The sequence below is a fragment of the Pinus tabuliformis genome, chromosome 6 (assembly GCF_031772625.1).
Source record: "Pinus tabuliformis cultivar Carrire ecotype Pingquan chromosome 6, CPIR1, whole genome shotgun sequence".
Taxonomy (NCBI): Eukaryota; Viridiplantae; Streptophyta; class Pinopsida; order Pinales; family Pinaceae; genus Pinus; species Pinus tabuliformis.
Window position 1 is genome coordinate 1,878,761,566 of NC_142292.1, and position 72,089 is coordinate 1,878,833,654.

Sequence of the window (72,089 nt, forward strand, 5' to 3'; positions counted from 1 at the left end):
ATGGCAAGGCTCTCAATTTGTTGAAAATTAAGAAGTACGCAGGAAATCAGTTCAGAAGGTGCGTACCCGCAGGTACACCATGCAGGGACCGCGTCCAGATACGCAGGCCAGCCGTTCAGGAGGTGCGTACCCCCAGTGCACACATTTCAAGGCAAAGAAATTCACATGTGGGGTTTTCTTATGTGTTACTCTTGGTATTTAGCCGACGGTATTGGGTTATTATGGTGTCGGCTCGTGGTATTGTTCCATGATTTTAGGAGGAGCTTGCCTATATAAAGCAAAGGAGATCACTTAGCTAAGCATCTTTTGCAATTGAATATCTTTAGATCTGAAATATTGGGTTATGGTCTTAAAAGCTTGATCTATATGAAAGGGAAGTTGAAGGCGAATCTGTGAAGGGTGATCTCTCGAGCGCATGATCAGATCTGAGCAACTGTGCCACTCTGGTGGACTGTCTATTCGGCCCTAATCAGAAGGACGCAGGTGTTTAACAGAAGAGCTGCATGGGTACGCAGTGCATAAACAGGAGACTTGCGTCGGTATGCAGAGCAGAAGAAGGAGAACTGTGTGGGTACGCAGAGCGACTAAGGTTCAGGTGCGTCCGCATAGTAAAAGTACGCGGCACGATAGTATTTTTGGGTGTGTCCCTGCAGTAACAGTACGCGGCGCGATAATGTCTCTGGGTGCGTCCCTGCAGTAATAGTACGCAGTGCAGTTGAAGGAACAGTGCGTGGGCACGTAGTGCGGCAGAAGGATCTCTGCGGGTATACGCAGGGAAGCAGAAGGTGAACTGCGTAGCGACACAGGCCACAGAAGGGAAAACTACGTATCTGTTCTGTTGATTGAATTTTTCTGTTGATAAGGTATTCTGGGTTAGTTCTGTTATTGTTGATCTGATAACTGTAGTGGACTGTAACTTTTATGTACTTGATTATCATTTGATGCTTTATGAAAAGAAGTAGGGAGTTGTAGCTCCCTTCCAGGAGAGACTCGAAAACGAGAGAGAGAGAGAGTTGTAGCTCTCTGCAGGTTTCAGCCTGCGTACTGGTAAAGGACTGCACCAGTACAAAACCATTGTAAAAGAAGTTTCTAATTTGAAAGAAGATAGAGACATATTGCAGCAGGTGGTTTTCACCCACATTGGGTTTCCACCTTACATCTTGTGTTCTTTGGTGTGACTATCTGTTTTTCTTTGTTCATGCTCATTATTTTATTGTACTGACATGCAAGAATAATTCAAAGAACAAATAAGGAAGATTTATTAAAAGAATTAGATAATACTGATTCACCCCCCCCCCCCCTCTCAGTATTATTTTCAACATGTATGCATTAACTAACTGAACTCACAATTAATTCAACAAATTGTTTGAATTAATATAACTGGACTTGACTCAATTATCTAAGCCAACTAATTACAACTCAATATTACAACTCATCCTTATCTCTTTAACTGATGGATAAATTCCTCAATTCATGGAGAAACTGTTGCATGTCCCCACATAGACTTCATGTTTGATTTTCCTTAACTAATTAACTCAAGATGAATTAATTAATTATTTTACAAACAACTACTAAGATCAAATTCGAATTTTACTTCACTATTTTAGTTCAAGGACTAACTAAAATAGGAAGGTATCTCGAAATGCTATTTTTAGCACTTCCACTTTTCATTCCTTGTTGCTATGTTCAACACTGGTTGAACTGCTATTTATAGAAGTGCTATTTTTAGCATTTCTTGTTGCTATTTTCAAGAACAAGATCCATTATGCATCAATATTTACATTACATAGTCTCAAACCCTACATAAATTCGATCTGATTTTCCTATCTCCTCATCCTCTTGATAGATCTGCTAAGTCTTTCTTTGTTCATTAATTTTCCGATCTTCATAATCAACTTTAGCTACATTCACCTTCTCTTCTTGTTCTACACATCATAAATACAAAATGCATTAGAGAAATAAAAACTTCCCCTAGGTACCTTCTGTTAGGGTCCTATAATTTAAAGGATCTCAAGGTGATTAAGCATTTCATAGTTTGCAGGTTTCAAATTGTTCATAGATTTCAATTTTCAATTGATTTCCTAAAAAATGGGGGGGGGGGGAAGAAATGAAAAGAGGGTATAAAAAAGAAGAAGAGAGAAAAAGAAAAAGAAAAAGAAAACCCCAAAGATTGTTCAAATCATATAGTTCAAGCATGATTGAACAAATTTCAATTTATTTTGATAGGTTAGAAAATAAAGAGTTTCCAAATAGTTAAATCTTGGCAAATGAGTAGCAAGGTAGAAATGGAATTTGGTCCATTTGTTTAATTTGGACCAAATAGGATAAATAAGTGATCAAGTAGGTTAGATCTTAAAAGAAAAGAGATGAAAAGGAAAAAAAAAAAAAAAAAACAATGAAAGGGTCTGCAAGTCTAAATGCACCCTATAAATGGAAAAGAACAAAAAATGCTAGGATAGAGAATAAGGGTAGGTAGAATCAGAGAATAAAGAGTATCAAAGGACCTTCTTAAAAATTGGAAGACATTTCCTAAGGTTCAAAGAAAATTCGATCTTTCTAAGGTTGGATAGAAAAATTTGTAAGGAAAAGGGGCTTATGACACATTAATAATCATCCCCCCCTTCCCCGCCTTTAAACCTTATTTATTTTCCCTTTCATATTCCTATAGTCCACTCCCATTCATAACCCGACCCCACCACGCACTCACCCATCACGTCATCGTTAACCAACCCACCATATTTCCCCTCATCTTCGCTCACTCCACCTGATTCAATGGCCCACATCTTCCCCCCCCACCCCCCCCCCCTCACCATCTGAATGTTCATCTTGGGGGGGTGGGGGGGGGGGGTGTCCAAAGTCAGTGGTTTCCACTCCACTACATGTTTTGATCTCGTGAGTTCACACCCCCCTCTCATACCGCCTACCGCTCCACAAGCCCCCCGAAAAGTTGTATCCGGTATCATCCAAACCACTCACCCAAGCGACTGTTGAACACTCGCCACCTCACCGCACCAAACTATCCCATCCATCCAATCATTCCCGTTCCTACCGTTGAGCCATAAATGAGGTCGGGTCATTATCCAACGAACCCACGCCAAATTAAACTAATCCAACGGTCTGATTTCAAATCATAAAACCACCAAAGTCACGTCGCGTTCAAACTTTAAATGTTATTGTTCACTTGCAAGCGCTTCCTCCCACTCCATTCATTTATTATAGAGAATGCAAAGCAGAGCAAGAGAACAACAACACAGTACAAGATTACTAATTTTCAAGTAGGACCATCAATTCCTATTCTTGAATCCCATTTATGTTCAAATCCCTTTCTTTCTTCCTGACTAAAAATCCCACTTCTTTCATCCTTTTCTGTTACAAAGTAGACAACAATGGCACCTAAGCAGAAAGAACCAGAAAAATTTAACCCAATTATGCACCCACCATTGGATTTAGATCATTTACCATTGGCTGATAAGGATTTCAAGATCCATGAAACCCTCTCAGAATTTGATCTATTTAATATATATTGCTGGTGTGAGGACAAATTCATGGAGGAAATGGATGACATACGGTTGTGGGACACCAACCTACCTTTCTATATCTTTCCTAAAACACAAAGTTGTCCAGAACTAATCAGGAAGTGCCATTCATGTTACAACCCACAACAAAGTGCAGTGATGGCCCCAACAAGACATATTTTATTCGCAATTGATGCTCAGTCAATCATGCAGATGATGCAAACCCCGGTTGTTGAAGGAGTTGTTCCTTTTTCACATGAATTTTTGATTCAAATGTACCAAAAACTTGATTTCTCCAAAAGAGCTAAAACATTAGAGCCTTTCATGGCTGAGAACACACCTCTGCCGGGAAAAAAACCTCCTTATTCCTCCTTTTTCTTCCCTGGCAGAACCGGACATATTGTCTCAGTTCTTTCCTACCTACTTGGCTATTATTCTAATCAATGGCTTGATGAAGCTATTATAGCTTTCTTATCCTCTCCACTCAATCCAAGCCCTCAATCATTTTCAACTTCAGCCAGTTTCTAGAAGATGTAATTTATGAACAGCTTCTCAACTTTTTCACAGAAGAAGTTTTTCATTATTCCTTAGTGTGGTTTACATGTTTGTGTATTTTCAAGCAGATAGGTTTAAGTTTTCATTGAGAAAAATGAATGAGGAGGGTGAGCTTGAATCAGTGATATTTTTGACAACATTGGTTATGAAAGATCAAAAGGATTTCAGTTACAAAACATTTGTGAAAATGTTTTTACACCCAATAATGAGCGTCCTGAGTGGAACTGCAGAACCAAGGATAAGTGAAGACATAAAAAGAATTACGCAACTATCTGATCAAGCCAAAACCAGTTATTGGTATTGGTACCAAAACTACATTGAAATAAGACTGTATGGCTGTGAATTGGCCCACTACAAGCTTCCAAAGTTCCTCCTCGAGGATCTTTGCATTAGAGTATATTAGCTAGCTGATCAGTGCGGATGAGATGCATTTTTTAGCAACCAAGAAGAAATCCCAATTCAGGATGAAGTCCGAAATTGGTCCCTTCATTTGCAATAGTATAACTGCAGGAGAGGAGGCAGATAAAATACTAAGAGAGATGAATTTCACCCATAGCTTCACTTGGTCTTATAACCCTTGGGGTATTATTTCTAAGAAGAGGGTGGAAAATAAATCCATGGCCTACATCCACACTCAAAGACCTGAAATCGAAAAATACATGAATCAAACAGAGTGGATTCCAGATACATTACAAGAGGTCGAGGAGCAGGTAATCTCCTCATCTAGTGCACAAACCCCAAGGCAAGAGGAGAAACAAACTACTGAAGAAAGGTCTGAAAAGGGAAAAGATCTAGAGCAAGGAATAACAAGGAAGAGATCCAAAGGAGAGCAGTCACCAAGAACTGATATTTCCATAAAAGAGTTCAGATTGAAGTACCTTAATAAAGCCAGAAAATAGCACATGGATATAGATAAAGGATCACCACCATAGACAGTGACCAAAAAAATTGATATTCCATATTCTTCACCAGCTGGAGTACAATCATTTCCTTCTACTCAAACTTCATAAAGACAACAAACTCTTAAAGTGTCCTCATCTACAAAGGTGACTAAAGAGAAAGAAGAAATTGTATCTGATACCTTTAGGGAAATCAAAATTAGGAATTAAATTCTCAAGAAGAGTACTTATGGTCAGGTTTGCAAGCAGAATGCAACTGTACAAGGAAGACTTCTCTATGCCTATGACTTAGAGAAGGGAAAAATGCATATGGAATTTCTGGAGGCACAAACATCAGAGCCTAAAACTCCAACAGACTACAAGCAGACTTCATTTGAGTTTGACGTCAAAAATGTGCATCCAATTGATCAGCTGGAGATGCAAAAGAAAATAGGTGAAATGATTTCATCTACTTTGACCAGCACTTCCATGAATTTGTTCAAAATGCAGGTAGCCCTTTCAAATGCTCAGTCTCAGTTGAAGATGGAGAGAATTTCATCATTATCAAAGGACACCAAGATTAAGTCTTTGGAAGACTTAATAATAAAAATTGGGTATGACCCCTCAGATACCAAGGCAGCTAAAGAAGTGATAAAGAAGAAAGAGCTAGACATCGCAGCTCTGAAGAAGCAGCTCAAGCTGCCTGCTACACATGACCCACTGACCAAGGAAATAGAGGAAACAAAGAGCATAAAAGCTGACATGATGAAAATTATAGTAGAGTAGTCCATCCAAATCAAATAGATGGAGACAGAGATGGAAAAGATGGTGCAAGAAAAATAAAAATCAGCATAGATGGCTATCACCACAATGGAGACCCTTCCTCTAACGGACCTCCCCATAACTACTCCAGCAGGTACAACAACAAGAGCAGGAAGCAGTAAAGAGCAGTTGGCAAGATCTATCGAGGGAATGAATCTGCAAAATTAAGAAATTAAAAGGTTGGAATACCAAGTTAGTGTGCTACAAGATCAGATTAAAAGGGCTGAAGACAGCCACTTGGTAGAGATGTAGAGAACCAAGGAATTGATTGAGAAGCTTTAGAAGTCAGAAAAAGAATCCTCCATTAGGAATACTCTAAGGAGGGTTAAGGAAAAAATTTGGCACAATATCATAGATCAGATGAAAGAAATTTGGCCTAGCATCCAAATTATTTTTGGGAAGAAAGAGTTTCTATAAAAAGCCAAAGAAGCCATTTCAACCACCAACACAGAGTTGAGAGATATGCCAACAACAACAAATAGAATTATCAAGTTCCTGAATGCAAGAAACAAATATGAGCTAGAAGACTTGGGAGTGGTAGATAGGACAGAGGCCATACTACAAGTCAAGAAGGTGCTAACAAAGAGGAGTTTAAATTTGCAGCTGAAGGAAAAGTGCCAAGTTTTAGAGTTGACAGTAAACGAGTTTTATAACAGAATGCAACCTCTGTATCAAAAAGTTCTTCCCTGTCTATTTGTTATAAATGACAAACTCATGGACATAGGGGATTATGTCAAGAAGCTTCAAGGCATAGCCATAGATGCTGCAAATCTGTCAAACATCAAAGGTAGAATAACAAGAAAAGCTTTACTAGAAGCAATCAACAATCAAATTTATATTCAACATGAGCTAAAGCATGTATTTTTGGTCAAGCCATCATTTGCCAAATACACTGATGCTGATGAGGTTTACCGAAGGTTAATCAAAATTAAGATCCCTGAAGGGGAAGCATGGAGTGACTTATGTGACTACCAGGAATAACGAGACAAGGATGACTAGAGTAGTCATACAGGTTTGAGTCAGCACCAGCCACGTCAGCAAAACCACTCCAGTCTAACTAACACTTCAGGCAACAGCATTCTAGAAAAGGAGGGACACTTGTCCCATTTTTATTAGCGTGGCTACTCCTTAGCTACATTTTTAAATTTTTCCTTCATTGTAATAAATAATAGATTGCCAAGTAAGGAAAATCATTGTAGCTTTTGTTTAAATACTCCATGCATTGAGAGTATTAGGGGATGGACCCTAGTCATCTAAACTATTTTTCTATTTGGATAATTGTAATTTTGAGTTGGAGCATCAATAAAAGGATAGTTTATAGGATACTTTATTTGTTTTGACCTGGTGATGTTTTTATCTTTGTGTTTAATGTATTTATTTTTACTTATCCATGCATTTTCACTTCTCATTGTAAAACATAAATTATAGTTTAAGATATGTTGTTGGAGCACCTTACTACTATCTGTATTTGAAATATCTATGTTTTCTTCTAAAGTATGATTAAAAAATACATAAATTCTTTTTAATCCTAACTGATATCATTATGTGTCATTCCATTTATCATTCTGCTTTAAAAGATCTAGTGAGGATAGTTAGCTTGCCCTGTAAATGTTTTGTAAAATTGATGTGACCACCTGGCCTGTGACTCCATTTCCTAATGGAAAATGTTTAAAATGATCTTTCTCCAACCAAATGAACAAACAAACAAACTATATTTCTATTCTTAATATCTAGCCTAAAATATTCCAGCACTAAAAACAAAGTTAAAACATAATTGTATAGAGAGAGCCCACTCTAAGTCTAGGAATGCTAGGTCCTGCACTCATAAGTGGTTTGATGTATCTTTTGTGACCTTTTGTCTTTCCAATCTTTAAAATCACAGAATGATAATACCTTCTCCAATGGAGCCTCTTCTTTTGCTTCACTTTGTTGAAAGTTTTCCATCACATACTCTTTTGTAATATCTTCTCTGGCTCCTCTAGCATGTACTCAATAACATACTTGTCCTCCATTTCTTCTAACAACCATGCAAACACAAGATCTTATTCTTCACACTTGGCTTCTTCAATAACAACATAGGAATGTTTTCTATCTAATATTGTTTTTAGTATTCTAATCCCATTTTTTTGCACTTCACATATCGATTCTTCAACTATATATTCATTCTCCTCATGAACCATGAAATACCCTTCTGTAGATTTTGTTTTTATCTCGCTAATCATTTCTTCACCTTTTATCATTCCTTGTCTTGTCACACCCCATTGTCTTTTGGTAAAATTCTCCTAATATTTCATGGCAAGTTGAAGAAAATCTTCAAGAAACACCTCTTCACACTCATTTTCACTCTATTAATCCATATTCCTTGGCTTCTCTCTCCATATCCAAGCCCTTACCAAGGCTTCTAAGCATCCAAATAACATTTACACCTCCTTCCTAACATGTCCTTATCTTTGCAAGATCTACTACTACCTCCTTGAAGTTGTGCACTCACACTATGTACCATGTTTACTTCTCAACAATCTCTTTTCTCTTTGCAACTCTCTTTTACAAATATTATAGAACATCTACCTAATTCCTGATTGAATTTGTAACTTCCTTCAACCAGCTACTCAACAAATCCCTTGTTGGATTTGACCTTACACGTAGGTTCTTAAACCAACTCTGAGACCATATGATGTAGCTAAAAGTTGCATGTCTCAATCTCTTAGACAATAAACCTTGGAAGTAACAAAAAATTTCAAGGAAGTATAACATAACATTATATTTATTATTGAAAGTAAACAAAACCACAAACCAAAATAGTGTTGTTCTACTTATCACATCACAACCTTCACAAATTTCATTTCTAGCACATAGGCTCAACTTCCTAAAATCTATTCTCACAAACTTCACGCTCTAGATCCTTTCAACTTCTATTATTCTTTGAATGTTTATATTGATCTCCATGATTGAATTGATGATCCCCAACTTCTCTCAGAAATTTCATCTATACCTGAACTTGAGATCTTCTCTTCTTATCATTTTTATCAAGAGATTAGTCTCTTTATTTCAGATTCCCTTGCAATCCCCTTCTCATTTACTTGGATCACCTTCCTCCCATGAGCTATCTCTAGATGCCAAATATTGAGCTAGTCAAAGTTTCATTGAAATTTATTTGAATGGTCCTTTTATAGGCTTTGAACCCGTGAAGTTTTCTGGTAATAGTTGGACATATCAATTGGGTCCACATCATCACTAATTCATCATAGTTGACGATTTCAATTAGGTGCAGACTCCACATCATCAATAATAATTCACTATTATGTGGAATCTAGATAATGACCTCCTAGATTTATGCATCAGTCTCCACATTACCCTTTGTCCTTTGTTAAATACGAGGAACTACATCTAAAATTCAATAAAATGGTAAGAATAAATTCAAATATTTTTGGGTTATGTGGGATTGGCAACTACCTAGGCATAACCTTGCATCATCACTCCACTTCTCACTATCATCTTTGAAATCATCAAAATACTATAAGAAAATTTTATTTTTTCTATACTCTTATTAAAATAATATGCATGTCTCATCCATTATATTTTTAAATACATTCTAAACTAACACATAGGTTCGAACTATGAAATGTAACCAAAGGATATTAAGGAAAACACACAAATAAACAAGAAATGAATCATAGTCAAAATCCCAAAATTTACATGTTATAAGGATTGCTTAAACAATGTAAAATAATGCCAACATAATCCAACCTATAACTCATTCAAGATATTTAATGTGTTTGGAAAGTTGTAAAAGAGAATTCAATGATGAAACTACTTAATGAAGTAGAAGATATTCCTTTTGATCACAGAAATTGTCCAATATGTTGGTTTTAACATGAAACCTTCCTATTAGATGTGCTATGAAGATATTAGTTCTAATAAATCTAAGTTTGTTTCATGGATTTAGCACCAAGTGTTGTCTTATACTATAATTTCAGAACTAGGACTTGAAAAAAAAAATTGACAAGGGTTCAAAATCTTTAAGTCAGGAAAAAAATCCAAATTTTGGAAAACCTGAGTTTGAAATTGTGAGGCAATTTTTTTTCCTTTTAAGTGGCATTCTCACTTTTGCTGAAAATTTTCAAAACATCAGCTGACCCATGAATTTTTGCGCTGATTAACCATCTTGGACAGAACTTTCCAACAAATGGCGCTTCCTACAACATTGTAATATATAATACCTCTCTCTATTTATGGCTAAAAACACAATATCATTGCAAACTTTCATAGTGCGCATAATATCTTGTTCTATAACCTTATGCTTATTTCTTGTCTCTTTCAACATCACCAATAATCTTGACAAGAAAACTATCCATCTTTTAAATGAAGAAAATTGTGGGCATCCCTCACATCAATTTCTCCTGCAACAACCTTTGAGAGAATAACATTCACCACACACTTGAATATTTTTCACAATATGAATGGGTATCCCTGATGGCATGTTGATAATCCTAAAGGGGATTGCCAATTTCTAGCTATGGTGATAGATATTTTTTTATTTTCTTCCCCATCGACATATTTCAAACCAAAACCTGTGTTCGCTAGATATCCCATCTCTTTGAAGTGTCCTAAGAATATCTCCAAACTTTCATATATTTTCTATGTTTGTGGGTGTGATTTGTCTCCTACAAGGAAAGTATAGACCTTGTCATTAGCTTCAATCCATTTGCATCCTCGTGCCTTCTTAACTCCAATATCTTTCATCATTTATGCACCTTTTCAATACCATCCCACTTGTGAGAGGCTACACATACATTAAATAGCAGTGCACAAGCTATGATAATTTGAGGCTCCAAATCCACCTAGTGTTCTACTGCAATCTCCACTAGCTCCACATGGGGATGTAATCTACATGTAGCAAGCAAAGAACCCCATGCGACAACATCAAGATTCATTGCAATTTTTTTAATGAATTGTAGTTCCTGGTCGAGCCAATGGGCATGACAAAAAGGTCCACCATGCAACATTAATTCTCTGTTGGTGGTGTCATGTGATAATATTGACTCATATCACTAAAATATTGCAAACCCCTATCTAGTATCATATCATGGAAGCATGATAACATAATTGCAAGAAAAGTGACATGGTCTAGATTTGACCGAATGTCATATTGCTTCAAAGAGCTAGAGAGTCTCCTTGCCAAATGCATGCATAAAATAACTTGCGAGGATCACATTAATTTAGATAGTATCTTTTTTAAATATCTTTGCAAACACATTATGGGCATCACCTAAACTCACACATTTAGAATACTTATATATGAACACATTACTGAAAACCACTTATGATCGGTATCCACTTCTCATTATAACTTCATGAATCTCTTTGCCCAGTTCTAGAGATCCAAAATTGGCACATGCTCAAAGAATGCTAGTGAAGGTGCATTGATTCGATGAGATGTCTATTTGCGTCATTTCATGATATAGATCCAAATATTTCTTGCTATGACCATGCCTGACATAATCCGAAATCATTGAATTCTAGGAAATTACATTTCTTTGAGGCATTTCCTCAAACAACTTCAAGGCCTTATCAACCTGTCCATTCTGTGCATATCCTGCAATCATTGTATTCCATAAAAATGCATCCTGGTTAGAATTTTTTTCAAACATATCAAAGGCATCATCAACATGCTCAAGCTTCAAATACCTAACAATCAACATTGCCTACAGGATCGTAGCTTGTTGAGGAATTTACCCAAAGAGATCCACAACCTTAAATCCTAAAAACGATTCTGTGCATATACATAAATCATGGCATTCCATATGATTAAATTTATCTGAGGCATTTTGTCAAACAATTTGCATGCATCCTCCAAACACCAACATTTAACATGCATGTCTAAGAGGGAACTATCCACAAAGGTATTACATTCATATCCACTTATAATTATTTTGTTGTGGATCTCTCTTCCATGCTCCAGAGCCCTCAAATTTCCGTAGTCCAAGAGAAAGATGGAAGAAGTAAATCGATTGGCTTGAATGCCCTACTATTCCATCTCATAAAACATTGCATAGGATTCCTTATCCGACCACTGGCATAAGCTACAATAATGACGTTCCATGGGACTGCATTTCATTGAGGCATTTCATCTTAAATTATGTGTGCATTGACTAAATTTCCACATATTAAAGATTGTCACAATCTTGTTTCCCATGTAAATTTTAGCCTTAAACTTGGTCTGCATGATGTGGGTGTGCACAAGTTTAGTGTATAGAATATATTTTTTATCAATGCATGTGTGCAAAAGAGAATTGTAAGTAGTTAAATATAGTAAAATGCCTTCCTAGTCCATGAACTGTAGAAGAGCCATTCCCTCTTTCAGTGGGCTTTGCCTACAGAGTGCATCCATATTTGCTTTAACTGTGGTTGCAAGATATGTTTCATTGTTGCCATTGTTGTTCCAGTGCTGATATTCATCAATTAGTACATTAGTTTTAGTCATCGCCATGATGGTGGCAACATTTGTTATGATGTGTTCAACAGAGGAACCTGTGTTGTTCCCCTGTTTACATAGTAATGGCTTTGCCATTACTGCTGGTTTACGGTTTTGTCATTTGACCATTTAGGAAGCATTCTAATCCAAATATTTGATCCCAACTACACTAGTATGAATGATTTCCTGGTTACATTTGACTTATTTTCATAGAGAAGGTTTTACTTACATAATGTCATTTTTGGGTTATGATTTGAGAAGTAACACAAGGATTTTTCATGTATAGGTAGTTGGAGGGCTTATGGTTTGAATCCTCTTCAAGGGAAAGATCTTTAAGTCAAATTCCAATTTGAGCACAATGTAAACGAATAACGTTTTCCTCACAACTCCCATTAATAATGTAATCCTTCCCATTCATCTAACATGACCATTGAATGAGTATAGTTATGAGCACTTCTTGTAGGAGCAATGAAAATTTCATTTGTAGCCTCCCATCCACAACTAAATGTTCTTTGATGCCATTATCAACAGTTGAGGAAAGGATATAATTATCATCACTAGTAAAGCACACCATCACATTCCCTCTTAAGTTGGTCATTGTATATAAAGTACGTCTAGGATTTTGTCATAAATCCCATATTTTGATTTCTTGATCAAATGACGGAGTCACAAACAACTATCGGGAATGATGAGAGAACATTACCTCATTTATATGTTCACGGTGGATATCTCCAAAAAATTGTAATTTTTTCCAATACACACCTCATCCAGGTGGATATTGGTGGCCACCTGCCTATTCTACCTAGACCCCCCAAGTCAGTTTCATATATTTCCTTGTTCATTTCAACATTTACTCTTTTTAGCTTTTTTTCAGGTCCTGAACTTTTGGAGTAGTTTTGAACCCCTAAACAACATTTTTTTTGCGGTCGATGCTAGGCTTGTCGGCATAGGTGCCAAACAAAGATAATATGACCAATTTACAACCCTGGGAAGTTGGCTTACATACTAACCCCAACGAGGCCAACAAACTCTTTGTGTTACATCTCTTAGGGTTAAGGTTTTGGTTGTTTAGCATTTTCTCATGTTTTTTGATAACAAATAGGTCCTTTAGCCTCATTGTAACACAATTTAGAGGCATGTAGACACCACATGTCTTATTAGAGATAAGCTACCCGAGCTATCTTATTTCCATTCTGTTTGTAAGCATAGTTCAATGATTTTTTATTAATGAAATGAAGTTTTTTTCTGCTGCATCTCTTTGTTTATGATTATATCTATGAGTTGTTGCTTTCCTGTTTAAGTTCAAATTAGTGGTATCAGAACGGTATGTTCTTTCTCTGTTTTTCTTTGCATGTCCCTGACGACCTTCCATGGAAGAAGAAAATAAAGATGAGGGGGCAGGAGATCCTTTCAAAATGGACAGAGGGACGCGATGATAGATAACTTTGCCCAGATCCTTCGATGGCTACCCACAGGAGATGCATTTTCATCTAGCAGCCACTTTGGAGGTGCCACTCCTTTTAAGGTACAGGTTAACTTCAATATTCCCATATTCAAAGGCCTCATAAATGCAAATGTTGTAGATAAATGGTTAAATCTATTGGAAGGATATTTTTTAGTTCATGAATTTTCCAATTAGGAAAAGATTACTTTTTCACTTCTCAAATCCACCCCACATGTCAAGGACTAGTGGGAAACCTACTGTGAACAAAAGGATGAGAGTGAACGCTCACTGTTTTTAGCCGCACCCACTTGGAATTATTTCCAAGACACCATCAAGGAATAATATTACCTTTTCGAGTGCTATGAAGACAAATACATAAAGTGGACCACGCTACAGAAGGGAAGGGACTAAGATGTGCCAGAGTTCACAAATATTTTCCATTACCTTCACACAAAGCTGGGTATTAAGGATAGTGAGTAGTATTTGGTGCTCAAGTACCATGGCTATCTAGAAAAGTACATCTAGGATACAATGGAGTTCTTGGACATTTCCTCACTCATCATGACGTATCGATACACTGTCAATATTGATAAGAAGTTTAAACAGAAGAAGCGAGGCTTTGGATTTGCAAATCCAAAGAAAGGAAAAGGGGCCCCCAAACCATAAGGCAGGGCTGCCCAGGAAAGCCTGCCGAAGCTACAAGAAAAGAACAACACCATGAAGTTGAAGAAGGACATGGGAAAGTGGTGTGAGTTCCATAAGAGCTCAACTCACAATACAAGTGAGTTTCGAGCTAAGCAATCACTAGTGGCAAAGCTGAAGGCTTCCGAATTAGAAGCAGGTTCCTCCACTGAATCCGAACCCGATAAGGGAACTAACAAAGGAAAGCAGATGATTGATGTAGAGCCCAGTGCCAACGTGTCCAATACCAAGATCAAGAATATTGAGCCTGAAGATCTAGAGGAGGGGGAACATGTCTTCCACTCATAGATGTGGGTGAAGGGTTCTCCGTTGCAGTTCATTTCCAACAGCGGGAACAAAAAGAACCTCATTTCAACAAAGGTCATGAAGATGTTGGGCCTAAATACTACAACACATCCACAACCCTACACCATTAGGTGGCTTCACCAAGGAAAATATCTTCGCATCAGCCAGTAGTGACGCCTTCTCTACAACATCAAGCCCTTCATGGATGAGGTATTGTGTGACGTTGCTCCTCTTGAAGTTTGTGATGTATTGTTAGGACAACCATATTTGTGGAAGTAACATGTTGTATATGAGTCTAGACCTCACTATATGATTATTACTTTGTCTAATAAGTTGTACAGGATACCGGAGGTAGCCCCATCTACCGCCATCTCTTTGATCACTACAAAGCATTTGATCCGGACTTAAACAAGAACACAACAAATTACAAAGATAACCATAAACATAGATATGCAGTGGAAATAATTTATCATTTCATTAATGTAAAATATTGAAATATGCTTACAAACAGTAATGGAAATAAACCAGCTAGGGAAATGGTAGCTTATCTCTGAGAAGAGATGTGGTGGCTACATGCCTCTAAACTGTCTTACAATGAGGCTCGAATGCCTATTTATTGTTGAGAAACAATGGAAAACCCTTCACCTTCCAAAACCTAACCCTAGAAGATGAAACGCCAAACTGTGGGCCCCGTTTGGGTAAATTGGTACATCAACTTCCCAGGGTCGTAACTTTGGCATACAATCTCTGTTTGACGTGTACAATAGATCGTTAGAAAGATCTATCCGAGCACTACCACTTTGGGAAGGGAGACATCGATCCATGGACCCATGTTGCCACAGATTTCCCAAAAAATGTCGTTTAGGGCCTCAAAACGGCTCCGGAAGTTCAGGACCCGAAAAACTGCTAAAAATAGTAAGTTGTGCTACAGTTAAGGAAACTGAAAATGCTGAGAGAAACAATGGTGGGGGTCCAGGTTGACTTGGTAGGTGGCCACCAAGATCCACCTAGATCATTCCTCCCCCCTTAGGAAGCAATGGTCCCCATTGCGTTGAGTTCCTCCATGAGATGAGGAAACTTTTGCTAGACTTGGTCCTTGGTGAGCCACTTGCCCTGGTGAAGGAGTTGGCTTGCTTTGAAAACTCGATACAGTTGGATATTTTGTTGGTGAGTGTTCTCGATTTGTGTGTCCATGATCCGATCAGTTTTAGCTTGTTCCATACAATCTGGATTTAATTCTATGGGTGTGAGCTGTTTTGCAATGTTGGATGTGTCTAGCAATGGTGGAAAGTATGGCCGAAGGCGATCCACATTGAACACTGGGTGCAGGACAAGGAATGGGGGAATGCTGAGCTCAAATGCATTGCCTCCCACAGCCTTAGTAATGGTGTAAGGACCATATCTAAGTGGTCCCAGTTTCTGATAGGCTGCAGTAAGGCGTTCCTTTTGCAAATGAAACCAGACTTTGTTTCCCACCTGAAACTTGTGTGGCACCCAATGTTGATCATGTCGCTGCTTGTACTTGGCATTTGATTTCTCCAGAATGTCATGGACCCGCTGGTGAATATGTTGGATGTTCTCAATGAAGCTGGTTGCCTTATCTATTTTGGACTGGACATGAGCCGAATCTATGTGAGTGGCTACAAGTGGCATGGCCACATCAATGGGGCATAGTTGCTGGAATCCAAAGCCCACCTGAAAAGGGCTGTGGCCAGTTGAGCTGTGAAGAGCTCGGTTGTAGCTGTGCTGAACATAGGTGAGGCTCTCGTCCCATGTGTGTGGATGCTTTGAGTTGTACATGTGCAAAATGTGCACAATCATCCTATTGACAACCTCTGTCTGGCCATCAGTTTGAGGATGGAAGGCTATGGACTTAGTGAGTTTGGTGTCCAGCATTGCCCAGAGACTGGACCAAAATGTACTGAGAAACCGACTATCCTGATCTGAGATGATATACTGTGGGATCCCAAAGTGCACCCACACTCGTTCAAAGAAGAGTTTAGAAGTGGCTTCTATTGTGATATTCTTCTTGCAGGCTGCCATAATGGCCATCTTTGAGAACCTATCGATGACCAAAAAATCACAGTCATTTCCATGCTTAGTGGAAGGAAGGCTTGACATGTAATCCATGGAGATGGATTCCCAAGGTCGACTAGGGGTAGGCAGCGGGGCATAGAGGCCTTGCTTCTTGATGGTCGGTTTGGCAATGGCACAGGCAGTACATGATCTGATGTACTTCCCAACATCATGTTGAAGATTCGGCCAGTAGAAATACTTCTGTAGTACTACCACCGTTTTCTCGACCTCGAAATGCCCAGCAGCCCAACTATAGTGTGCTTCCCAAATCATCTTGGCACGCTCGCTTGAATGAACACAAAGGTGACCCAGGTGGCATAACAGGGCACCTTGGAGGTGAAAATCTCGAACATGGCGACCATCCAAGAATGTCTGGTATGTGTGGCCGAATTCTGGGTCGCTTTTGTAGAGAAGTGCCCAATCAGAAGTCTCGTGCCCACAAGAGTTGAGCACGGTGGTTAACGCCATGATTGGTGGTCGACTGAGGCAATCTACAACATTATTGGTGCTGCCCTTCTTATACTTGATATTCAAATGGAAATGTTGTAGGTATGTAGACCACTTATGATGGCGATCATTCTGCAATTTCCCTTGGGTCTGTATGAACTGCAAGGGTCGGTGGTCTGTGTGGATGACCGTTTCCTTCCCCAAAATGTAATGCTTCCATTGTTGGCAAGCATGCACAATGGAATACATCTCTTTATCATAAGTGGGATACTTTCATACTGTGTCTGAAAGTGTTTCACTGTGATATGCTACTGGATTCCCGTGTTGAGTAAGGACTACCCCAATAGCATAGTTAGAGTCATCCGTCTCGACCTCAAATGGTTGTTGTAAATCTGGTAACGCGAGCACTGGTGATGTGTAGAGGCGATCTTTCAACTCTATGAATGCCTTATGTTGAGATTCAGACCAAAAGAATTTTTCTTTCGCTCCTCCCTTGGTGACTTGACTCAAGGCCAAGTGATATGAGAAAACCCCAACACAAACCTGTGGTAGAAGTTGGCAAGACCTAGAAAGATGCGGAGCTCTGTCAAAGTGGTTGGAGATGGCCAATCCCGAATGACTTGGATCTTGGCTGGATCCACATGCACCCCCTGTTCATCAATAATGTATCCCAGATACTGAACCTGGGTCATGCCAAAAGTGCATTTCTCCAAATTGGTTCATAGCTTGTGTTGCCGCAGTGTTTGGAGAACTTGTCGGATGTGGTGGAGGTGCTCTTCCCAACTCTAGCTAAAGATCAGAATGTCATCCAAGTATACCACCACAAATGAGTTGGTGAATGGCCGCAAGATGTCATCCATTAGCCTCATGAAGGTTGTAGAAGCATTCGTCAATCCGAAAGGCATAACTAACAATTCGAAAAGGCCCTCCTTGGCTTTGAAGGTAGTCTTCCACACATCAGAGGGTTCGATTGGTACCTGGTGATATCCTGACTTCATATCGATGTTGCTGAAATATTTCGCCCCCTTTAGTTGGTCTAGGAGGTCATCAATCCATGGGATCAGGTACCTATTACGAACAGTGATCTTGTTCAGTGCCCGATAATCAATACAGAGTCTCCAAGTCCCATCCTTCTTTTGCACCAACATGATTGGGTTCCCACAAGGCAATGAACTCGAACGGATGTGACCTTTCTATAGGAGCTCCTGAATCTGCCTCTTGATTTCATCGTTCTCTAGAACGGAGCACCAATAAATTGGTCCATTGGGAAGTGGCGCACCTGGGGTCAGATCGATGGAGTGCTTGACCTGAGAGTGCAGAGGAACCCCTACGGGGGAGGTGAATATGTCCTTGTACTCCTCCACGACCTTGTCCATCTGTAGTTGTTGTGCAGAGGGGCCCTGTTTGGAGGCCGTGGCCACCATCTTCTTCTTTCCTTGAGGGCGTATCATCAGGAAAACAAATTTCCCGGTTTTGGAAATGAGCTTACTGCATTGTTTTGCAGTAATCAAAGAGATGGCGATAGGCGGTGCTACCTCTGGTATCTTGTACAACTTATTTCCCAATGTAATAATAACAGCACGGGGTCTTGATTCATACACAGCATGTCACTTCCACAAGTATGCTTGTCCTAATAATACATCACAAACTTCAAGGGGAGCAATGTCACACAATACCTCATCTGTGAAGGGCTTGATGTTGTTTGGAAGGTGACACTGCTGGCTCATGCGAAGATCCCGTCCTTGGTGAAGCCACCCAATGGTGTATGGTTGTGGATGTTCTGTGGTCAGTAAGCCCAACCACTTCACGACCTCTGCCAAAATGAGGTTCTTTTGGCTCCCGCTATCGACAATGAACTGTAGCGGGGAGCCCTTTACCCACATCTGGGAGTGGAAGAGACGCTCCTCCTCCTCTGGATCTTCGGGTTCATTTTTCTGGATCTTGGCGATCCCAACATTGGCGTTGGGATCCGCATCAATGATTTGCTTCCCTTTGTCATTCCCCTTGTCGGGTTCTGACTCAAAGTCAGAACATGCATCTGATTCTGAAACCCTTAGCTCAGCCACCAGTGACTGCTTGGCCCGACACTCACTTGTGTTGTGAGTGGAGCTCTTATGGAACTCACACCATTTTCCTGTGTCCTTTTTCAGCTTCGCGGCACTGTTCTTTGCTTGCAGCTTTGGCGGGTTGTCTTGGGCTACCCTCCCTTGGCTTTGTCCTTTGTTCTGTGGTTTAGGGGCACCTTTCCCTTGCTTTAGATTTGCAGATCCAAAGTCTCGCTTCTTTTGTTTAAACTTCTGCTCGACCTTGACGGCATATCGGTATGTTGTGCCGAGCGAGGGGATGTTCAGGAATTGTATTTCTTCTTGGATATACTTGTGCAGGCAGCTGCGATATTTGAGTATCAAATTTTGCTCTGTATCCTTGATACCCAACTTTTTGCGAAGGGTATGGAAAAGATTGGTGAACTCTAGTACATTCTGGTCCCTTCCCTGCTGCAGCGTGGTCCACTTTATATATCCATCCTCGTAGCTTCCGACAGGGTAGTACTGCTCCTTGATGACATCCCGGAATGAATTCCAGGTGGGTGCAACTGAAAATAGTGAGCTGGTACTTTCATCCTTCTGCTCACAGTAGGTTTCCCACTAGTCCTTGACTCAGGGGCTACTTTGAGAAGAGCGAAAACAATCTTTTCCTGACTTGAAAATTCATGAACAGAAAAACAACCCTCTAGCAGATTTAACCATTTATCTATGGCATATGCATCTATTTGACCCTCGAATATGGGGATTTCAAAATTAACTTCTACCTTAAAGGGCGTGGTGTTTCTAGAGTAGCTGTTGGAAGTCGATGCATTGCTTTTGGGTAGGCACTGAAGGACCTGGGCAAAGTTGTCCATCATCGCGTTCTGTTGTCGCTCGAGGGCTTCTTTGAGCAAGATTTTGATAGAATCTCTTGCCCCCTCATCTTTCTTCTCATCCGCCATGGGAGGCCGTTGGGATTTGCGAGGCTGGTCTTGCAAAGGTTCGACCAGTTCAAGCCCTAACTCCTTATATCCCAACCTCGTTGGGGACATGCAAAGAAAAACAGAGAAAAAGCAGACCACTCTGATACCACTGATCTAGACTTAAACAGGAACGCAACAAATTACAGAGATAACCATAAACACAGATATGCAGTGGAAATAATACTTCATTTCATTAATGTAAAATACTGAAATATGCTTACAAACAGTAATGGAAATAAACCAGCTAGGGCGATGGTAGCTTATCTCTAAGAAGAGATGTGGTGGCTACATGCCTCTGAACTATCTTACAATGAGGCTCAAACACCTATTTATTGTTGAGAAACAATGGAAAACCCTTCACCTTCCAAAACCTAACCCTAGAAGATGAAACGCCAAACTATGGGCCCCGTTTGGGTAAATTGGTACATCAACTTCCCAGGGTTGTAACTTTGGCATACGATCTTTGTTTGACACATACAATAGCTCGTTAGAAAGATCTATCCGAGCACTACCACTTTGGGAAGTTCAGGACCCGAAAAACTGCTAAAAATAGTATGTTGTGCTACAATTAAGGAAACTGAAAATGCTAAGAGAAACAAAGGTGGGGGTCTAGGTGGACTTGGTAGGTGGCCACCAAGATCGACCTAGATCAGCATTACAGTAAGATGATTTCCCATACCAAGAAAATTTTTTTCCTTATGAGCTTCCCCTAGGGAAAGATGAAGGTTGTGGCCACGACTTCTGGGCAGGGCTCCTCTGCATACCAACAATAGATGGACAAGGTCATGGAGGAGTACAGGGATATTTTTGCCTCACCCATAGGAGTACCTATGCACTCTCAGGTTAAGCATTTCATTGATTTGAACCTGGGTGCACCACTGCACAATAGACTGATCTATCGACGCTCTCGTCTGGAGAACAGTGATATCAAGAGGCAGATTTAGGAACTATTTTATAAAGGGCACATCAGTCCAAGTTCATCAGCTTGTGGGAGCATAGTTCTGTTGGTACAGAAGAAAGATTGGACCTGGAGGCTTTGTATTGACTATCGAGCACTAAAAAAAATCACTTACTGGAATAGGTACCCAATCCCACAAATTGATGACCTTCTGGACAAGCTCAAAGGGGTCAAATATTTCAGCAATATTGACTTGAAGTCAAGTTATCACCAGGTGCCTATCGAACCCTCTAATGTGTGGAAGACTACCTTCAAATCCAAGAAGGGCCTTTTCGAATGGTTGGTCATTTCGTTCGGATTGACGAATGCCCCTACAACCTTCATGAGATTGATGAAGAACATCTTACGACCCTTCACCAATGCATTCATCATGGTGTATTTAGATGACATCTTGATCTTCAGCCAGATTTGGTAAGAGCACCTCCACCATATTTGACAAGTCCTTTAAACCATGTGAAAACACAAGTTGTGATCTAACTTGGAGAAATGCACCTTTGGCCTGACCTAGGTTCAATATCTGGGATACATCTTTGATGAGCAAGGTTTACATGTGGACCCATCCAAGATACAAATCATTCGGGATTGGCCAATCCCAACCACTCTAACATTGCTTTGTAGCTTTTTGGTTCTTGCTAATTTCTACCGTAGGTTCATGTTGGATTTCTCTCATATCACTTGGCCTTTAAGTCAATTCACCAAGGGTGAAGTGAAAGAATTTTTTTTTGGTCAGAAACCCAACAGAAAGTGTTCTTCGAGTTTAAGAATCACCTTTATTTTGCGTGAGTGCTCATATTACCATACATGTAACAACCATTTGGGATTTAGATAGATGCCTTCAACTATGCTATTGGTATGGTTCCTACTCAGCATGGGCATCCAGTTGCTTACCATAGTGAGACACTTTCAGACAGTTTGAAAGTACCCTACTTATGACAAATAAATGTATTCCATTGTGCAAGCCTGTCATCAATGGAAGCATTACATTCTGAGGAAGAAAATGGTCATCCACGCAGACCACTGACCTGTATAGTTCATATAGACACAAGGGAAGTTGCAGAACGATCGCCATCATAAATGGTCCACCTATCTGCAACAGTTTCATTTGAACATTAAGTATAAGAAGGAAGACACTAATAACGTCATTGATTGCCTCATCCGACCACTAGTCATGGCACTGATCACTGTGCTCGACTCTTATGGGAACGAGACATCGGGGTGGCTGCATCTTTACAAGAGCGATCCAAAATTCGGTAACATATACCAGACACTCTTGGAAAGGAAGCAAGTTCCAATTTTTCACCTTCAGGATGCACTGTTATGCCACCTGGGACACATTTTTGTTCCTTCAAGTGAGCGTGCCAAGATGATTTGGGAGGTGCACTACAGTTGGGTCGCTAGAAATTTTGGAGTAGAGAAAACAATGACAGTATTGTAGAAGTATTTTTATTGGCTGAAACTTTGTCGAGATGTTGGGAAGTACATTAGATCCTGCACCACCTCCGCCATTTCCAAACCAACCATCAAGAAGCAAGGCCTGTATACTCCTCTACCTACTCCTAGCCGTCCTTGGGAATCTGTCTCCATGGATTACATGTCAAGGCTTCCTTCTACTAAGCACGACAGCGATTGTGTTTTCATGGTCATCGACTGATTCTCTAAGATGGCCATCATGGTGGCCTACAAGAAGAGTATCAAAGCAGAGGCCACTGCTAAGCTCTTCTTTGAGAAACTCTAGGTACACTTTCAGATCCCACAATCCATTATCTCAGATCAGCACCGTAGATTCCTGAGCGCATTTTGGTTAAGTCTCTGGTTGATGCTGGATACAAAACTTACTAAGTCCATGACATTCCATCCTCAAACTGGTGGCCAAACAAAGGTTGTCAATGGGATGATCATACACATTCGGCGCATGTACAACTTGAAGAATCCATGCATGTGGGATGAAAGTCCCCCCTATGTCCAACACAGCTACAACAGAGCTCTCCACATCATGACAGGCCATAACACCTTTCAAGAAGGGTTAGTATTTCAACCATTATGCCCCATTGATGTGGCAATACCATTTGCAGCCGCTCAGGTAGATTCGGTTCACATTGAGTCTGAACCTGAAAGGGCTAACAACTTCATTGAGTGCATTCAACACATCCTCCAATAGGTCCATGATATATTGGACAAAACTAATGCTAAGTATATGAAGCGCCATGATCATCATCGAGTGTCGCACAAGTTCTAGGTGGGCGACAAAGTTTCGCTACATTTGTAGAAGGAGCACCTTATTGGACCCCACCACAAGATTCACCTGATCTGATATGGGCCACACGCCATCACCAAGGCCATCGATTATAATTCCTTTGAGCTCAGCATGCCACCATTCCTTGGTCTGCACCCAGTGTTCAATGTAGATTTCCTTCGGCCATACTTTCCACCATTGTTGGACACATCTAACATTTCAGAACAACTCACACCAAAAGAGCTCAATCCAGACGGCATGGAATAGGCCACAACTGATTAGATCATGGATGCACAGATCAAGAACACTCGCAAATAGAGCATACAGTTATATTGAGTTGTCAAAGCAGGCTAACTCCTTCACTAGGGCAAGTGGTTCACCAGGGACCAAGTTTAACAAAAATTTCCTCACCTCATGGAGACTCTGAACACAATGGGGACCATTGCTTCTTGGGGGGGGTGAATGATCCAGGTGGATATTGGTGGCCACCTGCCTATTCCACCTAGACCCCCCAATCAGTTTCATCTGTTTTCTTGTTCATTTTAGCATTTACTATTTTTAGCAGTTTTTCGAGTCTTGAACTTCCGTAGTATTTTTGACCCCGTAAATGATGTTTTTTTTGGGGTCTGTGGCATGCCCACGTCCATAGGAAAGGGCCTACAACAAAACTTGTAGTACTCGATGAGACCTTTCCAACAAGGTATCGTATGTGCCAAACGAAGATAATATGACAAAGTTACGACCCCAGGAAGTTGGCTGCCCAACTCACCCCAACGGGGCTCACAAACTCTTCTTGTTACATCTCATGGAGTTATGGTTATAGTTGTTTATGGTTTTCTCATATTTTCCAATAATAAATAGGCCATTGAGCCTCATTTTAACATAGTTCAGAGGCATGTAGATGCCACATCTCTTCTCAGATATAAGCTACCATCGCCTGAGATATCTTTTTAACATTCTGTTTGTAAACATAGTTCAATATTTTTCTATTAATGAAATGAAGTTTTTTTTCTGTTGCATCTCTGTGCTTATGATTATATCTGTAAGTTTTTGTGGTCCTCTTTAAGTTTGGCTCAACACTTCATACATGTTTTTAATATCCACTGGCGAGGAACTATTTATTCGATGCATTAATATGGACATATGTTAATTGCTCAAAATCTTCCTATGTGTAAGTGGTAGGGTTTCTACTACTTTTGTCTTGAAAGGCTCGTTGTTGAACCAAAAAAGTCCATGAATACTATGATTTGCTCTAACAGAGTGACCATGCCCAACAATTTCACCACTTTCATGGTTGATCACAACTACTTCCCCATCCAAAGTCCCAAAGACCATCAAACTAGAATCAAATGGATGATACTCAAATTGTGTCGACTAAAACTTCTTGTTAATCTCTATAGAATTTTCAATAGAGTTCCTTTTTAGTTTATAAATAGGCCAAGTGGTTAGGCATGCATAAGGGGCCATTTTGACTGCAAAAATAGAACTGGAAAATGAAATAGCATTACCATTTATCACGCCTAGTTTCTTTAGCTTGAAAAACACAATTGTTCTAGAGCCTATTCCAGTTTCACGCCCTTTTAAAATGTTGAAAAAATTCTCTTTCTCTCTCTAATTATATGGAACATATTTGAAATATTGTTCAAATATTGTTCATGCTCTCTCCCTCTCCAAATATTGTTCATCTAAGTGTAATTCCAACAAGAATTACAAAATTTTCACTGTTCAACCCATACCCAAAATTCCCTTCTCCATCTCTTATTTCACTTGCCTTGGGTGGTGTGGATTTCTCTATTGCATCATAAAAAGCACCAAGAGACATATTTTGTCTAAGTGCAATTCCAGTGGGAATTACAAAATTTTCACTATTCAACCCATCCCAAAATTCCCTTCTCCATTGCTTATTTCACTTGCCCTAAGTGGTGTGGATTTCTTTGTTGATCATACAAATCATCAAGAGATATATTATTGTCAAATGAATTACCAAAAAAATCACTAACATTCTCTTGCATTCCCCTATCTCTATTTGACATCAGTCCATCTTCCCTAGAAGAAAAAACCTTCATCTGTCTCAAAGAATCTCTCCTCTACTCCTATTTGCACAAATTATTGCACTAAGGTAATAGCATCATTGAAGTCCATGTCTGTGATTCCATTTCCCCTTGTCATATTTCCCAGAAAATTTGTTTGTTGAATATATGCAAGATTGTCCTCTAAATGGATTGACTCTCTCAAATGGAATTGTAATTCACCAACACTTTCATTTCAAGAATATTCACCAGAACTATGAACTAAACGATGGTGCATAATCGATTCATCATCTATTATTATCTGAGGAAAAGCCTCTACATCTATTTCTGAGGACTTTGAATCCAGGAAGCTAACATTTTCATGATAAATACAAGACCATTCCATGCACCAATCCTTACAGGATTTATTTAAAGAAAGAATTTTATGATCAAAAGAGTTAGTATTTTTAGTTGAAGATAGTGAACACTACCCTATGCCATTACAACACAAGCAATTATAAAAATGAACCTTTTATAATGAGGGAAGTATTGATAATACAACCACTATTGTCCAAGAATTTGTAATTCTAGTTCCACACATAGAAAACCTTCTCAAGTTTGGCAAAGAACTAAAGAAGCTTTTAGGTAGGCTAATTATATAAACATTGAAGTTAATATTCAGTGTGTGAAGCACCAAAAATTGTCTTGTCATGTTTAGTTTCCTGGTATGACAGGATCTCAAGTTTAAAATCTGGCATGACAAGCCTCTTTCCAAAAGATCCCTAAGAGAATATTTTCCAATAGAAACATATTTTAAATCAACTGATCGTATTTTAGGGCCAATATAATGGATAAAATTCATACCATTGACAATAATACATCATGAGGTATGAATTATATCAACTGCATCTACTTCTAATAGATTTACGAGCGAAAATACTTCAGTTAGAGGAGCGAAATCAATTTTTGTGAGCTTGTCGATATTGATCTCCAAGATGTGTTCTTCATTCGAATATTTTAGAAGTTTATCCTTGGAAAAAGCTAACGATATGGGATTGTTTGGAGTAGAACCATAGTTCCTGCGAGAATCGCTATACCAGGTTTCCAAAATACCAATCTCCATTAATTGTCCTCGACAGTTGATAAATCTTGGATTTGAGAGTTCCAAATTCAATTAATCACGCACCATCTAATCTCACAAATAATTAATGAATTAAGATGGAAAATATATTTAAAAACCCTCGATGAATTACATCATTAGATAAATGGAATACCTAACCAATTATATCGCCTAGGGAAATGGAAATAGATATTTTTTAAAATTAGATCAAAATTTAATTTAATTTGTCTAATGAAGTCTTCTGGTATATTTGTGTCTCTGTTGCCTCTTTCACCTAGTTTTTTTTTAATTCTCTTCATCTCATCGTGTGCAGCAACGTCAATTATCTTCCATCCTCTCACAGTTACTTAACATGTTGAGTAATGGATGAAGAAGCAAAGTCGAAACATTTTAATTGAAAAACGGCGGTGAACACAAAATCTAATTTGCGTTCTCTAATTTGCAAAGGCAGGCGTAGAGGCTCACTAGCCTCATTTCAAGACACGTAACTTGATCTTATATGCATATAGCCAAGAGGGCATAAGATTTATTCAAGGATTTCATGTCTGTGCAGGCTTGCAAGAGAGAAGTGAATTAGATAGGATAATCTGAGCTTGTAGTGGACCATGAGAACATTTCATCTGAACATTTTTTTAAACACATGGCGTAACCGTCAACTGTAACATTTCCTAAACGATGTCTCTCTCCAACATTATGGAAAAAACAAATCTTGTGCCTCCTTTAAATTTCCTTTTTCGTGTATATCCATTAATGTGTACGAGAAGACATCTCGTTCAACACTATGTCAAATAGTTGTTTTTCATTCCATATTATTTCACATTTGGTAGTTGTATCCCTTATTGCATTACTAACAAAGTCCTCACATAGAAACCCATTTAATATACGGACCCATATCTCTACTACTGGTTCTAGAAGGTTGGCATATGCCTCGGAAACATCAGTGGAGATAGATTTTTTCCGAAAGTCATTGTATTCCACTGTATTTGATGAGATCACTTCTTTTAGAGGTATTAACCGAAGGAGATCCACATCTTCATCAAGAGATTTAGAAAAATATATTTTCAACAATTTACAACCAATTGAAATGTTTATCAATAATTTATAGATGCATTTTGCAATTGTTGTTCCTACTCTCTACTTTTAGCCAGTTTGATCCAGATTGGATCATTATATTATTTTTCATCCATCTCAATGTATTTTGAGTGGAGAAAATGGAGGAATCATCTCACAGGATCGTTTCTATCGGCGAGACCCAATTTAGAAAAATTGGGTCTGAAACCCTCCAGGAGAATGAATTTTTGGTGGTAAAACTTTTCTTCTTTAGGATTTCACCATTTGAAGCTATTCTACACCTAGAGATATTTCCAATGATGTAAGAATCACGTCAATCAGAATATCTATGCAAAAGTTATGCCACTCAGAAGTTGACCTTCCTGTTTTCACACCTATAGTTCAAAAAGATGCCGCATCAACCCTTATTATTGATCGAAAAGGGCATATCCATGTGATTATGATGTAAAAGACTCTAGAATATTATATATTGTAACTCTAGTTAATATTTGATGTAGTCAAAATTAACCACTAATAGGTTATCGAGATGTATTATAACTGGGCCACTAAGAGGTAGAGGCATTCCATTCTTTCAAGAGAATTTTGTTCCATAGATGAGCAAAGATAGCCAAGAGAGATAGGAGGTAGAGCACAGAGAGAGGATTTGTGCAATTTAGCATCCCAAAAGCCATCGAAATTACTTCTTTGTACCTGCAACCATATTTCTAGACAGAGAAAGAGAGTGAAGTAGCCTCACCTTCCAGCAGGATTTTCACTCGAAAGGGTTTCTGAGAGAAGATATCTTATATGTTATGTGGGTGTGTGAGATTATTTTGTTGTTATCTACCTTTTTTCATAATTCCCATTTGCATGCATGAAATAATTATAGTTAAATATACAAATCTTCAAGTTTAATAAAACTATAATAATGTGGAATCTCAACCTTTTAATATAATATTAGCAAATTTGTTGTGATGAATTGTCCAGTGGAATATACATGAAATTTTATGGGTCACCATCTACTAATGTAAAAAAGGGTGCAGCTAAAATGTTTTTTATCTTTAACATTATGATCCTTGTCACGCAGTGATGTGTGAAGCAACAACTTGACAAGTATTATTCCTTTCAATATTGGAAACTGAACAAGCTTTGAGATTTTGTATGTTTTTATTATTTTTCCCAACTGAGTTATAAATGGCCTAATGGGTTGAAATATATGTTTTGATGCATGTCTTTTGTGATGCATATTTAAGACTTATTCTATTGGTGTTATTATCAAGGACTTGTCATACAATCAATTCACAGGAGGGATCCCCTTCAACATTGGGTTTCTACAAGTGGATATTTTGTAAGTATAAGATTTTATAGAGCTAAGATACGTTCCAGTGTCTTATACCATCAATGATCCATCTTTTGTCTATCGTATATTATGTTAGTGAAAGAGAGTAAGTATAAAAAAGATCGTTAAATAGGGAGGGATATGACATCATGTAGGTTGGCTAAGCATATAGTTAGTTGCATGATATGTACCATCCAAGGAATGGCATTAAATTTCTTGTTTTTGTTGTCATAGCCTAATTTGGAATTTGTTTCCCTAGGTCACTACAAGGAAATAAATTGACAAGAAGGATTCCATAAATGATTGGTCTCAGGCAGGCTTCTATAAGTAAACTATTTGTTAAATCTCAACTTCTGCACATTTTTCTTGCAATTTGATTGAAAGTGTAGGCTCATCCAATAAAATTCATGCAATCTTAGATCAATTAAAACCCATAATGTTTTTGGACCTTGGCAATACATTTCTTACGCATAGTCAATTCATATTCGTTATTTCATTGATCAATGCTTTGTGATCCTTATCAGAGATTTGACTATATAATTTTGGTCTATACTTTAGTATCTTTGTTATAGGGATTTCAGTGATAATCATTTTACCAGAAGAATTTCTCCCATCCTAGGAAATTTGACTTACAATGGTAATTTGTAAGTTGCTAGCATACTTAAATGCTTAAATTATACCCTTTGGTTCCCTACATCTTGACTATAACTTTCATTCATTTTCAAATTTCAAGAAATTTATTTTGCTACACTTTTCTTTTTACTCCTCAAGTATTTGTGCAATAATAATATCATAGGATCTATTCCACCAGAATTGGGGAATGACAATGATAAGCTACTTGTAAAAACCTTAAGTCACATATGTAAAAAATTAGAAACTGGATTTGAATGATAAGAAAATCCCCATTGGTAGTGACAAGTCCATTGGTAGTGACACGTACATTGAAATGCAGGTAGCCAAATGACAATTTTCTTATGGGGCAGATTCCACCTAAGCTGGGGAAGTTGGAACAACTATTCAAATTTTAGGTTTATGTCTTCATGGTAAAAGCACATTCAAATCTAGTTAAAAAGTACACATCAATCATTCACCCTTATGGATTCTTTCTCCAAGCTTTTAACAATACTAGGTTGTATTTTGTTTGGACATAAACCTTGTTGGAAATCATCTTGAAGGTCTGATTCTAGAGGACATTAGTTCATGTTTTTCTCTTGTTGGAAATACTAAGGGTGGGAGGGAGGGAGAGGGGGGGGGGGGGGGGGGGGGGGGGTTTGGGGGAGAGGGGGGTTTGAATCAGTATTCCTTTTCAATTTCTACTTTTACCAATTAGATCAATTATATTTAGAACACAAAATGAACAATAAGAATAAATGCTTCTATTAAGTTCTTTAAAAAATCAAGTACACTACACATAGGGCTCCAACCCTTAGATGAAGACACCGATCTTCAATCTCCTAGGCTCCAACCTATATTTTCCAAGCACCAAATTGGACTTCCAAGGCTCCAACCTTGTCAATTATGAGGCACCAACCCCAAAGGCTCCAACCTTGTCAATTATGAGGCACCAACCCCAAACGCTCCAACCCTATATCCAGTTCAAGCTCCGACCTGGTTTCTTGAGGACTTTGATCCTCTAGTGCTCCAACCTTATCTTCCAAGGCACCAACCTCCTGGGCTCCAACCCTTTCTATACTTCATTAAGATATATTTGGTTATACTTCACGGCTCCCAATGTCTTCTTCAATGAGCCCTGTCGATCTTCAGTTATCCCTTAAATTAGTGTCAACATCATGTTATCAATGACAACCTTGATCTTCACATGAAGGTGTCTCCAATGTTCTTCATGGTACCCAAAACACAATTCTCCAAGGTCACCTCATGATGACATCAACATTGTATCAAGGTCTTCAATAGTCTTCACAAAAATTGAGTGTGCCTACAATGAACTATACTAAGCCTCAAAGTTTACACCAAATAATTATTCTAAGAATTCTTTAATATACCTTAACACTCCTTCTTCAAGGATGCTTCAATACGTATCCAAAAGATTCTTTCAATACTTCAACCAATATTGTTGCAACAATTCCTCTTCATTTTGTCCTCAACACGATTTTCATTTAGTGAACCAAGGTGATAATGAACTGTAGATCTGAATTCTTACTCCACAGGGACGAGGCACAAGAAAATGGCACTTCTTTTTACAAATCTGAACTTACAAACTTTTGTTTATATGTAAAGAAGATGTTCTATACAGGCTGAGGTTAGTTTCCATAGATCTGAGTGATTAATCTCCACATGACTGAGGTATCTTCAGCCCAAAATGGAGGTCTGTCCAAAGATCTTCCACAGGGCCAAAAAAATAGACCTAAACCTCCTTTACATAGGGCTGAAATCACAGATCTAAAACTATTCCAAATGAACTCTCATATCTGAATTCTACTATCACTATCTCGGGATGATATAGGTGGCTTCGAGCTTTAGATTCTTTGCAAAAGAATGATGTAGTTTTCACTTAAAATATTAACCTCCGTATCCCTATTTCTGGATCCAAATTATGTCACTGTTTCACCGAGATATCTACTTTTAGAGCGAGGAGCACAAACATATATATATATACCTTTTTATGAGTCGAATTGTTATGTATGAAGGAGAGTTGAAAATCATATTTGTAGTAGCTGACATATCTTTAGGATATTATAACAATTTTTATTTTATTTTATTTTATTTATTTATTTATTTATTTATTTCTTTCTGCCATGTGATGTATGGATTACATCTATCTTCGATGTGATGGATAATATAGGACCTTGTCTGCCATGTGAAACATGGATAAATAAGACCTTATCTTCCATGTGAAAGATGAATCATATAAGAACTATGGAAAAGGCCATGTCTACCATGTGAGTGATGTCTAACACCATGTTGTTGCATTATACATTATGTCTATGATGTATGGTCATAGGGAACAATGCTTCCTACATTATGTTTTCCATGTATGGTCATATGTATGCCATGTTTGTCTACCTTTAAACAAAACCATTTGTTAATAACGAATTTTTGATATTGTTTCAAAACATATTTTTTGCCAAGGATTATGTTTTTTTTTAAATGTTTGGAATTTATAAAAACAAGTAGACATTAGTATTTACGGTCATAATTTCCTCATGATATGCTTCATCCATGTCATATTGATATGTCATAGTGTCATCATGTACTAGGGTAGTGATATGACATAGACAACTTCCTCATTAGGAGAGTTCTAAGATAGTAAGATAGTCTTCCAACCATCAAATGAGATCTTCCATGTCATCATCTAATCTTCCAACCTTCATTAAGTACCATCATTAAGTGTGGTCATTCAAGAGTATGACATCATCAAAAATATGGCTTCATCGAGTATAATCCTTCACATCACGAGGTTGTATATTGGCACTTAGGATCTAGATCATCAATCAAGGCAAATGATTGGCACTTGGCAACATCATAGTTAATTCAAGTACTTATTAGGGCTTCCTTCATTAGTGGTTTGACTTCTTTGTGACTTGACATTTTCATTTATGTTTTCCTAGTCAACCAACCACTAAGCATCATGGCATCATTGTCTAGAACCAAGCATCTCAACTATATTGACATCTCAGTCAATGCCATATTTTCATCAATGACAACGTTGATTAAAAATCTCCCCCTTTGTCATTAATGGCAATATTCTTGTCCTTCCCACATTCTCTCCCCCTTTGACATCAATGTAAAATGGGGTGCCTAAGTACTCCTCCTGTGGAGTTGCTTCTTTTCTTCATGAATAGTAGTTCTTCATAGGTATGTTACTCCCCCTGTCATGGTGCTCTTTTATCTAGCAATATGGTCAATGATAGGAATATTTTCATTTCTTCATGTGATTAACCAACTCCCCCTGCCTACATAAACACTTCTAGCTTCTTTATACAAGAATGATCAAGAAATCCCCCTAACGTTATGCAGGGTCTCCTCTTATCATCAAACACTTGGGATATCACATCTGTCAAGGATGTATTCATCAAATAAACAACATGTGTTCTTGGCTGGAGTGTCCAAGAGACTTTCAAATCCAATTTGCTTCCTTCTCCATACTTTTGTAACTTTATTCTATGGCTTGGTTGTCATGGTTCTATCGTGTTTAGGAACCCAAGTCAAGTTACAATCACGAGCCATATGTCCAATTCTATGGAAATTGAAGCATTACATCTTGTTCATGAATGAGGGAGTATTATAAATTCTTGAAATTTTCCTTCTAGAAGATTGAAGGGGACCATTATATTTGTGTTTGTGATATTCCCTACAATCTTTTGCCATGTACCCAAAATTTGTACAATAATAGAAATAACCAAGAAATATACGTTGGTACCTAGGAGATGAAGATTTCCTTGATTTACTTCTAAAGTCCTTTTGCCTTGGAATTCTTTGATGATATTCATTTCCTTTTGTATTCTTGACACCATCTACAAGTCTCCTTAGAGTAGGATTTCTTCCATAGTTGTCTTGACTCTTCTCCTTGCCTTTCCTGGAACTGGGAGCATCAACATTTCTTTTTGGCTTCCTCACATCCTTGTTGTTTGAAGCATTATTATACTTGCTTTAGGATTCACCTTCATAGCAAAGACTTGATTTATCAAGGGGGGGCCTTTGGTGACTTAGGATATCATCTAGGGTTTGAGAAATTTTCAAGTTCTTATTTAGCAAATTGACTTTCTTTATAAGAAAGATAATTTCTTCCTTCATTTTCTTGCCTTCTTCTTCCCTCTTTGATAGAATGCTATCCATTTCTTCCCTCATATTGGTTGCCACATGATTGGGCCTTAAGAGAAGTGATTTCAAATCTTAACTTGTTTATGTCATCATCCTTTTCTTCTAGTTGGCACATCATGGTGTTTCTCTCCTTTTCAGATTCATCAACTTGTCCTTCTACGAATGCCAAAGCTTCCATCACCTTCTCAGCTCCTTGTGCTTGTTTCCTTGCGTCTTCTAGTTGAGATCTAAGGTAGGAGGCCTCTTCCTTGTATTGACCAATCTCTTCTTCAAGTTTATTTAAACTCTTGACTCTTTGTTCAAGGTGGCTTGAAAAAGTTTCTTCCCTTTTCTTTGCCTTATCCAACTGATTTTTCATGGCTAGACTTCTTCATGATGCTTTCTTTTGTTTTGTAGAAATTCCTCCTTAAGTTTGGTGAGCTCCTCATCTATTTCTTGTACTTGAATCTTGGAAAGTTCAACTTCATTCCTTGTCTTGTCCTGGTCACCATTTTGCACTTTCTTCTTAAGTGCCTCATTTTCCTTTTTCAAACTATTAATCTCTTCCTTGGAAGTTATAAGTTTAGTCATGATATTTTCTTCAAAGTCTTATTTGTTTTATTCTTCTTCTAGGTCTTCTTTAGCCTTCATGTAATCATTCTTATTTTCAGCTTCGTTGATGGGTTCTGGATTTCCTTCTTTCTTTCCATCATTTTCTTGACTAGTGGTCATGGTCAATGCTCCTTTTGAGTGAAGGTCATGAAGTTTGTCCCATATATATTTTGTTGAGAAACATTTTTCCAAATTGAACTTTATAAAATTTGGTAGCCCATTCAAAATTGTCTTCATTTCTCTTGTATTGTACTCCTTGGATTCATCGTCCATCATTATATCAGTAATCATTGATTCCCATACTCCAACACCTTGAGACATTAAGAAATTTCTCATTATTACCTTCCATACATCAAAGTTTCTATTGAACACGGGAACATTCTCAATTTGATTGTCTTCAGTTTGCATGGTTGAGGAAGAGACATCTTTAGGAGGATTTGAGGCTTTCTTCCTTGGCTGTTCCATTTGTGTTCTAAGGATCAACATTCAAGCTGCTAAGATTTCAGTGAAGGTATTGGTTCTGATACCAATTGTTGGAAATACTGACCGGGGGGTGTGAATCAATATTATTTTTCAATTGTTACTTTTAACCATTAGATCACTTATATTTAGAACACAAAATGAACAATAAGAGTAAATGCTTTTATTAATTTCTTCAATAAATAAAGTACACTACATGTAGGGCTCCAACCCTTACATGAAGAAATTGATCTTCAATCTCTGAGGCTCCAACATGTATTTGCCAAGCACCAACTTGGAATTTCAAGGCTCCAACCTTGTCAATTATGATGCACCAACTCCAAGGGCTCCAACCCTATATCCAGTTCAAGCTCCAACCTAGTTTCTTGAAGACTCTGATCCTTTAGGGCTCCAACCCTATCCCCCAAGGAATCAAACATGTCGTTTCAAGACTGCAACCCTTGCTTTACTTCATTAAGATATATTTGGTTATACTTCATGGCTCCCAATGTCTTCTTTAGTGAGCCTTGTCAATCTTCAACTATCCCTTCACTTAGTCTCCACGTAACATCATCAATGAAAACATTGATCTTCACATGAAGGTGTCTTCACTATTCTTCATGGTACCCAAAACACAATTCTCCAAGGTCACCTCATGATTACATCAGCATTGTATCATGGTATTAAATAGTGTTCACAATAATTCAATGTGTCTACAATGAACTGGACTAATCCTCAAAGTGTAAACCAAATAATTCTTCTAATAATCCTTTAATATACCTAAACATTATTGCTTCAAGGATGCTTCAATACATCTCCAAAATATTGCTTCAATGCTTGAACTAAGCTTGCTGCAACAATTCCTCTTCAATTTGCACTCAACAAGATGTTCAATACGTCAACCAAGGTTATAATGAACTGTATATTTAAATTCTTACTCCACAGGGCCAAGTTACAGGACAATGACACTTCTTTTTAAAAATCTGAAATTACAAACTTCTATTTATATGTAAAGAATACGTTCTATATAGGTCGAGGTTAGTTTCCACAAATCTGAGTGATTAATCTCCACAAGACTAGGGCATCTTCTACCCAAATGGGGGTCTATCCACAGAGCTTCCACAGGGTCAAAAAAACAGACATAAAGCTCCTTTACACAAGGCCAAAATCATAGATCCGAAACTATTCCAAATGAACTCTCATATCTGAATTTTGTTAGCAATGTCTTGGGCTACTATAGGTGGCTTCAAGCTTCAGATTCTTTGCAAAACAATGATGTAGTTTGCACTTAAAATATTAACCTTCATATCCTTGTTTTCAAATCCAAATTATGTCACTATTTCAGTGAGATATCTACTTTTAGAGTGAGGAGCACAAACATGTCTATATACCTTTTTATGAGTCAAATTGTTATTATTGAACACACACATGGCAGCAACAGAATATTAAAGATAAATAGGAGAGTACCTCTATTATTAACAAATGATATACATTTATAGTACATGGTGTGACCGTTGGGTTCCACATCCCAATGTCTCTTGGACTTCCTTAATCTATTCGGCTTCCACACCAACCCTTAGAGGATTAGGTGTCCAACATTCCCCCCCTTAATCTGAAGGGTTATGAATGAGTCCAAGAAAAGAGCTATAATACAAAACATGAAAAAATGCATGCCAGCACTAGGTTGAATGTGCTCTCTGAAATGTTGGTATAAAGGGTGGTGGTTTAAGGATGACCACCAACACTGGAACGCTTAGTGCAATTCCCAGAACTCTTCCAAGTCTGGCATGAAGCTCAAGTCTTCTGCTAGAGGAAGTTCTTCTGATGTTTTTAAGAGGGAAACCTTCAACCATGAAAGGGAGGTCTCACCCCGCATAAAAGGGAGAACTTAAACCTGAAAAGGTTAGTCTCAACCTATGATGGTTTAAGGATTACCAAAAACTCTGGAATGCTTAATGAAAGTCCTGGAACTCTTCCAAAACTAGTAAGAAGATGAAGTCTTCTACTAGAGGAAGTGTCCCCAATTCTTTGAATAGGTGTCACAAACTGAAGGCATGCTCAGGGGCATCTTTGTCTCTGGCTACAACTTTGAATCTGGTATGGCAGGTTGTGGCTTAGGCTCGCTTGATGTGGCTTTGAAGCTTGTACATGACCATCATTTCCCCCTATCAGATACAAGGTGAGATGATGGAGAAAACTCAACCACAAAACTGTTGAATGCTCTAGAACAAGTTCAGACATATGACTGAAATATCTTCTTAGTTGTTGATGCCCATTGCCAAGAAGAGATCCATCCAAGATGAATCTTTGTTTTTGCAAGAGGTTTGTTCTGAAGCATCTGTTTTAAGAATGACTGGTTTTATGACAGTGCTTACATGTATGAAGATCAAAACAATGATCTTTCAGATGGCGAACTCGGTCACAGTCTTGGCATTTCACAATCTATTGTTGTGGAAGAGGGGCAGAACCTAGAACAGCTGAAGGTGAATTGTCATGAAGAAATCCAACACTCTGAAACTGGATGGGCTTTGAGTAATCTAGAATATGAAAGGAAACCTCCTTGTCATATCCAAGACCTATTTTGTGCTTGTTGTGGACAAGTTCTTCCCAAGGTCTGATGATGGGCTTGGGAAATGCAGACTGAATTTCTGCATCTGCATGTAACCTTGCTGCTTTATTGGGCACTGTATCTGAATCAACTTGCTGCTTATGGGAGTCTGTTTCATTGTTCTGAACAGAAATAGGTTCAGAATGATGACTCCTCTGTTTTAATTCTTCTTGCTGTAGCTGAGATTCAAGCTCCAAAAATTCTATCTTGTCTTGTGTATACTGCAGATAGGTTTTAATATCACAAAGAGTGTTCTTGCTGATTTTCACTGTATCATGAACTATGGAGTGTATTACAGTATTTAACAACTCTAATACTTCACCAATTTTATCCATTTTCCAAACAATCAGACCAAAAATTCACTTGTAAAAATAATAGTGGTTTTAGAAAATTAATTTTCCAACAAAAAATAATTTGCACTGATGTCTACTCATGTTCTCACTTCATATTGTCTTGTGCCTCAATTTCTACGCAGCAAGCCCAATATTGTTGCCTTAACAGAATTTCCAACTTGACAATTTTGCAACCCATAGGCTCTTCTTTTCCAGCAATAACAAGACCCCAACAGAAATGAGATTAGCTTCTATATTTCATCTACCATACACCATATAACACCTGTGCACAATAGCCTTCAATGCATTCAAAGCAGCATACAATAGTTCCAGGCTGTGGAATTTCAATAGTCCCCACTCAATTTTGAATAATACAACACCAAGGGGATTGCCTTATGCAATGCTTAACGCTCAACATCAAAATCCTCATGCCAATGTTAAGAAACTTCAAAGATTTCACTTCCACTTGTCAACCCTGTTGGCCTTTAGGTGTTATATCATGTCAGACAACGTTATTATGATGGAAATGTAGTTGAAACAATACAATGGACAACGTTATACTATCTCTACAAACTACGTTATACCAACAATGTTCAACTTATCAATAGCGTATATATCTGGAGAACATTAATGTATATAACCTGGAGCAGCCTTCTTTGCAGCTGGCTTCTTTGCTGGGGTAGCTGGTTTAGCAGCCTTCGTAGACTTGATGGACGGAGCAGCGTTCAATGGATACCAAAAGTTTGAAGTAGAGACCACGAAGGTATAATGTATATTGGTGTTCTTTGTATATGAATACCACAGAGCACCACGTACAAGGACTATGCATTTTAATACCCAAAGAACCCAGTCAATCAACCAATAGCGGAATACACGTAAACTCACCTTTTCACCAATCCACGACTTTCACACAGTTCTTGAGGTTTAACTTTATCGGGTTCATTCTTCACCATAGATTTCAACCCCACGATCTAATAGTTGATATCCTTTCCGCGATCAATAAAACTTGCACGACCATCCTCTGTTGTAGATTTTCACTCACAGGATCCGACGATCTTTGGCGATTTCGGAAGGAAAACTTGTGTGACAATTATGCGTTCGAAATGGGCAGTTTTTCTCTCTCCTCTAGTGGCTACATGTCAAATGGTGAGTGGAATCGAGTGGACTCATGAGATTATCGCTTACCACTTTTTATGCCCTCGAAATGCCATTTCCTGTGCGAAGACCACCTTTTTCGTTGGTTATCTTCCGCGCGCCTTTTCCAAGCGATGACCGTTACATCTTTCTATCTATTGATCGGATGACTGTTGCTCCCCTTTTGACTAAAAATTGTCGGGTTTTCCTCTGTTCTGCTATAAATTTAACACTTCCACCAGTTTATATTGGAGTCGTGGTATGGAGGAGCTTTGATACCGGAGTGTGAATTGAATTGGTAGGGACCAGAGTGTGAACTACCACGAAGGAGCAAGCAATGATATAATCAGGCCCGAAAGGGAACACCACAAGTCAAGTCTAACACACAACACCAAATCACAGTTTAGACAAGTGGTTTGGAGAGCCACAAATGGCGGTTCGCTTCAACGGAGCTGACAATGCATAGGTTGAGGATGACTGTCGTTGGTTCACACAAACGCCCTTCTTGCACAACACCTCCAGGCAGCGACTTGATGTTCGAGTTGGGGCTATGGTCAATGTGTCAACACAAACATTCAATACAATGTGTAGAGAATAAAATTCTCAGTCGAATTTGAATGGACTAACCTTCAAACACACAACAATGATGTACTAGAGTTTCTGCTTATAATGCATGGCTAGTGATTCACGTCTGCCATTGGAATTGGAATTGGAATGAATCGAAATAGAATAGAACAGTGAACCAGACAAGTATTCAAGACTTTGAAGATGCCTTTTCTAGCGTAGGTACGCTTCCGTATTCAAAAGGAATGCTTGCCATTACCAGAGGAAAAATTCAAGGTTGCCTTAGAGGTAATAGACAGATAGGCTTAGATAGCAAAGCCCTAAATTTTATGAGACCACTAGTCGATTCCAAACCAAACTCAGATTGGAGTAGCTATGAACCAACTATGAACCAGATGATATAGTGCTCACAATAATCTCAACGGATATATAAATACAACCGAAATTTACTGCAGGAGTAACACTATAACTTAGCATATAAACCTTGAACTTCAATTAACGCACAGAGAAAGAACGTATATACCAGGAATAGAAATGTCATAGGAGTTACTCTATATAAAACTAATTTGAGACCTACGCTCTGACCGGTGCAGATAGATTCTGGAAAGCATATTAAGGCGGTTCACGAAATTCAGTGTATGGTATAACGTTTAATTCTTGACCAGCTCATTTGACAATAGAGATTTTACAAAGATGGCAGTCTAGAACAGAGGTACAGGACTGATATGTATAGAAAGGCCATAGAACAACAAGCTCACATAAACAAGTGGCTCATACTTGAGCAGGGCAGGAGATTGCCCGCTCTGATACCATGTTAAACACACACATGGCAGCAACAAAATATTAAAGATAAACATGAGAGTACCTCTATTATTAACAAATGATATACATTTATAGTACATGGTGTGACCATTGGGTTCCACATCCCAAGGTATCTTGGACTTCCTTAGTCTATTCGGCTTCCACACCAACCCTTAGAGGATTATGTGTCCAACAGTTATGTATGAAGGAGAGCCAACAAACATATTTTTAGTGGCCAACATATCTTTAGGATATTATAACCTTTTTATTTTTATTTTTCTCCCCTGTGATGTATGCATTACATCTATCTGCCATGTGATGGATAATATAGAACCTTGTCTTCCATGTGAAACACGGATATATAAGACCTTGTCTGCCATGTGAAACATGGATATATAAGACCTTGTCATCCATGTGAACAATGAATCATATAAGTACTATGGAAAAGGCCTTGTCTGCCATGTGATTGATGTATAACACCATATGTTTGCATTATACATTTTGTCTATCATGTATGGTCATAGAGAACCATGCTTCCTACATTATACATTATGTCTGCCATGTATGGTCATATGTATGCCATTAAACAAAGCCATTTGTTAATAAGGAATTTTTTATATTGTTTCAAAAGATTATCTGTTGATAAGGATTATGTTTGTTTTAATAATGTTTTGGATTTATAAAAACAAGTAGACATTAGTATTTAGGGTCATAATGTCATCGTGATATGCTTCATCCATGTCATCTTGATATGTCATAGTGTCATCATGTACTAGTGTAGTGAAATGACATAGGAAACTTCATCATTAGGAGAGTTCTAGGATAGTAAGGTAGTCTTCCAACCATCAAATGAGATCTTCCATGCCATCATCTAATCTTCCAACCTTCATTAAGTACCATCATTAAGTGTGGTCATTCAAGAGTATGCCATCATCAAAAGTATGGCTTCCTCAAGTATAATCCTTCACATCACAAGGTTGTATATTGGCACTTAGGATCTAGATCATTAATCAAAGCACATGATTGGCCCTTGGTAACATCATAGTTAATTGTTATGAAACGAGCTCACAAAAATATAGAAAAGATAGATCAATGCCTTAGAATTCAGCCTCTTCGATGGGGAAACCTCCTCTACATTACACAAATGAACAATTCTTGGATGATACAAATGACAAGACCTAATTTCTATATATAGAAGTCTAAGGGGTCATAATATAATCAGAGTCGACATAACAATAATAATGTAAGGGAACAATAATAAAAATAGTGGGTTTCTATGGGGTACAATAATAACAATATGGGGACTACATGGGCACAACAATATATTAGGGGGTTGTACTAATAACAATAAGGGGTTACACTTGTAGTATTGGGACCTAACATGCCCCTCTCCTTCAAATATTATTGTCCTCAATGCTTGAGTAGTTCTTGATGCTTCTGATAAAATTCTTGTCCTCCAATCTGGAATCCTCAGCAGGTAAGTTCTTGCACTTGATGAGATACTTTGAAATTGATCGATTTCATAGATGTTGGGTTCTTGTTTCTGTGACTTCTCCAGGTTCCAATATGATTTTTCCTTCCTCGTTAAGTTCTGGCAATATTGTTTCAACTGGGATATTTTGCAAATTTTGAATGAGTATCCACACTTCTTTTTCCTTCTTCCATTCATCCTTTGCTTTGTTTATACAATCTGGCTGGATAATAGAACTAACACAAAACAATGCTTCCATATCCTGATCCTTTCTTGAGAGTGCATCTGCAACAACATTTTGCTTCCCTTTTTTGTAGATGATTTCAAAGTCATAACCCAACATATTTATGACCCATTTTTTTTGTTCTTCTAAAGATAATCTTTGTTATAAAAAGTATTTAAGAATATAATGATCCCTTTTTACCTTGAAGTGTCTTCCCATTGGGTAAGGTCACCATTTCTTAAGTGCATGTAGTATTGCCAACATTTCCTTCTCATAAATAACTTGCTTTATATGTAGCCGTAAAAATGCCCAATCGCCTACATCAAAACTTCTTTCACTGCGATGTTGATATGGTTGTTGTTTCATTCAATTCTGCACCGAAGTGGCATTATCCTTTAAACGTTGGAGAACTTATTGTTGATGCTTGATGTGATCTTTCATTGCTTGAATGTTTTTCTTCTTGATATGTCCTTCTATCTTGAGTTTGAGGAGTGGTAATTTCTTCCAATGCATTACAAGATATGGTCAGATTCATTTCTTGATGCTCGATGTGATCTTTCACTTCTTGAACATTTTTCTTCTTGATATGTCCTTCTATCTTGATAGTTTGAGGAGTGTTAATTCTAGCTAATGCATTACATGATATGGTCGGATTCATTTCTTCCTTCTCGATGTGATCTTTCACTTATTGAACCTTTTTCTTCTTGATATGTCCTTCTATCTTAAGAGTTTGAGGAGTGGTAATTCTTGCCAATGCTTTACAAGATATGGTCGGATTCATTTTTATTTCTCTAGGGTTAGTTCCTGGTGTATATCCTCTTCTTTTGACATTTCTTGATCCTTTTCTTCCTCCTATTCACAATCAATGTAAAATAATTTCTTCTCAGCACACTTATGACCTTTAATGTACTTGTTATCACAATTGTAACAAATCCCTTTTGCTCTTTTTTCTTCCAATTATTGTGGTGTCAACCTTGTAGGTTCTGGAAAGCTAGGAGAAACAACACTTCCATCTTTAGAGTTATGAGGGGTAGAATTCCTTGTTGCCATAATTTTTCTTTCCACTTTTCTTGCCAACCCGAATGCATTCTCCAATGAATCAAGTTCCCAAAGACGAACCTCATGTTGAATGTTATAATTTAAAGTCCCTATGGAGACATCAATCCTCTGCTTCTCCGAAATATCATTTTCCCTTATATTCAATTTTTGAAATTCCTCAATGTGCTCTGCCATTGAACATTTTGTTTGAGATTTATCAATTGGCTAAAGAAGGTGTTTCTCTTTGTATCCTCATAATGTGCTATTATTTTCTCCGTGAAAATTGACCACGTAAAAAATGGTTTACGAGAACAAATCCCTTCATACCATAAAAAATGATTTGGTTCTAAATATGAAGATGCAATATCTACCTTTCGTAATAGTTTCACTTCTTGTAAATCAAAATATTGCTCCATCTGTAGTATCCAATTTACCGGATCTTTTCCATCATACTTCATCATATTGCCTTTTTTGATTTTAGAGCTCGATCTTGAAATGATTGTAACTCTGTACATTCATATCTCCAAGTTCTGAACTTGTATCTTGCAGTAGCCCTTTGAGTCCTCTTTTTAATCGTGCAAGTCTGATCAAAATTTTATTCTCCAAGAAAGAGTTATGCCCATTCTCTTAAGATGACCTACTTATATAATGTTTCAGTAGAGAGAACTTGTATGACATGCCACGTGTCACTGTTTCGACCTTCGAATCTGAAAAATATACACAAAAAGCTACAGTCTGTCCTATTTCGGTAACTTTTTATGAAATTTCAATTTGTTGTTCAGAGAGAAATTTATGACAATTTTCCCAAGGTCACCTGTTTAGAATGTAATTCAGGAGTCTACAAAAACCCTAACTTCCTCAGATTATATCTCCGAACATATAGCAAGACAAGATCTAATATTCAGAGCCAATCTTCACCAATATTTTGGCTCAAATGGGTTTTAATTTCAGAATCTAAACCTTTGTAGAAAAAATATTGTGGCAAAAAATCCACGATGACCTGTTTGAGATGAAATTCTAGAGCTTGCAAAAACCCTAACTTCCTTATATCATATCTACGAATATATAGCGAGACAAGATCTAAAATTCGGAACCGAGGTTCAGACCAATTCCTTATCAAATGGGCTTTTTTTTAGCTTTTGAAAATTTGTAGCAAAAACGTTATAGTGACAATTCCACGATGACCTGTTTGAAGTCGTGAAACCCTAGAATCCAAAGCTCTAATACCAAATGTTATAAAACCAACTCATAAAAAGATAGAAAAGATAGATCAACACCTTAGAAATAAGCCTCTTTGAGGGGGAAACCTCATTTACATTACACAAATGAACAATTCTTAGATGATACAAATGACAAGACCTCCTTTCTATATATAGGAGTCTAAGGGGTCATAATATAATCAAAGTCGACATAACAATAATAATGTAAGGGCAACAATAATAACAATATTGGGTTTCTATGGGGCACAATAAAAACATTATGGGGACTACATGGGCATAACAATATAATAAAGGTGTTAAACTAATAACAATAAGGGGTTACACTAGTAGTATATGGACCTAACATTAATTCAAGTACTTATTAGAGATTCCCTCATTAGTGGTTTGACTTCTTCATGACTTGACGTCTTCATTCATGCTATCCTAGTCAACCGACCACCAAGAGTCATGGCATCATTGTCTGGAACCAGGCATCTCAAGAATATTGACATCTCAGTCAATGCCATATTGACATCAATGACAACCTTGATTAACAACTTATAATTACTTTCAAGTGATATTATTTTCAAGTCTAATAGAGAAATTCTGGGATATAATCTTGTTATTTGTTTGTTAGAAAATTATATATTACAGAGCAATGGAACACATAAAATATTGCAGAAATATAAACCCAGAAAACGCACAAAACAAGAGAGACACAGATATACGTGGTTCACCCAGTTTGGGCTACGTCCACCCTGAACAGCCAGTCCTTCCTTTCTATTATCCAGCAAAATGAAGAGACACAACCTACAACAAATCCGTTGTAATATCCTTTGTTTTCTCTCACAGTCTCACCTCTCTGTTTCTCGCTCACACAATACACATCTATCACACAGCCTAAAATACAATACCCTCATACAAAGAGAGGGGTTTCCTTCTAGGGCAAAAAACCCTAAACCAAAAATAAGTTCTACCATCAGATCATCCGCCTAATGAACGGCCCAGATTGACTAGAAATTACTATACTTTTACAAGGAAATTTTACAGTTGTTTTTAGCTTTGGGGGCGCTGCCCCTGAAACCCCCCGCCAAGGGGGGACTCCCAAAGGTCGTAGCTCCCCCCCCCGGACCCCCCTGCAACGAATATTTTACGGGCGGCGTTGCCGCCCCCATTTCGAACTTGGGTCCTATGTGGCGATACCTTTGAATATAGAAGATAATCAGGCTCCACACCCAACAATCTCGAACTTGGAGATTGATTGTATTAACTCCACCGCTGCTCCATTTGCTGGACAATGACTCCTGTTTGGACCTGGCTATTTCTCATCTTCATCATCATCCTTGAAGACCAACTGAAACTGAGCATATTCTCAGTTTCTCCCTGGTTACAACTTTTGTTAGGATTCTAGCTAGTGTGTATCTTTTCCAGCTTCAACTCTCCATCTTCCAACACTGATCGTATGAAATGGTACTTGAGCTGTATGTGTTTAGTCCTGGAATGAAATGCTGAGTTCTTTGCAAGATGAATGGCACTTTGGCTATCACTGTATAATGTGCCCATATCATGCTCCTTACCCAATTCACCCATAAAGCTTTGTAACCAAATCATTTCTTTACTAGCCTCTGTAGCAGCAACATACTCTGCTTCTGTTGTCGAAAGTGCAACAACACTTTGGATTTTTGAAACCCAACTGACAGCTGTTCCTCCAACAGTAAATACATATCCTTTAGTGCTCCTCCTGTTATCTCTGTCACCTGCCATATCTGCATCAACATATCCTTGTAGGCAGATGTTTGAAGCACCAAAGCATAATGCTTGATTTGTGGTACCTTTCAAATATCTGAGAATCCATTTCACTGCCATCCAATGTTCCTTTCCTGGATTGTTCATGTACCTGCTTGCAACTCCCACTGCATGTGCAATATCAGGCCTTATGCAGACCATTGCATACATTAAGCTTCCAACTGCTGATGCATATGGAACTTTAGACATATAATCCATGTCTTCTTGGGTCTTTGGGCACATTTCCTTGATAAGTTTGAAATGGCTAGCGAAAGGTGTACTAACTGGTTTTGCATTGTGCATGTTAAATCTTTTCAACACCTTTTGTATGTACTCATTCTGAGACAATGTTAATTTACGATTTTTTTTGTCTCTAGTTATTCTCATACCAAGGATTTGTTTTGCAGCTCCCAAATCCTTCATTGCAAATGAATTTGCCAATTTTCTTTTGAGCACATTTATTTCCTGCATGTTATATCCTGCAAAAAGCATGTCATCTACATACAATAAAAATATAATATAGCTGCCATCATTTTGCTTTTTCAAATAAACACAATGATCAGAGTGACATTTAGTATAACCTTGTTCAGACATAAACTTGTCAAATTTTAGATACCACTGCCTTGGAGCCTGTTTTAAGCCATACAAGCTCTTCTTCAACCTGCACACTAGTTTCTCCTTCCCTTTCACCTCATATCCTTGTGGCTGCTGCATATATATATCTTCCTCCAAATCCCCATGGAGAAAGGTTGTCTTTACATCTAACTGCTCAAGATGCAAATCTTCAACTGCTACAAGACTTAAAATAGTTTTGATTGAAGTCATTTTAACAACAAGAGAAAATATTTCATCAAAATCAATACCTTTCTTCTGTGCAAACCCCTTCACCACAAGTCTAGCTTTATACCTCTGTTTTCCTCCATCTTCTTCCTTCAGCCTGTAAACCCATTTATTCTTCAATGTAGTTTTTCCTAAAGGCAACCTGACTAAATCCCAAGTCTGGTTATGCATTAAGGAGTCCATCTCTTCTTCCATGGCTACCTCCCACTTCTTCCTGCTTTCAACCTACATTGCTTCTTCATAACATTCGGGTTCACCGGAATCAGTCAACAATAAATAATATAATGAAGGAGAGTATCATTCAGGGGGTCTACTTATCCTGGTAGATCTTCTAACACCACTTTCAGGTGTTTGGGGTGCCTATTGTTGTTGTGGTGGTTGTTGTTGTTGTGGTTGTTGATTATTATTATTTTCAGGCACCTTTACTTTTTCAGTGATTTCATCAAGAACTGCGTACTCCTTGTTTTCCTTTTCCTGTTTCTTTTCATGCAACTGATTCTTATACAAGACCTTTTCATTGAATATTACATCTCTGCTCCTAATGATTTTGTGATTTTCGTAATCATATAAGCGATAACCAAAATCATTAACACCATATCCAATAAAGGTACATTTCTTTGACATTGCCTCAAGCTTTGTTCTATTTTCTTTATCAATATGGACAAAGGCCTCACAACCAAAAGGCTTTAAAATAGAGTAGTTTACCTTTTTACCTATCCATGCTTCCTCTGGAACACCACCATCCAAGGAACTTGAAGGCCCTCTGTTTATTAGATAAACAGAAATATCTACAGCATCTGCCCAAAACTGTAAAGGCAATCCTGCATGCAATCTCATGCACCTTGCACGCTCCATGATTGTTCTGTTCATCCTTTCTGACACACCATTTTCTTGTGGTGTTCTTGGAATTGTCTTCTCTCTGTGAATTCCATGCTCTGAACAGTACCTATCAAACTCTTTGCTACAATATTCACCTCCATTGTCTGATCTAAGACACTTCAATTTCTTTCCTGTCTCAATCTCAACCAGAGCTTTCCATTTCTTGAAAGTATCAAATACATCAGATTTATTCTTAATACAATAAATCCAAGTTTTTCTAATTGCATCATCAATAAAAGTAACATAATAATGAGAGCCACCGAGAGATGATACCTGAGCAGGTCCCCATACGTCTGTATGCACAAGCTCTAATTTTTCGTTCTTCTTTTCTTTCCCAACTCTGAGAAATATGACTCTCTTCTGTTTTCCATAAATGCAATTCTCACAGAAGTCCAAATCAACATTCTTCAAACCCGACAACAAATTCCTTGAGTGAAGAATCTTAATCCCCTTTTCACTCATGTGTCCAAGCCTATGATGCCATAATGCTGCATCTGCTCCTTTGGAAGTTAAAGCATTAACAAAGTTAGAAATACCATTGCATAAATACAATGTACCAACCTTTTCGCCTTTTGCTATTACCAGGGCTCCTTTAGTGACCTTCCAAGCTTTATTTGTGAAAGTTGTCACACAACCTTCACCGCCTAACTGCCCTATTGAAATCAGATTTTTCTTTAGATCTAGAACATGCCTTACCTCCTTTAATAGCCATTGGTTTCCATTATGTTGTTTTACAAGAACCTTACCTATTCTAACAATTTTACAGGGTTTATCATCACCCAAACGAACTTGTCCAAAATCTCCTTGAACATAGTCATGAAAGTATTTCTTATCAGGTGTGGCATGGAATGATGCCCCTCAATCTACCACCCAGGAATCAGTAATATTTTCGAAAGAAAGAATCAAAGCATCTTGTAACACCTCACCTATCACATTTGCTTCATGATTGTTTTCTTGTTGTGCATCTCCTTCTTTTCCCTTCCAAGATGTACAGTCTTTCTTTAGGTGTCCTTTCTTTCCACATTTCCAACACACTATCCCCGATCTGGACTTGGATCTGCCTTTCCTTGATTTACTGCGATATCCTGAGCTCTTTCCTCTTTCCATTTTTCTTCCTCTAGACTCTGCACTCAAAGCATTTCCCGATGACTCACTGGAGCTTTTCCGTCGCATTTCCTCGCTAAGGATAGCACCGACAACATCATCAAACTTTAAAGTACTAGATCCAGAAACGGAGTTACTAATGGCCATTACCAAACCATTCCAACTTTCTGATAATGAGCACAGGAATAACAGAGCTCTAACTTCATCATCAAAGTTTACCCCTACAGAACTTAACTGACTTGTAACTGTATTAAAATCATTTAAATGGTTTGCAACAGATCCACCTTCCGAAATATTCATATTAAATAACCGTTTCATAAGAAATACCTTGTTTGAGGCCGAGGGTTTTTCATATAGTTTCGACAACGTCTGCATCAAACCCTCTGTCGTGGTTTCCTTCGAAATGTTGAAGGCGACTGACGCAGTAAGGCACAACCGTATTGTTCCGAGTGCCTTTCTATCGAGAAGGTTCCATTCTTCATCTTTCATACCCGTCGGCATCTTTGTTTTTCTGCCCAATGGTAGGTATAGATCTTTCTGATACAGATAATCTTCCATCTGCATCTTCCACAGTGAGAAGTTTTGGCCGTTAAATTTCTCGACCCTAAACTTACCATCTTCCGCCATTGCTCCCACTCGAACCAGGAACCCTTCTTTCCTGTGAGTTTATCAGCCAAATATACCTTCGGCTTTGATACCAGTTGTTAGAAAATTATATATTACGAAGCAATGGAACACATAAAATATTGCAGAAATATAAACACAGAAAATGCACAAAACAAGAGAGACACAGATATACGTGGTTCACCCAGTTTGGGTTACATCCACCCCAAACAGTCAGTCCTTCCTTTCTATTATCCAGCAAAATGAAGAGACACAACCTACAGCAAATCCGCTGTAATATCCTCTGTTTTCTCTCACAGTCTCACCTCTCTATTTCTCGCTCACACAATACACATCTATCACACAGCCTCAAATACAATACCCTCATACAAAGAGAGGGTTTGCCTTCTAGGGCAAAAAACCCTAAACTAAACATAAGTTCTACCGTCAGATCATCCGCCTAATGAACGGCCCAAATTGACTAGAAATTACTATACTTTTACAAGGCAATTTTACAGCTGTTTTTAGCTTCGGGGGCGCTGCCCCCGAAACCCCCCGCCAAGGGGGGGCTCCCAAAGGTCGCAGCCGCCCCCCCCTGGACCCCCCCTGTAGCGAATATTTTACGGGCGAACTGGGGTCCTATGTGGCGATACCTTTGAATATAGAAGATAATCAGGCTCCACACCCAACATTGTCTAACAATATTGAGGCCATGTCTTCTCTTGAATTTTTGTATGTAGCAATGTACATGGAAATTGTTTGAATGGAACTATTCCTTTGGAATTTCATAACAGCCAATGTGATTGTTCTATATAACATAATGAACTAGTGAATTTATTAAAACCACCTTCAAAGTGATTAACAATTTTTGTTGTGGCTTTTACATAAATTTGTCCTCCAATGAAAAGAAGGGAGAAATTTCTGTAGAGTTGGATATATTGTAAATCTAGACACAATGTGTTCTTGTTACTTGAGTGTCTTGATTAAGTTTCTTAGGCTCCCATTAAATTTTCATCTAGAAACATAATTTCTGTTAAAGTAGAATATAAGTTTTGATTGATCTCTCATTTGATGTGAATGGTCAGGGGCCTCTCTAAAAGTGATATTGTTGCACCTATTCTGAGATTCGTTGGGTATTTGGAATATCTTTTCAAATTGTAAGCTTCACATGTAATATTTTTTTTTTCTTTTTATTAAAATAACCAAGTTTCTATGGGTAAATGTTACATTAGTTCTTGGTATCTCTACTAGATTGTGAATTCAAGGAACTTGAGCAGAAATAAACTAAGTTGTTTTCTCCCAACAAAAAATGGAAATGTGAGAAGCATTGGGGTACATAAGTCCTATGTACTTGATTTGTGTAGTCTACAAACATGTGCTATAGTTTTGTTTCTTCCACATCACTAATTACTGTACCTTTTCCCCTTTAGAAAAATAGTAACATCCTATGATATCTCTTTAATGTAGAGACCATTCTACTAACTTATTATCAGGTCTCATTGCTCAATAAAGTGGACAACTACATATTTTGGTCTAAGTGTAACTTCCTTGGAATGACTTATAAAACACAATTTATTTAATAGGTTCACATTTATTTTGACAAAAACTATGGATTTGGATCATATATATGATTTTGAATAACAATATTTTCTCAGGGGAGGTGCCATAACAGTTGATCAATTGTTCCAGCCTTACTGTAAGAATTCGTATAGTCCCTATTCTTATTTCACTTGGTTGTGAAATTACAAAAAAATTATATTTCATATTTCTACTCCTTGTACTATCAATACTTAGAAATGATTTCATTTGTTTCACAAAAATATATCCTACAACAAATTTTTTTGGGGCAATATTACTATCGTTAATAACCTTACACGATTTACCCCATAAAGATTTACCCCCATAAAGATGTAGATATAATGTAAACATTTATTTCTCGACTAAATTCAGTATTCTTTCTCGATATTAGTGGATTTGTGAATTTTATCTAACACGATTAATTAGTGCACCAATTTGTTAGGAAATCCAAGTATTGGATTGGAGCACTCTCTGAAAACAAATGTAAGTTTTAGATTCTATAAATTAGTTATGTTTTGTGATTAAATTTTCTGTCAAATTATATTTATAAGAGTATTAAGTTAATTTTGAAAATAGAGAGTTTTTGTAGCTATTGTTTTCAACTTGTTGGGTCCATTTTAATTACTATCTATGATCATTATATGTCTCGGCCGTTCAAATCATCTTAAAACATTTAAGATGAGGTGAACACACAAAAGGGGTCATGGTATTATTTCTCTAGATTATATCATAGACTTAAAAATTATATCAATATGAATGTGTGTCCCTCGTTTAAAAAATGCTTTGATGTCCTAATCTTCTCCAAGGCTAGTAATATTGCACATAGACATGTCCCTCCACATGTATGATGACATAATGCGAATCTTAATTGGTGTAGTTCTTTTTATCGCGTTATAATAATGTGAACCTTAATTGGTGTAGTTCTCTTTATCTTGTTTTAAAATTCTTATAACTGTTTATTTGTTTTTTGGTGTTCCTTATTAAATAATATAAATATAAATTTTATAATATTTTATTATATTATTATGCTAAAAAGAAAAGAATTTCTACTTCAAATAAGTTTAGTATGTGATATTTATTTTGTTTCTATTTCTTACTTGGTAGGTAAAATGACTCTTTTATATAACAATCTCTATGTTATAAGGTTAAAAAGATATGTTTTGTATGTTGAACCAAAAAAAACTTACTTGTAGGGACCTTATACAACAAAAGAGCATCTTGAACTCACATTGAATGTTAGAATTTTTTTTGCAATGCCAATCTATTTGTCGGCTACTTTGTATTAGGTAAGGGTCATGGTACTATTCCTGAAAAGCAACCTATATTGTTTACAACAACCACCTCGTGGTCTAGGGGGTTGTATGTCAGAAAGTGGTTCATTCTTGCATTTTTAGTTGGAGGTAATGATGGCAAGGTAAGGCCAGGTATGGAAAAAACAAGGGCCCTTAACGAAGATTATGAAAACTTACTTCCAAAAATAGAAAATTAAAAATCTTATAAAAATGACATGAATGAACGAGAGTAATCACTGCCCTTATCCCATGGGCTATGAAGTAACCAATCCGAGGCTGGTGGAGACAATTTAGGCCATCATTAATTCAATTGCAGATTCTCGGAATATTTTGAGATCTGACGGACATGGGCGCGATCAATTTTTTTATCGCGCCCATGTTCGTCGGATCAGGAATATTCCAGGAATCTGCAATCGACTTAAGCTCACTAGACAATTTACTATGACCACGTCCCTATGATATATAATAATAGAGCATGGGAATCCTTCTCAATAACATTTGCAAAGAGCATACCAAATTTGAAGACCATTATTTTTGGAGTTTCTATTTAGAAAGCCATTATTTTCTTCCCTTTAGCAAGGTACTCAATTGGGAATCCTTTTCAATTACAGTTGAGAAGCACATAACAAATTTGAAGACCATTTTTTGGGGAATTTCAAAGAGAAGGTAGATGTCCTTGCGTTTGAAGCAAAGTCACCGGTTATCCTAGCTAGTAAGGTTAGTAAGCAATATGAGTAAGATGAGAAAGCAAGTAAGAAAACTTGCTAATGATAATCGATTGATGGGAATTTGGTGCAATGTGAAACAGATTCAATGCTTGCTAGATTCAATTACTCGTACATGCTCTATGGAAAACAATTGTTGTCTACCAAACACAGACACTAGGTGTGACTCTAGGTACGATTTGTACGCTTTAGCTAAACATCCACTCATACCCAAAATCAGTACACTTCCCATATCATTCACTGATGTGGAGGATTCTATGGGATATTTTGAATGGGGTCAAAAAGATGTGTCTAGACTCATTCCAAAATCTCTCATCTCCTAAGGCATTTCGAAGAGGAGTGAATGAGGAATACAAATTCCACCTTGTTGTCAACTTATTTTATCCCAATGGATAGATGGAAATTGGGCCACGCTCATTTCATCTTGTCCGAAAACAACTTAGATACAGCCTAAAACCTCTTCCCAATTCTATCTTGGGAGAATTAGGCTAAAAATTTCAGGGGCGCAACGGGGGAGGGGAGCTTTCAGCATCTCATCGACTTTGCATAATATCCTCAAGAAGATGACAAATATATGAAACAAGTTTGCATAAGATCCTCAAGAAAATGACAAATATATGTAACAATAGATAGAGGCCCTGATCAGTCCCTTATCATTTCTGAGTATAGGAAGTTAGCATAGCATAGGAATCATTTTTAGCTTGTATCTCAAATATTATTTTAAAACCCCGTTTATATTGAAACTTAAATTTGGATATTGAGCTTATCTATCTTTAATTAGTTGACACTGAATTATATTTTACATTTAGGTTAGGATTAGGAAATGTTAGAAAGAATAACATGATATATATTGGTTAACTTATTAGCATAAGGGACATGAATCCAATACATCCATTGATCAGTTGTGATCTTAACAATAAATGATGAGAAGAAAACAATCTAAAGGAACTACCGAAGCGTGATGATAGCGCTCACTCAATGAAGTGAGAAGGTATCTCTGTATGCCTACAGCCACACCATGGCGAACAAAAGAGATCCTCCAATGAGGGCACCACCCATGCTGTCACGCCCATAAGCCGACGGTAGTCTTTCAACCGCTCTTAGCGAGGTGCAGCACCACCGAACACTTTCTTTTCACCAATACTTATGTTCATGGACTATGCCTAACCATTTACTCCTACTTAGTTTGTGTTTCGCAACCAAGTATTATTATGTTATCCTTTATACCAATGAACACCCATACACATTCATTATCAATAGAAATTATAAACGAGAACACAATTTCACAGTATAAAGGGAGGGGAAAGTCCCTGAACAATGAGTCTGCTCGAAATATATGTATTATAAAATCTTCAATATTACAAGCTTTTACAGGTATACTTGGAAGTACCAAGTTTCATACTTAGCCAATTTCACAATCAAGGCAAACTCGATTGCCTTCCTTCGTTCACCTTCGTGCACACTTCCACGATGGGCGGGCGCTCACCCAAGCCACCAAGACACCCACGCCAAGACTTAGCACAAACAGGCGCTACACGTTCACCGTCCACACCTCAACCGACCACCGGGCGCACCTTGCCTACACCTTCACCCAACACCAAGTGCGATCTTCCACCGTGCAGCTTAACCCAAGAATCGGCGCATGAGACTTGCGCCTTCACCTCTTGTTTCTGCGCACTAGAACCTGCGCACTACCCCTTGTGCGAAGATGTGTTGATCGAATGTGATATTGCAAATGACTCCACGCCATTACAATATATATCAAGGCTTGGGGCTAAGTCTAGTGCCCAGCCGACTTACCCAACACCTTGTGCACACCCCTTAAATTCCCAAACATGTGTTGGCTTGCTTCCCATTGTAAGTCGGCCTCCCCACATATCGTTCAACGCTCCAAGGTGTATATAAACTCATCGCTCTCCATATATCGTCGCATATGTTCGTCGCAAGTCTGTCGCACAATCGTAGCATGACCGTCGCACATCGCAACTCGCCCTCCAACCATGCGCGCGCCCATGGTCGCCCATCGCCAAACGCGGTCGCACCCCGGGTAGAACCGCAGGACATTACACATGCGGTATGAAGGGGGCACTGTGCTTGCCCCATTTGACGACGATGATGGTGTTTGCATTGCAATCGGGTGATCCAGGTGGATATTGGTGGCCACCTGCCAAGTCCACATGGACCCCCACCATTGTCTTTCTCAGCATTTTCAGTTTCCTTAATTGTAGCACAACTTACTATTTTTAGCAGTTTTTCAGGTCCTGAACTTCCCGAGCCGTTTTGAGGCCCTAAACGCCGTTTTTTGGGGAATCCGGGGGCAACATGGGTCCATGGAATGGACCGATGTTTCCCGTTCCAACAATGATAGTGCTCGGATAGATCTTTCTAATGAGCTATTGTACGCGTCAAACGGAGATCATATGCCAAAGTTACGACCCCGGGAAGTTGATGTACCAACTTACCCCCAAACGGGGCCCACAGTTTGGCGTTTCATCTCCTAGGGTTAGGTTTTGGAATGTTAAGGGTTTTCCATTGTTTCTCAACAATAAATAGGCCTTCGAGCCTCATTGTAACATAGTTCAGAGGCATGTAGCCATCACATCTCTTCTCAGAGATAAGCTACCATCGCCCTAGCTGGTTTATTTCCATTTCTGGTTGTAAGCATATTTCAGTATTTTCCATTAATGAAATGAATTATTATTTCCGCTGCATCTTTGTGTATATGGTTATCTCTGTAATTTGTTGCGTTCCTGTTTAAATCCGGATCAGTGGTATCGGAGCGGTCTGCTTTTTCTCTGTTTTTCTTTGCATGTCCCTAACAAGGTCGGGATATAAGGAGTTAGGGCTTGAACTGGTTGAAACTTTGCAAGACCAGCCTCGCAAACCCCGATGGCCTCCCATGGCGGACGAGAAGAAAGACGAGGGGGCAGGAGATCCCATCAAAATCTTGCTTGAAGAAGCCCTCGAGCGACAACGGAACGCGATGATGGACAGCTTTGCCCAGATCCTTCAGCGGCTACCCAGAAGCAACGCATCGGCTTCCAGCAGCTACTCTGGAAACGCCAAACCCTTTAAGGTACAAGTTAATTTTGAAATCCCCATATTCGAGGGTCAGATAGACGCAGATGCCGTAGATAAATGGTTAAATCTGCTAGAGGGTTATTTTTTTGTTCATGAATTTTCGATTCAGGAAAAGATTGTTTTTGCTCTCCTCAAAGCAGCCCCCCACGTCAAGGACTGGTGGGAAACCTACTGCGAGCAGAAGGATGAAAGTATTGGCTCACTATTTTCAGCTGCACCCACCTGGGATTCGTTCCGGGATGCCATCAAGGAGCAGTACTACCCTGTCGGGAGCTATGAGGATGAATACATAAAGTGGACCACGCTGCGGCAGGGAAGGGACCAAGACGTGCCGGAGTTCACCAATCTTTTCCATACCCTTCACACAAAGTTGGGTATCAAGGATTCAGAGCAACATTTGATACTCAAATACCGTGGCTGCCTGCACAAGTACATCCAGGAAGAAATACAATTCCTAAACATCCCCTCACTTGGCGCAGCATACCGGTATGCCGTCAAGGTCGAGCAGAAGTTTAAACAAAAGAAGCGAGACTTTGGATCTGCGAATCCAAAGCAGGGGAAAGGTGCCCCTAAACCACAGAACAAAGGACAAAGCCAAGGCGGGACAACCCAAGACAACCAGCCGAAGCTGCAAGCAAAGAACAGCGCCGCGAAGCCAAGAAAGGACACTGGAAAATGGTGTGAGTTCCATAAGAGCTCCACTCACAACACAAGTGAGTGTCGGGCCAAACAGTCACTGGTGCTTGAGCTAAAGGTTTCAGAATCAGATGCATGTTCCGACTCTGAGTTAGAACCCGATAAGGGGTATGAAAAAGGGAAGCAGATCATTGATGCGGACCCCAGCGCCACTGTTGCTACCGCAAAGATCCAGAAAAATGAACCCGAAGATCTAGAGGAGGAGGAGCGTCTCTTCCACTCCCAGATGTGGGTAAAGGGCTCCCCGATACAGTTCATTGTTGATAGCGGGAGTCAAAAGAACCTCATTTCGGCAGAGGTCGTGAAGCGGTTGGGCTTACCGACCACAGCACATCCACAACCATACACCATTGGGTGGCTTCACCAAGGACGAGATCTTCGCGTGAGCCAGCAGTGTCGCCTTCCATACAACATCAAGCCCTTCACGGTTGAGGTATTGTGTGACATTGCTCCCCTTGAAGTTTTTGATGTATTACTAGGACAACCATACTTGTGGAAGCGACATGCTGTGTATGAATCAAGGCCCCGTGCTATTATTATTACATTGGGAAATAAGTTGTTCAGGATACCAGAGGTAGCACCACCTGCCGCCCTCTCTTTGATTACTGCAAAACAATGCAGTAAGATCATTTCCAAAACCAGGAAATTTGTTTTCCTGATGATACGCCCTCAAGGAAAGAAGAAGACAGTGGCCGCGGCCTCCAAACGGGGCCCCTCTGCACGACAACTACAGATGGACAAGATTGTGGAGGAGTACGAGGACATCTTCACCTCCCCGGCAGGGGTTCCTCTGCACTGTCAAGTCAAGCACTCCATCGATCTGACCCCAGGTGCGCCGCTACCCAATGGACCAATTTATCGACGCTCCGTTCTAGAGAACGATGAAATCAAGAGGTAGATTCAAGAGCTCCTGCAGAAAGGTCACATCCGTCCGAGTTCATCGCCCTGTGGGAGCCCGATTGTGTTGGTACAGAAGAAGGATGGGACGTGGAGACTCTGTATTGACTATCGGGCGCTGAACAAGATCACTGTCCGTAATAGGTATCCGATCCCGTGGATTGATGACCTCCTAGACCAACTAAAGGGGGCGAAATATTTCAGCAAGATCGACCTGAAGTCGGGATATCACCAGGTACCAATCGAACCCTCCGATGTGTGGAAGACTGCCTTCAAATCCAAGGAGGGCCTCTTCGAATGGTTGGTCATGCCTTTCGGATTGACGAATGCTCCTGCAACCTTTATGAGGCTAATGGATGACATCTTGCGGCCATTCACCAACTCCTTTGTAGTAGTATACTTGGATGACATTCTGATCTTCAGCCAGAGTTGGGAAGAGCACCTCCACCACATCCGACAGGTTCTCCAAACACTACGGCAACACAAGCTATGTGCCAATTTGGAGAAATGCACTTTTGGCATGACCCAGGTTCAATATCTGGGATACATCATTGATGAACAGGGGGTGCATGTCGATCCAGCCAAGATCCAAGTCATTCGGGATTGGCCCTCTCCAACCACTCTAACAGAGCTTCGCAGCTTTCTAGGTCTTGCCAACTTCTACCGCAGGTTTGTGTTGGGGTTTTCTCATATTTCTTGGCCCTTGAGTCAAGTCACCAAGGGCGGGGCGAAAGCAAAATTCTTTTGGTTTGAATCTCAAGAGAAGGCATTCAGGGAGTTGAAGGATCGCCTCTGCACGGCACCAGTGCTCGCGTTACCAGATTTACAACAACCATTTGAGGTCGAGACAGATGCCTCTGACTATGCTATTGGGGCAGTCCTTACTCAACATGGACATCCAGTGGCATATCACAGTGAAACACTTTCAGACACAGTCCGGAAGTACCCCACTTATGATAAAGAGATGTATTCCATTGTACAAGCCTACCGACAATGGAAGCATTACATTTTGGAGAAGGAAACGGTCATCCACACAGACCACCGACCTCTGCAGTTCATACAGACCCAAGGGAAATTGCAGAATGATCGCCATCAGAAGTGGTCTACATACCTGCAACAGTTTCACTTGAATATCAAGTATAAAAAGGGCAGCACCAATAATGTTGCAGATTGCCTCAGTCGACCACCGATCATGGCGCTAACCACCGTGCTCAACTCTTGTGGGCACGAGACTTCTGATTGGCCACTTCTCTACAAAAGCGACCCAGAATTCGGCCACACATACCAGACACTCTTGGAGGGTCGGCAGGTTGCAGATTTTCACCTCCAGGATGCCCTATTATGCCACCTCGGTCACCTTTGTGTTCCTTCAAGCGAGTGTGCCAAGATGATTTTGGAAGCACACTACAGTCGGGCTGCTGGGCATTTCGGGGTCGAGAAAACAGTGGCAGTACTGCAAAATTATTTCTATTGGCCGAATCTTCGACAGGATGTTGGGAAGTACATTCGATCATGTACTGCCTGTGTCATTGCCAAACCGACCATTAAGAAGCACGGCCTCTATACCCCGTTGCCTACCCCTAGTCGACCTTGGGAATCCATCTCCATGGATTACATGTCAGGCCTTCCTTCCACTAAGCATGGAAATGACTGTGTTTTTGTGGTCGTCGACAGGTTCTCGAAGATGGCCATTTTGGTGGCCTGCAAGAAGAATATCACAGCAGAAGCCACTGCTAAACTCTTCTTTGAACGAGTGTGGGTGCACTTTGGGATCCCACATTCTATCATCTCAGATCGGGACAGTCGGTTTCTCAGCACATTTTGGTCCAGTCTCTGGTCAATGCTGGACACCAAACTCACGAAGTCCACAGCCTTCCATCCTCAAACTGATGGCCAGACAGAGGTTGTCAATAGGATGATTGTGCACATTCTGCGCATGTATAACTCAAAGCATCCACGCACATGGGACGAGAGCCTCCCCTATGTTCAGCACAGCTACAACCGAGCTCTTCACAGCTCCACTGGCCATAGCCCTTTTCAGGTGGGTTTGGGATTCCAGCCACTATGCCCCATTGATGTGGCCATGCCACTTGCAGCTACTCACATGAATTCAGCTCATGTCCAGTCCGAAACAGATAAGGCCACCAGCTCCATTGAGCGCATCCAACATATTCGCCAGCAGGTCCATGACATTCTTGAGAAATCAAATGCCAAGTACAAGCAGCGACATGATCAACATCGGGTGCCACACAAGTTTCAGGTGGGCGACAAAGTCTGGTTGCATTTGCAAAAGGAACGCCTTACTGGAGCCTATCGGAAATTGAGACCACTCCAATATGGTCCTTACACCATTACTAAGGCTATGGGAGACAATGCATTTGAGCTCAGCATTCCCCCATTCCTTGGCCTGCACCCAGTGTTCAATGTGGACCGCCTTCGGCCATACTTTCCACCATTGCTAGACACATCCGACATTGCAGAACAGCTCAAACCCACAGAATTAAATCCATATTGCATGGAACAAGCTGCAACTGATCGGATCATGGACACACAGATCAAGAACACTCGCCAACAAAATATCCAACTGTATCGAGTTGTCAAAGCAGGCCAACTCCTTTAGCAGGGCAAGTGGCTCACCAGGGAACAAGTTCAGCAGAAGTTTCCTCATCTCATGGAGGAGCTCAATGCAATGGGGACCATTGCTTCCTAAGGGGGGAGGAATGATCCAGGTGGATATTGGTGGCCACCTGCCAAGTCCACCTGGACCCCCACCATTGTCTTTCTCAGCATTTTCAGTTTCCTTAATTGTAGCACAACTTACTATTTTTAGCAGTTTTTCGGGTCCTGAACTTCCGGAGCCGTTTTGAGGCCCTAAACGATGTTTTTTGGGGAATACGAGGAAAACATGGGTCCATCGAATGGACCGATGTTGCCCGTTCCAACAATGATAGTGCTCGGATAGATCTTTCTAATGAGCTATTGTACGCGTCAAACGGAGATCATATGCCAAAGTTACGACCCCGGGAAGTTGATGTACCAACTTACCCCCAAACGGGGCCCACAGTTTGGCGTTTCATCTCCTAGGGTTAGGTTTTGGAATGTTAAGGGTTTTCCATTGTTTCTCAACAATAAATAGGCCTTCGAGCCTCATTGTAACACAGTTCAGAGGCATGTAGCCATCACATCTCTTCTCAGAGATAAGCTACCATTGCCCTAGCTGGTTTATTTCCATTTCTGGTTGTAAGCATATTTCAGTATTTTCCATTAATGAAATGAAGTATTATTTCCGCTGCATCTTTGTGTATATGGTTATCTCTGTAATTTGTTGCGTTCCTGTTTAAATCCGGATCATCGGGGTAGCTGCGGATGATGGGAAAGGCGTTCCAATAGTTGGCGTTGTGGGAGCGGTTGATGATGGAGAAGGCGATCCATCAGTTGGTGCAGTTGGAGCGGCTGATAATGGGGACAGTGATTGGACAGTTGGTGTAGTGGGAGGGGCCGATGATGATGGAGAATGGGCGGGTGAGGGGGATGGCATTGTTCCGTTCTTCTTTGAAGTCGAGGCGGTGCCAACGGTGATAGTGACCTTCATGCTGGCGGAGCAGTGACCTGTGATTCCGTAGATGTAATACTTGGAGCCTGTTCTGCCCAACGTAATGGTATCATTTCCACTGGTGTGTGTTGCTGAGGGATTAGTAGTGAGGCATGAATCGTACGCTGCCTTGTTCACCACTACCACAGTGTGCGTGCCCGGCGTGTATTTGAACACTACATGATTATATTCAGTCATCACTCATCAATATCTTCAGTTGCAACAGCATCATCAAATATTTACATTGGGTATTGCTGTTATAATTTGGTTTTTACATATCGAGCTTGTTGCCCACGACAAATATTTTGCGAGAAGCCCAGGTATTATAGTTGATGCCTAGATTCCACCGTACGTTGTCACCGATGGTGTAGTCAGTAGCCAAACATTTAAATGGTAAAACCATCATCACAACTGCCACTACGATTGCAAGCCATAGTCTATGCTGCTCCATAGCTTCCGCTAAAATTACTACCAATACGAACAAACATTAAAAAGCCATACATGAGAATTTCTAAGAAGATACATCAGAAGGTCACTTCTTTCTACCATCAAAAGTAACAGGTTATACAACAATACAGATGGGCATAGTTAAACAAGAGAGCATGGCAATATCATTGAAGAAAGATCAAAGACCATACGATATACTGCAAAGTATTATCGAAGCGATTTTGATGCTGAAGTCGCTGCTGGCCATTCCCAGATAGCTCTTTCGATGAACTGAGCTAAGTATTTTTGCTTCAAATTATTGAAGGGAAATATTGGATATATAAGAACCAGATCAAAAAGGTGTTGGGAATTTTCTGGTAAATTCCAAAACAAAATCACTGAACAGAGAGTAATACTTTGTTTTTGCCACAGGATCTTTAACACAGGGAAGCTTAAAAATTGTTTGTTGAACAGACAGAGTTTCTCACATACATAAAAAATTTATATTCGTTAATAAATTTCCTGATACAACCATCATCCTCTTAACAGAGGGATTCACCAAGAACTTAAAAAAATTACTCTGTCTCTTTTATAAATTTTACACTACTGTGTGTAAAATTTTCTTTTACATTTACTGCTGTAAATAAAAAAAAAAACTCTTAGATATGCCCTGCTGCATTCTTCACATTACATTTCAATCAACAAAAATACATATGCGTTGCTGCATATATTTCCCTCACGCTGCTGCATTTACATTGCATTTCCCTTTTTAACAAAAGTTACATTCGCCCTCTGCTCTGTTTTTGTTTCGCACTGCTGTGCGTTTCTTCCCTTGCATTACAATACACAACTCAAAAAAAAAACATATTACATTGCATATGCAATGACTAAACAAAAAAAAAACATGACCATTACGTTTTCAACGAAAAAACAAAAGGACTTACATACGATTTACTTGTGCAGTAAAAGGACTACTGCCGTGAATAATAAAAAGTAGTAAAATTAAAATTTTACCTACTTTTACCATCCATAATAATTTTTTCATTAAATGCTTCTCTGATAAAACTGGCGGTCAACCAAAAACTTCACGCAATGTGTTTGTTGCAGGCCTGTACGCAGCTTTGACTTTGATCAATGGTGGACAACCTTCCTTTCGATCAAACGGTTATCGCTTGCCCAAACCAAACGAACGTTACGTCCCGATAAAAAGTGGTTTTGGAAAAAGTACCGTGGACACGCGTCGAAAGGTGTACAGTATCGGGGGCGTTTGAGAGAATACCACTTGCTCATGAAAAGCGGTGCGATAAGCCTGGCGGTTTTCCTGAAATGGTTTTACGGTCGCCGTTTAATGGAGCTGCAGTTGAAATTATATTTCAACACTCCCCTTTAATTTCAACTGTTGGGTTATCAGTCATACCCAGACATTTCCTCAAAAATTCAAAGCTTTTCTGGTCCAATGGCTTTGTCAGAATGTCTGCAACCTATTCCTGAGTCCTGCAATGTTTTAAAACAATTTCTCCATTACTTACCAATTTCTTGATGTAATGAAACCTTGTGTCAATGTGTTTCGTTCTCTTATGAAACACGGAATTCTTGGATAATGAAATAGCTGAGCTATTGTCACAAAAAATCACCGTTCCTTTTGCCTGCTCTTGGCCTAAGCTTCTTAACATTCTTCTCATCCAAACTTCTTGACATGCTGCTGATGTAGCTGCCACATATTCTGCCTCTGCTATAGACAATGCTACAATAGGTTTCTTTTTAGAAGCCCATGAAATGGCTCCTGAACCCATGTGAAAAACATAACCGGATGTGCTTTTCTGATTATCTACACTTCCAGCCCAATCACTATCAGTGTATCCAACTAAATCTGAACATTCTGAAGTAGTATATAAAATGCCAAATCTTCTAGTACCTTTAACATACCTCAGAATTCTTTTTTCTACCTGCCAATGTGCTTCTTTTGGCCTCTCCATGAATCTGGAAATTAAACTAACAACAAACATTATATCTGGCCTAGTTGCAGTCAAATACATGAGGCTGCCAACTATGCTCTTGTACAAACTAGGATCAAAATCCTTGATGTTGTCCTCTTTGCTGAGTTTTAATCCCATCACTGTGGGAGTGATTGTTGCCTTGTTGTCCTGCATACTGAATCTCTCCAATACTTCATTAACATATTTTTCTTGTGAAATAAAAATTCCATTTTCATTTTGATCTACTTCTATTCCTAAGAAGTATCTCAGCAAACCCATGTCAATTATTTCAAATTCTTCTTTCATGACTGTTTTGAAATTTTCAATAAGATAAACATCATTTCTTGTGAAAATAACATCATCAACATACAACACAACAACTAGAATTTCACCATCATTTTCTTTGATGTAGAGGGTGGGTTCTCCCTCACATCTGTCAAATCCATTTTCCAGTAGATAGGAACCTATCCTACTGTACCATGCTCTTGGTGCTTGCTTCAGCCCATAAAGAGCTTCCTTCAATTTGCACACTTTGTGCTCTTGGCCTTTCTTTTCATAGCCTAGAGGTTGTTCAATGTAAACGTCTTCCTTTAACACTCCATTTAGGAATGTTGACTTCACGTCCATTTGGTAAAATTTCCACTTGTTTTATGCTGCTAGGGATAGCACTGCTCTCACGGTTTCCATTCTCGCAACCGGTGCAAAATTTTCCTCATAGTCTCTCCCATACTGCTGCTTGTATCCTTTGACAACAAGTCTTGCCTTGTGTATTTCTATCTTGCCTTCAGCGTTACTCTTGGTCTTGTAAACCCATTTGAATCTGATGACTTCTTTTCCTTTTGGTAGTTCAACCAAATCCCATGTCTTGTTTCTTTCTATGGCATTGATCTCCTCATCCATAGCTTCTATCCATTTCTTATCCTTAATTTCATCTTCGAAATGAATAGGGTCATCAACATGACAATATAAAGCAAACAAAGAATTCATACTTTCATCATAAATGTCACTTAAATTTTTGAACTTCTTACCTCTTTCATTTGGTGTACAAGTGCTTGAAGACGCACTTGAGTTTCCTCCTTGTGGTGTGCTTGGAGAAGCACTTTCATTTCTCCTCAAGGGTGTCCCTTGCTGTCCTTGTGTTGGCGCTGCTGTTTGGGGATGTATTTCAGCCATCTCCTCATCATCTTCATCACGAGACAAACAGTTTTTAACAATCACTGTTTTCTCTATGCTTCCATCCCAAGCTTCCTCCTCAATGAATTGAACATCTTTGCTCACAAAAAAATTCTTGGTAGATGGGATATACAACCTGTAAGCTTTGGATTCCTCACTGTATCCTATGAAAATACATTTCTCCCCTTTGTTGTCCAACTTCTTCCTTAGCTGATCTGGAATGTGTGCATAAGCCACACAACCAAAAACTTTCATGTGGGTGACTCATTTCTTTCTCCCACTCCATGCTTCTTCTGGAACTTTCTTCATCACTGCTTTTGTAGGACAGCTATTCAAAATATATACTACATAGTGTACAGCTTTAGCCCAATAATCATTTGGCAAATGCTTTTCCTTTAGCATACTCCATGCCATATCCATGATTGTCCTATTCTTCCTTTCGGCAACACCGTTTTGCTGCGGAGTGTACCTAGTGGTAAATTGTTTGTGAATTCCATTTTCTCTACAAAACTGTAGGAATTCCTTGGAGATATACTCACCTCCTCTATCAGTTCTTAGAACTTTGATATGCAACCCGCTTTTGTTTTCTACGAGTGCTTTGAAATTTCAAAATTTTTCAAACACTTCACATTTATTCTTCAAGAAATAAACCCAAGTTTTTCTTGTAAAATCATCAATGAATGTTAGAAAATATTGGCTACCCGCTAGTGATGGAGTTTGCATCGGTCCACATAAACCTAAGTGAACAATCTCTAAGGGTGCTTTTGCCCTTATGCTTTTCCCTAATGGAAAACATTCTCTGTGTTGTTTCCCCAAGATACAACCTTCACAAAGGGTGTCTGGTTTCTCTATCAATGGTAATCCTCTTACCATTCCTTTTCTACTCAACAAGTTAAGACCTCCAAAGTTGAGATGTCCAAATCTCAAGCGCCACAACCAGTTTCCATCCTTTGGTACGCTTTGGAAAGCCTCCTATGTCACTACTGCAATTACTTCTTTATTTTTCAAATCTGCCTTTATTCTGAGAGGGAACATCCTATTCCTCGTCATCTTCACTTCAGCAATACATCTTTTGCTGGGTGCTCTATCCATGATGGTGCATACATCATTCACAAAGAAAACATTGTACCCCTTTTGAACAAGCTGTCCAATACTTAAGAGGTTACACTTTATTCTAGGAACATAATAGACATCTGCTATGGTTTTCTTTTCACCTTTCTTTGTAAATATTTTTACTTCTCCTTTTCCCATAACCGAAATTTTACTATCAGCCCCAAGTGCGACTTGTGATTTCACATTTTGATCTAAAGCAGAAAACAGGGCTATGTTTCCTATCATATGGTTGCTGCAACCGGAGTCTAGAAACAATATATCATCACTGTTTGTTTCAGCCATATTACAAGCTAACAGCACATTATCTTGGCTGATATTTTCTCTAGTGATATTTGCACTTGATCTATTATTCATATCATGCTACTTCTTCTTACATTCATTTGCATAATGCCCATATTTTTTACAATAATAAAATTGGACATTGGATTTTTCATACCTTTTTCCTTGAGCATGGTGTTGTCCACTTTGTTGGTTTCTACCTTGGCCTTGGTTCTGATTTGGATTGCTGCCTCTTCCTTGAGCATTTGCTGGACTGTTCCTTCCACCTCTGTTTTGGCTTCTGCCTCTTCCTCTCTTGCTTCCTCTGCCTTGACCTCTTCCTCTTCCAAAGGACATCTGGGTATTGAAGGCTTGCTCTAGAGATGAGTTTTCATTCCTACTCATTCTCTACTCATTTGTTATCAGTGATGCATGTAGTTCATCAACTGTGAAGTTTGTGAGATCCTTTGTCTCTTATATGGTGGTGACAATCACATCGAACTTTGAGGGTAGGACCCTCAACAATTTCTCCACAATCTTCCTTCCTTCAAGAATCTCTCCATGAGACCTTATCTGTGTGACCAGACCAATCACATGTGTGAAGAATGAGTCAATATTATTTGACTCCTTCATGCACAGGTTCTCAAAATCTCTCCTCAGTAACTGTAGTGTTGTTGTCTTCACTTTCTCCATGCCTTGATAAGCTGTCTTGAGGGTTTGCCATGCTTCTTTGGATGTCTTGGTTGCTCCTATCCTTGGAAACACACTCTCATGCACTACTTGATACAAGAATACGAGGGCTTTTGAATCCTTCTTCTTATTTCTCTTCAACAGATCTTTCTCTGCCTGAGTTAATCTATTAAACTCATCTTCATCTCCTGGTTCTTCAAACCCATATTCAACAAGTTCCCATAAATCTTGTGTGCCAAACAGGGCTCTCATGGTTATTGCCCAATAGTCATAGTTTTTCCCATTAAAATATGGGAGTTGAGTATTAAAAATACCCATGCTAGTGCTGGTGCTGGAGCCAGCCATTCCTTGCACTCTCAGCTATGCTTCAAATATTTGACTGTGTATTTAAAAAAACACTAATTGTCTTCAACAGCTACACAAAAAACTTTGAGAAATACCTGGATCCTTTCTTGACTGAGAAGTTGCTGTAGCAAGAAGTCCTTCCTTCAGCTTCTTTGACACCTTCAAAGAGCCTGGACAAGCTCCGATACCACTATTTGGAATTTTCTGGTAAATTCCAAAACAAAATCACTGAACAGAGAGTAATACTCTATTTTTTCCACATGATCTTTAACACGGGGAAGCTTAAAAATTGTTTGCTGAGCAGACAGAGTTTCTCACATACATAAAAACTTTATATTCATTAACAAATTGCCTGATACAAACTTCATCCTCTTAATAGAGGGATTCACCAAGAACTTAAAAAAATTACTCTCTCTCTTTTAGAAATTTTACACTACTGTGTGTAAAAGTTTCTTTTACATTTACTGCTGTAAATAAAAAAAAACTCTTAGATATGCCCTATTGCATTCTTCACATTACATTTCAATCAACAAAAATACATATGCACTACTGCATATATTTCCCTCACACTGCTGCATTTACATTACATTTCCCTTTTTAACAAAAGTTACATTCGCCCTCTGCTCTGTTTTTGTTTCGCACTACTGTGCATTTCTTCCCTTGCATTACAATACACAACTCAAAAAAAAACATATTACATTACATATGCAACGACTAAACAAAAAAACATGACCATTACGTTTTCAACGAACAAAACAAAAGGACTTACATACGATTTACTTGTGCAGTAAAAGGACTACTACCGTGAATAATAAAAAATAGTAAAATTAAAATTTTACCTACTTTTACCATCCATAGTAAATTTTTCATTAAATGCTTCTCTGATAAAACTGGCGGTCAACCAAAAACTTCACGCAATGTGTTTGCTGCAGGCCTATACGCAGCTTTGAATTTGATCAATGGTGGACAACCTTCCTTTCGATCAAACGGTTATCGCTTGCCCATGTAAATTTTTCTACAGATTTCATGTCAACGATTCTTGATGCGGAATAAACTCAAAGAATCATTAAATCTTAATGCCCATGGATACAAGTTACCTCTAGCCATTGGTGATGTTCTGATGGAGGGCACAGTCCACTTGATTGCTTCTTCTTCAGCACTCCAGCTACAATCCAAACAAAAGAAAAGGAACACAATAATTCTGAAGGCACTTCCAAGCTCTGCTATCTCAGCTAGATGGTGTAAAACTGAAGGGGATTGAGAGAGGAGCTTGGGGACCAAACAGATGAACATATAGCTAAGCTTCCATCAAGCTTCTAAAAGCTATGTGTTAGATGTCCACAAATCAAGGCAGAGAAGTCGAATCAAAGTGATGGACCACTATAGTAGCTCCTAATAATAAATTTAGTAATTGCAGTTGCCTTTTCTTAACTTAAGGAAACTACTGCAGTTGGTTTCCATAAGTTAAGGAAAGACTGCAATTCCATAATTGTAGGCAGCAATTGTGTAAAACTTAATGGAGCTAACATTCTCCCACTTGGTCCATACTTCCAAACTTAATGTCTCAACTTAAAAACCATTGATAATCTGTATTAAGTAATAGATACATGAATCATGGCGATAAGTCCTCTAATGACGAGTATTATCTTCCATGTATTACTATGTATTTATTCTTATTATAATTTATGTGGCAACAATTTCTTAATGAATAAACCTTATGTTTATTCTTGGTCCTTCTTAAATGAATTTTCTCAAATCAACTTAAGGTGCACATAAATATGAGAAAAAACATCACAATAATTAAGAATTTCATAACATTGTCCATACAATGAAAAACTGCATAATGGAACCAAGTCCCATATTCAATACATGATCCTTGAATTTAAACGGTGGCATGCCCTTAGTCAAAGGATCAGCGATCATTAACTCAGTGCTAACGTGCTCAATGACCACTTTCTTTTCTTTAACACGTTCCCTTATAGCTAAATACTTAATGTCGATGTGTTTATTTCGACTCCCATTTTTTTAGCCATAAAAACAGCAGCTGAATTATCACAATATATTCTCAATGGCTTAGATATAGAATCCATAATTCTAAGCCCAGAAATGAAATTCCTAAGCCATACACCATGTAAAGTAGCCTCAAAACAGGAGACGAACTCGGCTTCCATAGTGGAAGTGGCCATCATAAAAATGTAACCTGATGTTGATTTACGTGAATCAACATATCCAGCAAAGTCAGAATCTGAGTAGCCAATTACTTCCAGTTGTCCGTCCGTCTATACATAAGCATGTAGTCTTTGGTTCCTTGAAGGTACCTCGTAACTTTCTTTGCAGCTCTCTAGTGGTCTAAACCTGGATCACTCTGATACCGTCCCAACATTCCCACAACAAATGCAATGTCAGGTCTTGTGCAGACTTGAGCATACATTAGGCTTCCGACAGTAGAAGCATATGGAATGTTCTTCATTTGTTCCCTTTCAAAGTCGTTCTTCGGGCATTGGTTCAAATTGAACCTATCACCTTTCACAATGGGAGCTACACTTGGTGAACAATCCTTCATCCGAAATCTCTCTAAAATTTTATTAATATAGGTTTCCTGGGACAGACCCAAGATGCCTCGAAATCTGTCTCTATGGATCTTAATGCCAATGACATAAGATGCCTCACCCATATCCTTCATATCAAAAAAAAATTAGAGAGGAATTGTTTCACCTCATGTAGCAAACCCTTATCATTGGTTGCTAGCAAAAGGTCATCCACATATAAAACAAGAAAACAAATTTTACTCCCACTAACCTTCAGGTATATACATTGATCCATAATGTTTTCTACAAAACCAAAAGAAGAAATTACATTATGGAATTTCAAATACCATTGGCGGGATGCTTGTTTTAAACCATATAATGACTTCTTGAGCTTGCAAACCAATTGCTCACCATCACTAGAGGGGAATCCTTCAGGTTGTTTCATGTAAACCTCTTCCTCTAGATCTCCATTAATTCTATCTATGGAGATATGACTTAGTCTCCGGTGCCATAATTTAGAGGAATCTTCATTAATAACACATCTTTTAGTGCCAGTGTGAACATGCATTGAATCATAAGTGATATTTTTTTGTAAATTAATGCAGTAAAGACCGTTAGACAAAATACCATTCCCAACATAATCAGATTTATAGAATAGACTGAAAGATTTTTCTGAAAAGTTTAAGGAATATCCGAAAGGTACAAGCCTTGAAACTGAAAGTTTCCTGATAAGATGCTTTGCTCACTCCCCACTGGCTTCCTTAGGTTTTGCAAACCTTGTAAGGAATTCGAAATGTGAATTGTTGATCCAGAATCAATCCACCATGTGTTAATATTAACGTTAACCATATTAGATTCATAACAAACAAATGAGATTATTTCCTTAAGTTCGGGAATGTCACAACGAATTTCAGAGAAATTTGCAGGTTGTACTACTGCATCTAAATAAAGAATCACATGCTTATGTTAAAATTGAGGCTTAATAAACTTTCAAGTTTTACCAATGTAAATCATGCTAAAAATAATTGAATCAAATGACATAAAAATTGACTGTGGGCTAAATTTTTAATTCAAACAGATTCAATAAAACTTTATGATAAAACTTATTAATTCATAACTCCTGTGGGTAGGTTATGAAATTTTATCCTAATTAATTACATAAATATAATAAATATTCCTGTGGGATAAAATTCATTATATTCAGTGTAAATCATGCTAAAAAAGAATTGAATCAAATGGCATAAAAATTGCATGTGGGCTAAATTTTTAATTCAAACAAATTCAATAAAACTTTATGATAAAACTTATTAATTCATAACTCCTGTGGGTAGGTTATGAAATTTTATCCTAATTAATTACATAAATATAATAAGGATTCCTGTGGGATAAAATTCATTATATTCAGTGTAATTAATTACAATTTAATGTCTAAATAATCTTTATGTGATCTCATCAAAATATATAATTTTATTTAATTAAAGATGCTGTGGCTATTCTCTAATTAATTAAAATTATATGGATCACTAAACATTATTTTTCTGCATAAACAAAACTTAACCAGAGAGAAAAATAATGTTTACTGAAAGGAGTAAGTCAAAATGACATTTTAATAAACTCCATATAACTGTAATAATTTTCCAGCAAAATCAAAATTAAGGTTAAAGTAGTCAGCATTACCGAAAATGACTACAAATTGATTGTTCAATTTATAAACTTAACCCGGAGATTGACTGAAGCAGCGTTGATCTACTTTGCACTTGCATAGAAAATGCAGTTCGAAGGCTAGCTGGCTTGACTTCAGGCTCCGTCCTTAAGCTTATAAAACAACAAAAATTGACCAGCAAACAAGCTATTTTGGTCACAAGATAAAATTAAAAACAAATTTACATTCCTTAGTCTAACTGTCCCATAATTTATTTAAGACTAATTCTTAAATTAATTACAAAATGGGCTTAAACAATTTGGAAACAAAACTGCAAATTTGAAATATTCAAAACAAAAGACTAAACCATTTCAAATATTGAAATATTGAAATATTTAAGAATGCATAAACTATTTCCTTTAACATGACTCATATAAAAAAGAATAGACTTCACAAACATTTCACGTTCATACCCGAGACTTTGGTGAGAGCCTTTATGTCATGAATGTTCTTGAATGAATCAGGTCATATATTGACCTTTCCATTTACTTTAAATATACATTTATAAAATCATCTAAAGTTATATAACCAAAATATATATAACCAAAGTTATAACCAAAATATATATAACCAAAGTTATAACCGAAATATATCTAAGTTTATAAAGTTATATAAATAAAAAATATATATAACCAAAATTATAACCAAAATATATATAACCAAATTTATAACCGAAATATATCTAAGTT

At 38.5% G+C, this 72,089-nt stretch overlaps 2 pseudogenes; both read right to left on the minus strand.

The window, feature by feature from the left end:
- Nucleotides 1-12,480: 12,480 nt before the first annotated feature.
- On the minus strand, nt 12,481-25,219 carry LOC149266677 (protein DWD HYPERSENSITIVE TO UV-B 1-like; annotated as a pseudogene).
- Nucleotides 25,220-25,938: 719 nt separating this feature from the next.
- LOC149266678 (protein DWD HYPERSENSITIVE TO UV-B 1-like) lies at nt 25,939-26,529 on the minus strand (annotated as a pseudogene).
- Between the last annotated feature and the right edge of the window lie 45,560 nt (nt 26,530-72,089).